The following is a 72,089-nucleotide window of genomic DNA, read 5'->3' as shown; positions in this document are numbered from 1 at the left end:
AGAAGATTTCCTTGAAATAACCTCCAGGTTCTATGATAATATCCTACAAAATTTCTCCCCTGGAGAGAAGCAAAGAAAGGAATGGAAATATGTATAATGAGCATTTAGAAAATGTCAAATTCTGCACTTTGTGCTGGGGACCCAGAATTGAAACAAACAGTCCATCTGCTCAAGCAGTTTAGAGAAGTCTAGTAGGAGAGAGAGATTTTTCTTTTTTTAAGTCAGAAACAGCAATTTGGGGCTGTGAGTGTTAGGCCAGAGGGATGTTCTAATTCATGGTGGGAGGCTAGAGGCATCAGGAAAGCCTCTCAAAAAAGGCATCATTTCAGGTGACTCTCTACACATGAGTAAGAGTTAACCAGGTAGACAAGAGCAGAAGAATCAAGTACCAAGGCAGGTGCTGTCAGAGAAGAACTTCAAACACACCATCATTCCAAACAACCTGCTTCTCCTCCTAGGTTTCTAATGCCAATGAGTGGCACCACGGTGTCCACAGAGACACCCACACATCATTTTTGACCCCTAATCCTCCCTTATTGCATCCATTCCTCCTGCCCCAGAAACGGCCAATTTAAGGTATGATACCCAATTTAAGGTACCATAATCATGCTCCCGTCTTATCTTTACCTTAAAACCTCTACTGGGACATTCCCTTGGAGGACAAGAACATAAATTATTTTTAAAAACTTTTAGAGGGGACTTCCCTGGTGGTCCAATGGTTGCAAATACGCCTTCCAATGCAAGGGATGTGGATTTGATTCCTGGTCAGGGAACTAAGATCTCACATGCTGCAGGGCAACTAAGCCCACACGCCACAACTAAAAAGCCCATGTGCCACAACTATAGAGCCCACATGCTCTGGAGCCTGTGAGCTACAACTACAGTTGCCCACGTGCACTGGAGCCCACACACCACAGCTGGAGAGAAGCCTGTGTGCCACAACTAGAGAGAAGCCCACGCATCACAATGAAAGATCCCAAGTGCCACAACTAAGACCAGCAATCCAGCCAAAAATAAATTAATTAATTTTAAAAAACTTTTAGAAAGCAATGTGGTAATATACACTAAAAGTTTTAAAAATACTGTATTCATATCCTTGGATCCAGTCATTTATTTTCCGGGAACATATCCTTAGCAAATAATTCAAAATATTAAAAGCACTTTAAGAATAAAATGTTAGTGTTGTTTATGATAGAAAAAATAGTAGAAAACAGCACTTTCTTACACCATAGGTGGGAATGTAAATTGGTACAACCACTATGGAGAACAGTATGGAGGTTTCTTAAAAAACTAAAAATAGAACTACCATATGACACAGTAATCCCACTTCTAGGCATATATCTGGAGAAAACTATACTGTGAAAAGACACATGCACCCCAGTGTTTGCTGCAGCACTATTTACACTAGACAAGACATGGAAGCAACCTAAATGTCCATCAACAGAGGAATGGATAAAGATGTGGTACATATATACAATGGAATATCACTCAGCCACAAAAAAAGAATGAAATAATGCCATTTGCAGCAACATGGATGGACCTAGAGATTATCATACTAAGTGAAGTAAGTCAGACAAAGACAAATGTTATATATCATTTACATATGAAATCTAAAAAGATGATACAAATGAATTTATTTACAAAATAGGAACAGACTCACAGACTTCCAAAACAAATTTATGGTTACCAAAGCAGAAAGGCAGCGGGAGGGATAAGTTAGGAATTTGGGATTAACAAATACACCCTACTATATATAAAATAATCAACCTACTATATAGCACAGGGAACTCTACTCTCTGTAATAACCTATAAGGGAAAAGAATCTGAAAAAGAATGGATATATGTATAACTGAATCACGTTGCTATATACCTGAAACTAACACAACATTATAAATCAACTACACTTCAACATAAAATAAAAATTAAATTAAAAAATAGTGGAAATGATCTAACAAAAGAGGGTAATTCATTATCATTATGATTATAAAGAGTTTATAATAATATGAGGAAATGTGTATGTTATAATATTAAGAGGAAAACCAGGATACAAAATTATAGATACATTATGATTATACTTTTTAAAAATACACACAAAAAGACTAAAAAGAAATACATCAAAAATGGCAATGCTGTCTTTGGGGAGAGGGAATAAGACTACACCTGATTTTATTTTTCTTCTTTTGACTCTTTCTTGGTTTCCAAGTTTTGTATAATAAATATGAATGGCTTAAATTTTTATTTGTAATTTCACAAGTGACACATGAACATATTGTTATTGTTTAAAATTCAAACATCAAATATAAAGTTCCCTAGATCAGTACCTGCAATCTTAACCTCCTTAATGAGATGGCATAGTTAATAGCCAACTGGTCATATTTCTAGACCTCTTCCTAGAAATTTACATGCACACAGATGTACCTATATATACTATTGTTTTGTGAGTGAGTACTAGGAAGGCAGGACCAACTCAGCAGAGGCAGAGAAAGTGACATTGAGAATGAAGAGGAGGGTAACAGGCAGAAATAACGGAGAACAGAACTGCAGGCAAAGGGAATCATCTGTGAAAAGATGCTGAGACCAGGGAGAGGGTGGCCTATTTTGAAAAACAATGAGAAGTTCCAGGTGGTTGGAGCATAAATGGCCTTGGAGGAGTGGCAGGAAATGGGACACAATGGTGGCTTAGGGCTGGTTTGCCTCCCAGGCCAAGATACTTGGCCTTTATCCTATAAGCAGTGAGGAGCCAAAAAGGTTTTTGTTTTGTTACATTTTAAAAAGTATTTATTCAGCTGCTGCTTTGTAAAAAAAAAAAAAAACAAGAAGAACGAGAGCCACTGTCATCACTGTCAGGCACTGTGCTTTGCATGCCTTCTCTCACAATAAGCCTCTGAGGTAGGTTTGATTATCATAACCCATTTTATAGATGAGAAAACCGAGACTTACACAGTTTAAGCAACCTGGCCAAGATGTGATAGCTAATAAGTGATAAGCTGGGATTCAGATTCAACACCTTGCTGCCCCACTCTTAACCCTTCTCCTGTGTTGTTTTTGGTGAAAATTACACATTTATTAAAAATAAAAAACTGAGTGTCCTGTATTGAAAAGTGCCCCCCAAACTTTTGTGTCCACCCGAATCCTGTGAATGTGTCATTATTTGGAAACGAGGTCATACTGGAGTAGGGTAGGCCCTAAATCCAATGACTAGCATCCTTAGAAGAAGGAAATTTGGACACAGGGACACGCAGGGAAGAAGACCATGTAAGGACAGATGAAGAGATTGGAGTAATGCAGCTACAAGCCAAGAAATGCCAAAGATTGCCGGCAACCACCAGAAGCGAGGAGAGAAGCATGGGACAGATTCTCCCTCCAAGCTCCCAAAAGGAGCCAACCTTGCCAACTCCTTGATTTCAAACTTCTAGCCTCCCAAACTGTGAGAGAATAAATTTCTATTGTTGGATTTCCTTGGTGGTCCAGTAGTTAAGACTCTACACTTCCACTGCAGGGCACGAGGGTTTGATCCTTGGTGGGGGAACAAAGATCCCACGTGCCATGTGGCACGGATATTAAAAATAAATAAATAAATAAATAAATTTCCATTGTTTCAAGCAATCCAGTTTGTGCTACTTTGTCATGGCAGCCTTAAGAAACTAATATGCCCAGTAATAGCAAAAAGCATAAAAATAAAAAGTATAAATTTGTCCCAAATTTTATCATGGAGAAAATACTGTCATTATTGTTTGGCAACGTGTCTGCATATACATACACAAATAGAAGAGCAGATAGGTGAGTTTTCTTTTAAAGCTTTCTTTCTTTCTACTTTGAAGGCAGTGCATGCAAAGTTTGATAATATCAAGTGCTGACAAGAGCACAGGGATCTAGGTATTCTTATACACACTACTGGTGGGAGTTAGTAAGTCACTTTGGCAATTTGGCAGTACTCATTTCAATTGGAAGTACGTAAACCCTTTGACTCAGAAATTTCATATCTTATCATTGAACTTGGCAAAGCATACATGTGTATAAGGATCTTCATCGTTGGAAATAAGTAAAATGGCCATTGGTCCAAGAAAGGCTAAATAAATAAGTTGTAACATGTCTTAGACCATTGGGGCTGCTATAACCTGAAATACCACAAACTGGGCAGCTTATAAACAACAGAAATTTATTTCTCACAGCTCAGGAGGTGGAAGTCCGAGATCAGGGTGTCAGCACGGGCAGGTGAGGGCTCTCTTTCAGATCACAGACTTCTTGTTGCATCTTCACATGGCAGATGGAACTAGGGAGCTTTGGGGGGCCTCTTTTATAAGGGTGCTAATCCCATTTACCATCCATGAGAGCAGAGCCCTCATGACCTAAGTACCTCCCAAAGGCCCCATTCTCTAATACCGTCCCTTGGGAGTTAAGATTTCAACATGTGAATGCAGGGGTGGAGGGGAGGACAAAAACATTCAGACCACAGCATAATACATTTACCCTATGCTTCAATTTAAAATGAGCTAGAACAAGATGTATTATTGAGTGAAAAAAGCAAGTTACAGAATAAATGCGACCCTGCTTTCCACACAGCTTGAACTACATCAGTGAAGGGGCAGCAGAGTGAGGAGGCCGGTGCGGCTGGAGCAGCGACAGCAGGGGTAGGGCCAGGGATGAGATGCAGATGGAGGCCAAGGAGGGAGCAGAGGGAGCGGACAGACCTCTAGGGCCTCGTAGGCCACACAGCACCACAGATCTTTTTGGAGTAAGGCAGGGAGTCATTGGAAGATTTTGAGCAGGAGAAAGATGGGATCTGGTCTATGTTTTTAAGAACTGATTCTTGCTGCTCTGCTGAGAACAGATGCAGAGGAATCTAGAGGGGAAGAGGGAGGCAGGATAGGAGAGTATTTCTCCGTCCACTCTAGGGACTCGGGTGGTGGCAGGGAAGGGTGAGAAGTGGTCAGATTCTGGATTTGGGGCCCATGCAACTAGGATGAGGTGGCCCCCCTTTATCCCAGTTTGAAAGGCAAAAGCAGAGGCTGGTGTAAGGCAACAATCTGAAATTCCTCTTGAGGCTGTTAGGTCCAAGCTGCCAGTTACATGTTCCAGTGCAAACAGCCGAGTGGACAGTTGTGTGAACAAGCTCACAGAGTCCAGGCTAGAGATGGGAGTGTGCAGCCATCAGCATAGAGGTGATATTTAAGCTTGGGGACTAGAAAAGGTAGTGAGCAGAGCCCTGGGATGCTCCAACACTTAAAGCACTGTCGGGGGCTAAGAACCCAGCAAAGGAAACTGAGCAGCAAAAACCACAAAGCGGGAGGGAAGGCCGGGAGCCAGGTGTCCTGGGAGACAGGAATCCACATGAGCAGAGTGCCCAGAAGGAAGGAAGAGGGAACCTTGGGTCAAACAAAACAAGCACAGGCTGATTCCCAGTCCCCAGGATGCCAGGAGCAGAGGCGAAGGGCCGCCTCTCTAGGACAGCATTTCTTAAACTTAAATGTGCACCCCGGTCACCCAGCCTTGTAGCCCAGATCCACCTTCAGGTGTGAGAAGGAGCCCGAGGTTCTGCGTGTCTGGCAGGCTCCCAAGTGAAACCCAGTGGCCGGGCTGGGGCCACTTTTTGAGTTGAAAGAGTTCAGCCCCAAGCTCTGAAAATCTACAGAAGTGCAGTCATGACTGAGGACATGTTCCAGGGAAAGCTCAGGATATTTTTTTCTAGCTTCTTCCCTCTAAACACGAGCTCAGCCCTATTTTCCACACAGCCCTGTCTTCATCAGCTTCTTGGATTGTTTTTCCTCCATTAGGATATCGAGACTTTGTTATAAGCTCTTCTAACATGATGTCTCCACGAACTGAAGTCTTACGTCATAGAGTAGTAAGTGAATTCTGCTGAAACCCAGATGTCTCCAGATGGGATGTCCCCACGTGAATCCCAGTCCTCCTGGACTGCCCATCCCATTCCTGTGACATCTAGAACCCAATTCCTCCAAATGTCTTAAGATCTGTGAGTCATGCTTCTCCACCACTGCAGCTTCCAGATCCGAGTGGTGACCTTCCTCTTTTGTCAGCCACCTTCACTCACACACCTGCCATCTGTCATTACCCCAAAGAACCACTAACACAAGGTTGCTGTGCAGAGTAGACATTTCCTATGGTTTGGGGGCCACAGAGGGTAACCACAGCACAGAGCAGAAAACAAGTTCAAACTCAATGCCAAGGTGTTGCCACAAAATAAAAGTGTCAGCTATTTCCTGCCATAGGGAATCTGTCAGGGGTGGGCCTTCTCTACCTCCCCACCCTCCCCCTTCTCTGACCCCTCTTCACTTCCCCCACCTCTGGGCCAGAAGCCAGCCCTCCCCACAACGCAGGGCATGACAGTGATCTTTTCAATAACATCATTCCGTCCTTCCCACCACACAGTCAGAAAAGAATGGTTGTTGCTGTGAATCGGCAGGATACAGGCTGTCAGAGCAGTCCAGCCTCTTGTATGTGTGGACACTGCTTGTCTGAACCTGTTTCCGAAACACCTATCATCCCACAGAAGCCAGAATCTGTCAATATTTAAGCCAAGTGTCAAGAATATAAACATTGCTTCACAGATGCTCCTAAGGAGAGACTACTACAAATCTTCATGTGAGCTTTCATTTTGAATTCTTAATACTGCCCCAAAGCACCATCTGTTTACTTTCCTCGGTGGCCTCTCCCCTCTCTGAAAGGGTTTTCTTTTGCACAGTCCCCCAGAGGGGAGAAGTGAAATGAAGCAGCCCACCCGGTCACCTCCCAGTAGTTCTGAGTTAGTGGTGAGCACATGAGTCTCAAGGCTCTGCTCCCGAGGGCACATGCATTCCCAGAGATCACTACCTCTGCTCATCCGTCCCGGCTCACCTGTCTGTCTCCAGGTATGGCAGGGAGGTGCAATAATGTGTCCAAAAATGTGACTTCCCATAATGGTAACTGAAGGCCAGCATCCAAGAGGCTGTGAACTGAGCCTCTAAGTGGCTCCAGAAAACCAGCTCTAATTCCCGTGCTTCAGACCCCTCGGTGGCTCCCACTGAGTATGGAACAAAAGTCCCCTCCGCTATGAGAGCCAGGGCCTCCCAACCTGGCCCCTAGAGGACCTTCTGCGGCCATCTCCGTCATCCCATATGTCCCAGACGCTCGAGTCAAGGCCAAAAGAGAGGAAACTGGAATCCAGACCTTCTGAAAAAATTATCCTGCAAGGCCTTTTCCAAAACACGCATGCACACACAGAACCATACACACACCCACGCACAAAGGCTCACAGACACACCCCCTCACACATGTGCAGCCACACACACACATCGCCCCCAACACCCTCATATACGTGTATCCTCATACACACACAGTCATACACAAACCTCACACACACTCACACACACTGTGCACACAGACATACAATATCTCCATCCTGAACACACAGGACAGTGTGTCCAGCCCTAGCAAGGGGACATATAAGCAGATGGTTTGCACAGAGAAATAAGGAGTAGCAGGTGGTCTTGGCAAGAAGTAAAGAGCAGGGAAGGGTGGTTCCCTCAACCAGAGGTCCCACCTCCTGGCCTCCTGGTGATCTGCTAACAAACGTGGGGTCACTGTGTCCAACACTCACATTCAGCAGTGATGCAGGTTGGGATGGCTGTGACATCCGTCAGCCACTCAGATAAAAGGGGTGAATCGAAGCAAGGTCCTGCTGTATAGCACAGGGACCCACATTCAATATCCTGTGATAAACCATAATGGAAAAAAAATATGAAAAAAGAATATATATAAAACTGAGTCACTTTGCTGTACAGTAGAAATTAACACAACATTGTGAATCAACTACACTTCAATAAAAATATTGTAATTTAAAAAAAAAAATATTGTAATTTTTTAAAAGGGGGTGAATTGCCTCTTTTTACATAACAGGTGATTGGTATTATTCACCTTGCTCTAAGTAAACCCCTTAAAAGGAAAGGTCAACAATGAGATACAAGGGAGTGGGGGAGACCGGGTCAGACAGCAAGTGCAGGAGGCCAGGTGTATGGCAACACGAGGAGGGGAGGCCCTGGAGTTTGAGAGAGACCCCTACATAAGCCCCTCCAGGGCCTCCAAATAAACCCCTCCGGCCCTCACCAAGTCCACATCCGGCTGCTGGGGTTCTTCCTCCCAGGTGCTGACCAAGAACCTGGTCATCCTGAAGCTCTATCCAGACCCTCATATTCTATATGAGACCTGGGATGAACCTTCTAGTCAGACCCTGGGCCAAACTCTGCATTTTACAGAGAAAACTGGGCTCCAGGAAAAGGAAAGGACTCACCCACAGCCTAAAGTCCAAAAGTCCACAACCGGTTTGCGCAGGATATGGCCCGGAATCACACTGCGGGGAACTCTCTTCCCCCCATGCCCACCCCTGCACTGCCTGCAAACTCTGCATCCTTCAAGCCTCAGCTCGGTGGCGCCTCCTCCAGGAAGCCTTCCAAGCCTCTCTCCTCCTTCCCATTGGAGCTCAAGGCCCTCTCCTCAGACCCTGTGTGCAGATAACCTTGTTAGAGAACTGGAATCAGGCTGGAGTGCTCTGGCTCATTCGTCTCCATGCAGTGGACTCGAGCGTCTCATAAGAAAGAAGAACGTCTAGTCTACGTCCTCAGTGCCTGGCACTTGGCAGGGCACAGTTGATGTAAAGTGTAATTAAGTGCCCATCTTGGTTAGCAAGGAGTGCTCTCTGCTCAACCACTTGACCCTCTCACTCTCTCTCTCTCTGTCCTGCATCTAAACAAATATCCCTCTACTCTCCAGACCACTCAGTTCAACACTCGACTAAATGCATTCTTAACCAGACCATGGGAGCTGATGCTACATGCAGCGGGTCTCCCGTAGAAGGCTTGGCCCGGTAGTCTCAGCTTCGGCTGCATATTGATGCCACCTGGGGGGCTCTCACCCCCTGCCCCAATGCCTAGGCCACACCCCAGGGCACCCCTCTGTGACGGAGACCCAGGCATCAGATTTTTAACCTCCCCATTTGGTTCCAACATGCAACCAAGGTTAAGAAACATGCTCCTAAGAAAAATGTGATTCCAGAAATTATGTGTTGGTTCAGCCAGTACTGCATGTGGGTAGATGTAATTGTGAATGACAGTTCGAAAGACACACAGAGTGACACACACAGTAAAAGAGAAAGAGGTTGTTCAGCATCATAGACAGGGTTCCTCACCCCGGCACCATTACATTTCAGGCCAGATCATCTTTGTTGTGGGAGCTGCCCTGTGCGTTGTAGGATGTTTAGCAGGAACCCTGGCCTTAACCCACTGGATGCCAATAGCAAACCCACCCCCCCATCAGTTGTGACAACCAAAAATGTCTCCAGACATTGCCAAATGTCCCTGGGGACGGGGAGCAAAATCACCCCTGGATGAGAACTACAGGTGTAGTCTAGCCACCAAATTATTTATTGCAAATTTATGTTCACATTTCAACTGCAGGTCACAAAGGCACTTTTCCAAACTTGACTGAGTGGCTGAGGATTCTGGACACAGGTCAGTGTCTTTGTGAGGGACACACAGGACTGGACCGCACACAGGATGGGGGCGGAAATGATGGGCGAGTCTACAGAGAATCACAGAATCACAGAAACTAGATGAGGTAGGTTCAAGGCAGTTAAGATGGGTCAGTGGTGGTCAAGCCTGTGAAAGACAACCAAAACCAACAAAACCCAAAAAGCCAGATTTTCAGTAAAATAGCAAAGCCAGAAGCAAGCAGAGGGTTGTCACAGATGAAGGCAGGTGATGACCAGGAGCTAGAAAGAGGGAAATCACCAGAGAAGGAGCTCTTGGAAGTTCTGAGCAGGGAAGGACCACACCAAGCGGCGTTTGGGGACAAAGTCTAACACAGTGTGTCACTGGCACGGGAGGAGGAAGGAAGCTGGAGGCAGAAAGTGGAGCTGCAACACCCACATCCACCTGCTGCCTGCTGCCTAAACTTCCCCCAGTCCCTGCCAAGGCCGCTGTTCCACAATCAGAGCTCAGGGCAGCCAAGGCCAGATGCTGGCAGAGAAAACACCCAGCCAGGGACTTCCCTGGTGGCACAGTGGTTAACAATCCACCTGCCAGTGCAGGGGACATGGGTTCAGTCCCTGGTCTTGGAAGATCCCACATGCCTCGGAGCAACTAAGCCCGTGTGCCACAACTACTGAAGACCGTGCACCTAGATCCCATGCTCCGAAACAAGACAAGCCCCCGCTAGCCACAACTAGAGAAAGCCCACAAGCAGCAATGAAGACCCAATGCAGCCAATAAATAAATAAATAAAATTCATAAAAGAAAAAAGAAAAACAACAAAAAGAGAAAACACACAGCCAACTTTGGAGCTGAGTAGAGCCTGTCTCCTGAGCACCTGGGGGGTGCCATGAACCAGCCTCCCCCAGCCTCCAGGCCCCCGAGGAAGAGCCTCTGGGGCCCCTCCAGACACCACCCCAAATGCACAAAGAGCCAGTTGGAGTCCCCCAGGGACCCTCAAGTCAGGCATCCTGCTCCCCATCGGCTCCCCCACCCTCCACCTGGCCCCTTCCCACCCTCGTTCCTCTGGAGATGCCACATGCTTGGTTTACCCCAATAGCCCCTCACATTCCTTCTCAGCCTCTGGGGATCCTCTGTCTCTACCCACCTCTGAGCGCTGGTGTGCTTGGACTTCAATCCTGGGCCTCTGCTAAATGCTTCTCAAACGAACTGTCTAAAGCCCGAACCTGCACTCTCCCATTTGCAACATCCTTTGATTGTCCTCTGCTGAACACACGATAAAGTCCAACATACGCAAATCCTTCCTGCTCTTGCTCCAGCCCACCTCCCAGCCCTCTTCCACCTGTGCTTGGAGACTCCAGCCACCTCTGACTTCTCCTACCAAAGAGAACAAAGTCACATCCACCCTTAAGAGCCTGAATCCCTTGCTTTATTTCTAAGCCACTCTGAAATAGGGATTTGCTGACTCCTCTGTGTCTGCCACCAGCTCTGAGCAGAGTCAGGTGACTGTCTGCAGCCTCGTCCCCCACCCCATCCCTGAAAAGGGGGAGAAGATGGAGTTGGCACCAGCCTCAGGGCGCAGCTCCCGAGCATCTCGTTCAGGGGAGCCACCCATCAGCCCACGCGGGCTCCTGCGCTCCCACCTTCTGGCTCCACTGTTTCCATTTTTAATACTGTGTGAACAGCAGGGAAGCAGAGCTGGCACCTCCGGAGGAGGAAAGGCGTGAGTAGCAAGGTGAGATCACCTTACACCTGCGATTGTACAGAACCTCCAGCTACCAACCATGCTGGGCTGGAACCAGCATCTCATTTGGTCTCATAGTGAACAAGTATTCAGATGATCTCCCTCTCCTTTCAAACAGCCAAAGCCCGGAACTCACCCGCATGGGCTCATCTGGGAACCCAGGCTTGCTCGGCCTGTCCTGGCGCCGGGATCTCAGGAGCTGTTTGGCCTGCTTTTCGGTCATAATCGGGGAGGCCCCTGAAAAAGTCAGGAAGGGACCTTAGGGACTCTCAGGTACATGCGTCTGTGCTCCATCTCACCGTCCAAGGCAAAGCATTTGCAAGTACAATTTGGGTCAATACACAAAAGTTCTTTTACTGGGACCTGTCCCAAAGGATGTGGCATTCCTGAGGGCTCAGAGAGGAATTTTAAATTGTTTCTAATCCAGTTAACTCAGGGTAAAAGCTGTACAACTGAAACATATTTACCTATTGCAACAGCCCATTCCTCTAAAAGTGGCTGTGAACTTAATGAACATGTTGCTTCAAACATATTTTCTTCAGTTCTCTGGTCAGTTTGTTTCTTGTCCCCCAGGGTTGCTTGGTGGGATCCTTTTAAATCCCCAATACACTAAATCAAGTTTAAGTTGTTATTAGAAGATTCCCCCATGACAATAAGCACCATGATCCCTCAAAGAAGACGTAATTAAAGTAACTCAAGTTTTGATAATCACACACAAACTCTAAAAGATATTATTATAATAAAAATATATCAAGGGGGACTTCCCTGGTGGCACAGTGGTTAAGAATCCGCCTGCCAATGCAGGGCACACGGGTTCAAGTCCCGGTCAGGGAAGATACCACATGCAGTGGAGCAACTAAGCCCATGTGCCACAAACTACTGAGCCTGCGCACCTAGAGCCCCTGCTCCACAACAAGAGAGGCCACTGCAATGAGAAACCCACGCACCACAACAAAGAGTAGCTCCTGCTCGTTGCAACTAGAGAAAGCCCACACGCAGCAATGACTAAATTAAAACAACAAAAAAAAGTATATCAAGGGAATTTTGACAGCCCAGTGGTTAGGACTCGGCACTTTCACTGCCATGGCCCAGGTTCAATCCCTAGTCGGGGAACTAAGACCCTGCTGGCCTCACAGCTAGGCCAAAAAAAAAAAAAAATGGAAAAAAAAAAGTATATCAAATTTTGATAATCTCAGATAAACTCTAAAAGATGGTATATCCTTGAAGATTTATCAGCATTTTTGAGAATTAGTGTTCAAGTATGTTTAAAGATTAAAAAAATAATTTATCCCAAATGATAGCAATTCTGGGAGCCTGCTCTTAGGAAGAAAAAAAAAAGCATTGAATTATGATATATTTCATATATTTTGAAATTTTGAAAAAATCCTTTAAAAATATAAAATAGACTTATTCCGGTTTATCTTGTCAGCATAGCAATAGGTTTTGGGAGTTGATGCTCACCTGAGAAGAAAATCAGTAAGGAGAGGGACAGTGCAAGCACAGATAACCCCTTCATCCTGCCCTGGTCCCTCTCTCCGCCTGTTGCAGAATGAATCCCCGCCCCCATCAAAGAGCCAGCCTATTTGAAGGAAGCCACATCCGGCCCAAAGGCTATTTATGCTTTGACTAACAGCCCTCACAGCATGATGCTAAACTCATCTGACACTACGTTTTCAGTATGAGCACGAAAATATTTTCCTCTGAATTCCTATAAATTTTCATCCTGAGAAAGGAAATTATTCCTCTGTCATATGACTTTTGGAGCTTGAATTTCACAAAGCAACACATGACAACCATTTCATTTAAATAGATATATATATATACACACATCATGGAGTAGTTTATCTGTAGCTTCAGTTTATACTCCTACTGTTTCATTGAGAATTAATCATCTCTTATATTTGCATATTTTATGACATCTTGCCAAAGCCCATTCACCAATCTAATTCGACCTTCCCAATAACTGCAGAGATAGGCAGGGAAATTAGCAAGGAGCATAATGAGGGGAAAATATTTTTTTCAGTTGACCTTGCAGCCAGATAGACTAGGGTTCATGCCCAGGCTTCACATCTTTCTTAGCATCATAACCTTTGGTCAATCCCTTACCCTTTCTGAACTTGAGTTTCCTCTTTCGTACAAAGGAAATAACAGTACCTACCACGTGGAGTGTGATTAAGGATGAGGAGTAAGTGATAAGCTGCACGGTTCATCTTCATTTTACAAATAAGGAAGTGGGGTTCAGAGGGGTGAAATGATGTCCAAGTTCACATATTATGCTGAAGTCGCGCCAAATTCTTCTGTCTTTAAAGCCTAACACTCTTCCCATCATGCCCCAAAAGGGCCTCGTGCAATATGCTGTCAGTAATACTGTAAGCAGCCTTACTCCACACTGAAGTTTATTTTTATAAAGATAATAAAATCCCAATAAGCTGAAGCCTTTTAAAATTCAAATCATCAATATACATTACATTTACAAAAATGTGTGGGAGGTATGTGACATTTATTAAGATAAAATTCTCAATTCAGAGAAATGATCTGATGTTTGTGTAGTTACTTTGCCAGCTCAAAAGAAAATCCCCATCAGTAGTTGTTCAAGTTTATGCTAATGTTGTGTAACTGATATTAAACCTGTGTTCTGCCCATTCTGTTGGTATAAAAATAGTCTGAACAGACTGCAAACAAGGAAAAAAATCATGCATTGTTAGCAAAGTTGCTTCATATTAATTTGCTCAAAATCAGATATTTGGCTTTGTGTACTCTATTGCTATTAACATCCTTCTGTTTTCATATAGTTTTCAATAACTGAGAAATTTTAGGAGCACTATTTTAGGAAAACGTATTTGTCACACTAAACATCTTGGCTTTTTATGTGCACTGTCAAGTCTTTTATTCTTTTTATTCTTTGTGGTTGGAACAAACACTAACTGTATTGTTTTGTTATATTAAATAAACATCTTCTGTAAACCAGAAAAAAAATTTATACCTAGCTAGAAATTTCTAATGTATCCAATGTAAACTTACTATAAAAGTGGGGTCTTTTTGGTGATTGTTGTCTATATCAACACTGCCCAATTAAATCGGAATGCAAGTCATGGAAGGAAGGCACATAATTTAAATTTTTCTAGTAGTCACATTTTTTAAAGTAAAAAACAGGTGATTTTTTTAAATTATATTTTATTTAATATGAAATATCTAAAATATTATTTCAACATGTAATCAAGATAAAATATTAATGAGATATTTTATATTCTTTTTTTTTGTACCACGTCTTTAAAACTTAGCGTGTACTTTACACTTGCACATTTCAAGTCCCAGTAGCCACATGTGGCTAGTGGCTATCACATTAAACAGTGTGGGTCTAGAGTCTTCTGTCTTTCTTGCCACCACCAGGGTCTAGGCTACTGCTACTTCCCATCCAGCCTCCTGCACCAGGATCCCAACTGGTCTCCCAGCTTCCCTCCCTGTTTGTTTCAACCATGCCGCAGTAATGATGGTCTTCTTAAAACAGAAATACAAAATGTAAATGGACCTCATCACTTTCCTGCTTGAGAATCCTTCTTTATCTTCCCACTGGGTTCAGAACAGCATCAGAATCCCTACCATGCATTACAGGATCCTGTGTTATCTGGGACTGTGGTCCTTTCCAACCCCACACCAAGCACACCCCTCAAGCTCATGCCAATCTTGCTACACTCAGTTACTTTCAACTTAACAAGCTCTTTCCCACCCAGGACCTTTGCACATGCTCTTCCTCCCTCTTTTAATGACTGGATTCTTCTCAATCTTCAGGTTTCAATTTGCAATTTCTCGGGCTAAAGCAAGGCTGTCTTTACCAGCCTACTTAATGAAGGTTCCCTGCCACCGCCATGACTATCTCACAGCACTCCCCATAATGGGTAAATGTTGTCTTTGTTTACTTTTTAAAATGTCTCCTCCACTGGACTGTAATCTCTAAGTAAGCTTGTATTACTTTTCTAATTAAAAAAAAAAAGAAAAGAAAAGAAGGAAAAGGAAACCTCAGATGGACAAAAGGAGTTATACTGAAAAAAGCCTGTATCCCACCCTGGGATGCTGTCCAAGGTCTCAGGGGGAGAGGGCCCCTCAGGTGTGATACTGGCAAGGTCATTCAAATGCCTTTCCGGTGGGGCTCTGGAGATACCATTTAAAAATGGGGAACCATAGTAAAACTGAAAGAGCAAGTAACCTTGTTTTGAGTGTCACTCTGGTGGGGAGAATTCTCTCTACCTGCCTACGCTCCTTTCCAGGGAAAGTGGCAGCCAGATCAATTAGGTGAGTCAACAGGGCTCACAGTAGAAGGCGCAACTCCCCCAAAATCCACAAGGTGGCAGAGTAGAGAGAAGAACCTGGGACAACCAAGGTCAGGGGAAAGACACTCAAGGCTACCAACGGTCACTATTCCAGAAGTTGCCAAGAATACCAGGAAGAATCCACTGGAGGTGGAGAGAGAGGGCACCACCGTGCCTCAGGCTATTTTCCTAGGATTTTAATTGATCTGATGGTTTTCATCAGATACTGAAGCATGGGAAAGCTACATTACCATTTTGACAACATTTGAGACTATATAAAGGAAGAATGCTACCACCCATATTCACAGCACCCTGACATAACTGATATTTTCATTTGTGTTGGTCCCCATCTCTTTTAAAAAGAAATTCTTAGATGTTTAAAGATGGCTGATAAGGCCAACACCATCAAGCTCTCAACACCATCGCACTGCACACTATTTCAATAGGATAAGACAGTGATCCCAAATTCTGTGAGCTAAAGCAACTTCAGAAGTAAGGGAACACCTTTTTTTTTCCTACAGAAAGCTTCTGAATCTGCCTCAACAGAATTATAATGTGTCCACGTTCTTTAGAGCCAATTAAATAAATTCTAACATTTCTTTTTGTGGTTGTTTTCTTTTTTATTATTATTTTTGGCTCCCTTTCTCACTGGACTACAAACTCTATATTTTTACCATGTATATATAATTCTTGTATACTATTGGTAACAGTACCTCCATAAACTCCATGTGTACCCACGTTAATTTACAGGCACACTCTGTGGGCAGATGTTAGGTTTGGGTTAGGCAGACTGAACAATTAGCATCAGTTCTTCACCATCACCATTGCACATCTATGCTCTTTACCATATGACTTTGCAGTCCTGCCCCTTAACTTTAGGCCCAACCAAGTGACTTACTCTGGACAATGGGATGGTAGCAGACCTGACACAGAGGCAGGAAATGTCTTTGTGCAGTTAGTGTGCCCTCTTGCATTTTACAGCCACTGCTACAAAAAGAGCTTCCCCCAGACAGCTGCCATCCTTCAAGATGGGTCTCAGAATTAACTCACGTGGCAAGTGTCTACACAGATGTGCAGCCTGTGGTAGACTCATCCAGCCTAGCCCAGTCTCACTCAGCCAACCTCCAGCTACCACCGCCTGTAGCAAACCTTCCCATTAATCTGCCAACCCTTGAAACTAAATGATTGTTATTTCAAGCCACTGAGCTAGGAGCAGTTTGTTACACAGCATTACTGTGACAACAGATAATTGATACAGGAGGTATAATGGGATGGTCAGCATGTCCAAATCTGGGTGCTTTGGGGTCTAAGTTAATCATAGGGTCCTGCCAGAAGCTTCGTTCAAAAGTGAATGAGTATCTACTTTGTGGGCTGAGTGGTACAATGGTCCAGATTGTGGGCTGCAGAGTTATCAATAGACCTGGGCCTGAATCCTGGCTCTGAGACTTATTACGTGTGTCACACACTGAAGCTGTGTGACATTGGGCATATTTCTTTACTATCCAAATCACTGTATACTCATTATTAAAAAAGAATAATAATTACAATAAAACTTACCTCTTAAGAGACTTTAAAGAGAAAGTGTATGTAAAGTAGTTGACAGATATAGCAACCAATACCTGGAAACTATTGTTATTCCTGTTATTATTCCTCCTTCTCTGTGAAGTCACTCTTCTTTATATTTGCATACCCTCTGCATTCTCAGACACATGATAGAAAGCCTGTGAAAATTTTTTTAATGAGCAAATGATATTGAGAGTAACCAAACACATCTTAAGATAATTTTATATATTGTTGAAATAAAAATACATCTTTATTAGAAAAGAAAACATGGCCCCTTTTAAGTGTAAGCTGCTTTTCCCCTCCTCTGTCTCTGCACCCCACACCTTGGGCTTCCCTTCTCATGTCCTAACTACTGCTACACAAACACACACCTTCCTCTCTGGAGCAGCAATACAATGGCAAGATGGTTTAGCCTTGGACAGGGCCCTTTGCAGCCTGCTGCATGCTTCCCCAAGCTGGCTGTAATTTCTGCTCTGGGCCAGGACGCTGGCCTCAAATTACATCTGCCCATCAAGTAAGGATGGCTAAGGTCTCACCAGGCCCCTGACGACCAGTGCCAGGCTCCTCTCCAGCCTAAACAGGAACGACTGTGGCATTGGCAAAAGTGTGGGAATGTAAGATGGTACAAATAAACACGCGAGGAATGGAGCATAGACTGAATAACTCGTGAAACCACCTCTAAGGCTACTGTCATACTGTATTTTTCATTCAGGAAAAGGGGTAGGCCTGTAACTGGAAGAGAAAAGCGCCAATTCTTCTGGAGAAAAACATAGTGAAATACGTGTTATTTTTCTCTGTGGGATTTCAGTTGGGATGACAAGCTTGAGAGATTAAAAGACAAGCTAGCAGCCAGCAGTTCTCAAATCTTAAGGTGCCTAAGAGTCACTGGGAGGGTCATCAGACATCTGAAAAAGCCTCTGACAAGGAAGATAAAGACAAAAGATATGACAAGAAAAAGAATTTAGGGTGATCACAGACCATGCAAGGAGAGAATGGGAAAAAAAATAATTAACAGTATCCTTGGAGAGATTAGAGGAAATTTTTGCTCCCATGAAGCATGAATAGGATGCTATGAAAAAGGAATATTCAGAAAATGAATCAACAAAAAAAGTTCTTAGAAATTAAAAACTCAATAAAAAGATTCAAGGATAAAGCTATCTTTTAGAATATTAGAGGAAAAATGAGAGAGTTTTTTTAAATGAGGAAAAAATGTTTAAAGAGTGGACATTTATCCAAAGGAGATGTAAACTTATGTCCACACAAAAATCTGCACACAGATGTCTCCAGGTTTACTCATAATTGGCAAAACTTGGAAGCTGCCAAGATGTCCTTCAGTAGGTAAATGGATAAATAAACCGTGGTACATCCAGACAATGGAATATTAGTCAGCACTAAAAGGAAATGAGCTATCAAGCCATGAAAAGACATGGAGGAAACAAATGCACGTTACTAAGTGAAAGAAGCCAATATGAAAAGGCTACGTACAGTATGATTCCAATGATATGACATTTTGGAAAAGGCAAAACTATGGAGACAGTAAAAGGATCAGTGGTTACCAGAGGTGAGGGTCTGGGAAGAAAGGAATAGGAAGAACCCAAATGATTTGTAGAGCAGTGAAACTATCCTGTATGACACTAAAATAGTGGATACCTGTCATTATACATTTGTCCAAACCCAGAGAACGTACAACACCAAGAGTGAACTCCAGTGCAATCAACAGACTTTGGGTGATGATGCCGTGTCAATGTAGGCTTATCAATTGTAACAAGTGCACCACTCTGGTGAGGGAGGTTGATAACGGGGGAGGTTGTGCATGTGTGGGGACAGGAGACATAAGGAAATTTTCTGTACTTTCTGCTCCCAGCAGAACTGCTCTAAAAGGACTTCCCTGGTGGTGCAGTGGTTAAGAATCTGCCTGCCAATACAGGGGACACGGGTTTGACCCCTGGTCCAGGAAGATCCCACATACCATGGAGCAACTAAGCCTGTGCATCACAACTACTGAGCCTGCATGCTGCACCTACTGAAGCCCACACACCTAGAGCCCACACACCACAGCAAAGGGTAACCCCCGCTCACCACAACTAGAGAAAGCTCGCATGCAGCAACGAAGACCCAACGCAGCCAAAAATAATAAATAAATAAACTGCTTTAAAAAATAAAGTCTATTTTAAAAAGAGAGAAAGAGGACAGTCTAGGAGGTCCAACATCCAGTTAACAAAAGTTTTAAAAAGAACACAGAAAATAGAAAGGAAGAAACAAAGTAATTCCAGAACTGAAGGACACGAGCTTCTAGACTGAAAAGGCCCAGCAAACCTGGCAAAACAGATTCAAACCAAGGCACATCTTTGTGAAACTTCAACACACAGGCAAAGAAAGCAAAAACAAGTTGCATTACAGGGATCAGGAATAAGGATAAAGTCAGACATCTCTACAACAGTAAAAGCAAGCAGAAATGGAGCACTGTCTTCAATGATGTGAAGGAAAATTATCTCCAACTTGGAATTCCACACGCAGATAAATAATCAGGTATGCAGGGCAGAATAAAGGCATTTGCAGACACGCAAGGACTCCAAAATATGCTTTCCATGTGCCCTTGCTCTAAAAAGATAGACTAGTAGAAGGATGTGCTTCACAAAAACTAGAGAATCCACCAAGAAAGGGGAAGTCACAGAACCCAGGAAACAGAAGACACAAACAGGAGAGCGGTGAAGGAGATCCCAGGATGATCTCTGTGTTCTGACATCAGGGGCAGGTAACCCAGGTCAGCACCATGAGATGCAGACATGCTGAGGACAGACTGCTGGGTGCTCCTGGGACAGACTATGTGTATCTTGTTTATCTTAATGACCATGTACATTGCCTAGAAGAGCTGAAGATACTCATTTCTCCCTGAGAAGCATTCCATGTGGGCCTTTTACTAAGAACTTGAAGGAACTCTTACTGATGCTGAGAAGCAAACACAGAAAGCATCCCCTTCCCTGGCCATATTTTTGCCAGATATTCAAACTACAGCCCCGCCCAGCTGTCCCCTACTGTGATGAGCAATCTTCCCGAGCCCCCCCCCCACCCCCCCGGCACTGATTTCTCCAGGTGGAATCTTCTCAGGGAAGAAAGTGAACCTAGATTCTGTCCCAGACCCTGCTCAGCAAATTTCACCCTGGGAACCTTCATATAAATGTTACTGGCTTCACCGCTATTTCCTGATAGGGCCAGCTTGGGCTCGTTTTTCAAAACAAAACTATATTGTGTAGAGACACCTTCAGGGAGGTTAAAACTATAAAGGAAAACAAGGAATGGAGAACACAAAAATTAGGATGGCAGTTCCCTGATGGGGGAGGCGGGGTAGCCATCAGGCAGACACAGGAGAGGCTCTTAATGTTCAGTATGGTAACCTGCATGGCGCGTACACAGGTGTTTATTACTTTTTTAACTATGCATACATGTTTTATAAAAATCTTTTGTATGTGTGATACATTTCACAATTTAAACCAAAACAAAAACAAAAAAACAGTTTGGATAAATAAAAGAATTACCTGGGGAACTTGTTAAGAAGGCAGATTCCTAACGCCAGTACAATTCTGATCCAGGAACCTGGTCACGACCTGGGAACCCCATTTTTAGATGATGCTGATGGAGCTGGTCAAAGATGACCACACCTTGAAATACCTGCCTGGCTTAAGAACATCACAGGCTGACTTAGAGGGCTGGGATAGGGAGGGTGGGAGGGAGTCTGCAGGAGGGAGGGCACATGTGGATAACTGTATAAATACAGCTGATTCACTGGTGTACAGAAAAAAACTGGCACAACAGTGTAAAGCAATTATATTCCAATAAAGAGCTTAAAAAAATAAAAGAAGAAGCCAAAGACAATCAAAAAAAAAAAAAAAAAAGAACATCACAGGCTTTAGCATCAGACTATGTTCAGAGCCCACCTCAGTCTACTCCTTGCTGTGTGGCATGTTTTCTTCATCTGTAAAACGAGGATGATAGACTTAGCGTGGTATGTACGATCTACAAAGTTGGCTATAATAATAATAATTATATATTATATATATATTATTATTCGTGCATTCATGACTCACAGCTCAGCCTAAAACATTTTTTAATGAGGGAATACGGAAGCTTGTTGACAGATGGACAAAGTGTATTGAAAAGCAAGGAGATTGTTGAAAAATGATGTATTTGTCTTTTCTAAAAGTTAATTAAAATAAACTCTACAGCCAGAGTGAGGATAATTTTTGACTCACCCTAGTAGATAGAGACTATATCTACCATATGATCAAAATTATGTGCACAAAAAAGTAAACCATTGTTCCCATACAAAATAATGGAAGAAAATAGGTCAAAATGTTCGAACACAGGGTGTCTTTGGGGTGAGAAATGGATGATTCGCCTTCTTCCTTTTTACTTTTCTGTATTTCCCAAATGTTTCATAAATGGGAATGGAAGAAAGAAATCCTCACTTTAATAAAGTATATTCTTTTGATACTTTTCCAAATCTAAACTAATTTAAAGGCTCTGCCTCAACTAGGATTCATAAAAGACGATATTTCCATACATGTAAAGGCTATCAGAGGGGAAGGGAAGTTTTAGAGATCTCACCCAACCGTCCCAGGTGGCAGATGAGGAACCGGAGGCCCAGAGACATGAACTGACAAGCACAGGAAGACACAGATGTGTGGGGGCAGGAATCTGACCCCAGGTCTCCCAATGCCATCTAACTGCTCTTCCCATTTCACCACACACCACTCCCCCCATCCCCCATCTTCACAGTTCAGATTGTAAATGTCAGCACTGCCACTCCAGGTGTGGCCTGGGAACCACCATTAGATCAGTTACTAGAAATGCAGATTCTCAGGCCTCATCCCTGAAAAAGGAAATCAGAATCTGCATCTTAACAAGATCTCCAAGACAAGTTCCTCAGAGAAGTAACGAAATAAGAGAAATTCTCTCTTTGATGGTTTGGATTGACACTAACTTCGACGAGGCAGTTCAAACAAAGTGACCTCAGTCCCAACATTGGGTTTGTGACATCAAGCATGTACTTTGGTTTTCCTCACCTGTAAAACGGGGACAATAAATTCAGCACAGCACCTGGTAAACGCAGAGATGGAAGCTGGGGTGCAGTAAGCCATTACAAACAGGGTTCATAAATTCTTCTTGTTGGGCATGTTTCAACAGTCCTGGCACTCTGGGAGAGCTGGGGCTCCTCCCACCGCGCCTCGCACCTAGTAAGCCCTCAGCTGTGTGTTTAATGAAAAACCAGCGAGAGGGCAGGTGACAGCTATCAATTTTTGACTCGGGTTTCCCTGCTCTATCAGTGCATAACGCTCTCAAAACTGCCCGTTTCTCCCTCCCAACGTGTAAAACCGTGCCAGCTCCCACCGCCACCAGGCAGTGAAGAGGGGTGAGGCTGGAGGTCATAGAAAAGCTTAATTTATGCTGTGTGAATGCTTCATGCTAGAACTTTCTATGATTAACAGCCTCGCAGGGCTCAACCATCTCTCGAACGCCCCCAACCTTATGGTTACTCCGACCACCGGTCCCCTAAACCACGCCCACAGGACCCGCCCTTCCTATCAAGCCCCTCCCCCTCCCCCAGGCGCGGCCGCCTCAGGCCCCCTCAGCCTTCAAGTCGCACCTCACACCTCGGCCCCGCCCCCGGAGCGCTCGCCGCAGCCCTCCCCCCGCCCGCGGCTCCAGCGGGCCCGGCCCGCCGAAGGCCTCGCGGTGGCGCGGGGGCGCGAGGAAGGCCTCGCGGTGGCGCGGGGGCGCGAGGAAGGCCCGAGGCCTCGCCCCCGGAGCCGCGCCACCACCCGACGCGAGGTAGGGCTAGAGGGGCGGGCGCCCGGGTCCCCGAGGCCTCGCGAGAGGGGCGGGGCCGCGCGGGGGGCGGGGGCGGGCCTGCGGGAGGCCGCGCGTGCCTGCGGGGCCTGGCGTAACGGTTACCCGCGCCGGCCGGCGCCGCGCGGCCTACGCGTGCCGTCGCGCGCAAAGCCTGGGCGCCGCGTCCGCCTGTCCGTGGGGATTGCGCCGGTGCCGGGCGAGGTGAGGAGGAGGCGGCGGCCGGCCCGAGGAGGAGGGAGGGGACGGAGCGTGACAGCCCTGGGCGCCGCCCCCTCGGCGCGGCAGGTCCGCGGCCCGGCCACCCGGAGGCTCTGGGGTCGGGCCTCGCGGACGGCGGCGCGCGTGCTCCTCCGTGGAGAGAGCGGAGCCATCTGGACAGACGGCGCCCTCGGGATCCCCTGAAGGGCAGGAAGGGGGGCAGGACGGGGACAGCGAGCCCCCGAGGTGGACCCGCGCGTGTCTCTTTTAGTCAGAAATCGTCCTCGGAGAAGATGGAAGGGGAGAAGCGGCCGGCGCCCTACGAGGGCCTGTTTGCGGACGGGCACCTGGTCCTGTGGACGCTGTGCTCGGTGCTGCTGCCGGTGTTCATCACCTTCTGGTGCAGCCTCCAGCGGTCGCGCCGGCAGCTGCACCGCAGGGACATCTTCCGCAAGAGCAAGCACGGGTGGCGCGACACGGACCTGTTCAGCCATCCCACGTACTGCTGCGTGTGCGCGCAGCACATCCTTCAGGGCGCCTTCTGCGACTGCTGCGGGCTGCGCGTGGACGAGGCCTGCCTCAAGAAGGCCGACAAGCGCTTCCACTGCAAAGAGATCATGCTCAAGAATGACAGCAAGGACCTGGACGCCATGCACCACCACTGGATCCGGGGCAACGTCCCCCTGTGCAGTTACTGTGTGGTTTGCAAGCAGCAGTGCGGCAGTCAACCCAAGCTCTGCGATTACAGGTAAGGCCTTTGTGAGTACTGATTGTCCCACAGTGTTTGGAGGGAGTCAGGATTTCAAAGAGTGGGCGTAGCAGCCTGCTTTGAGCTCCACAAATGGCCTAAACTGCCCGCTTAGAGGAAACAAGCTAATAAATAGCTCGGGTATTGTACAACGAGGCGGCTTTGCAACAGTCATTTTTCTAGTTGATGCATCTAACCTACACTCCTTAGCCACCTTGTCCTTTTGGGTAATAAAACTTGGTTCTTAACTTTCATCCAGAGGTCTCTAAGTGCTGCATGCCTTATGGCCACTGTATGTCATATTTCAGCCTTTGTTTCTATTGATTAGCTCCATTTTTGCATATGAAGTATGGACAAATTAACTTTTACCTAGAGTCGCAACACTGGTTCATCCTGGGTATTGTATTATGAATGTACAGTGAAAACAAGCGTCATTACAGGGCAGCACTTTAAGTATCTTTTTTTAATCTATATTTGGTGCTATGGTGAAATACACTCCAAAAGCACACTTAAAAAGTTGCTGTACTCCTTTTGCCAGATGGTCTTTCAGGACCTGTAGCATCTTAGACAAGTGACTTTGATTAAACCAAGAATATTTTAATAGCTTTTAAATGCACACTGGACAGCACATTTGTGTAGTTAAATATTGTCTGAAAATAAGTGATGTTCTTTGCTTGTGTTAGAGATTGGTAATCAGTGGTAAAGTGGAATGGGTGTCCTGGATTTCTAACCCCCCAGTACAGAGTTAGAAATACTAACTCCTATCCTCATCTTTGCCTTAAGTCTGGACATCTTCATTGTGATAGGTTTTGTTTCTGACAAGTTGAAAAGTCCCTAAACACATTTAAGAACAGAAATAGAAAGAGTGAGTGAGATACCAGGTTACTTTTTTTTGTTATACTTTATTTTCTTTAAAAATCCTTTTTTTTAAATTAGCATGAGCACTGTTATATCAACACTTTTAAATCTTATCTTAAATAATTTTATACATCATTTAGACTTTAAAAGTTTCCCAAAAATATACTTTAAACAACTACAGAGATTTATAACCATTTTTACTTGATATCTTTCAAATTTAGATGTCTTTTTGGCATCAGTGAAAGCTAGGTTACCAGTGTCTTTTTAAAAATTTCATAATTCTCTCCCTAGGTAAGCTTCAGTCGTGGAGAATTAGGATTAGTTGGAAAGAAGACATGAATTGAGTATTGTTTTGTTTCCTTCCCTTCTTTGTGTCTGTGCAGAATTAGGTTAAAATGGCTTCTATAAATAACTGCAATTCATATACTCCTTGTCAAATAATCACAGTGTTCTCATTCTCCAACTAAATGATCTTTCTAGAAATGCATATCTGATGGGGTTTCTGCTCTGTTTAAAACCCTTCAATTACCCCCATCACTTACAATGATGGTCTTTCAGTATAAACTCCAAGTGCTTAACATGGTATGCAAGGTCCTCATGCTCTCTGGACCCTGCCTGCACTTTTCTACTCGTACCTGCCACCATCAGCATTAAACTTTATGCACCAGCAACATCAGGCTGGTTGTGGTTTCCTTTAAATATCAGGCGCCTTCATACTACCCTTCTTTTCCTCAAGACTTAAGTATCCTCTTCCTGGCTAGTTTCTTCTAGGCATCCTTTGTTCTTTCTTTTTTTTTTTTTTTCTTTTTTTTAATATTTATTTATTTGGCTGCACTGGGTCTTAGTTGTGGCACGTGGGATCTTTAAGTTGCAGCATGTGGGATCTAGTTCCCTGACCAGGAATGGAACCCAGACCCCCTGCCTTGGAAGCACAGAGTCTTAACCACTGGACCACCAGGGAAGTCCCTCTAGGCATCCTTAATGACTCATTTTATGCCCTTTCCTCTAGGAACCCTTCCCTAATCTACTCACCCCTGCCCCCAGTTTTTCCTTCTTGATGATGACATGGTATCCTATATCTCAGTGGTTCTCAAAGTAAGGTCCCCAGACCAGCAGCATCAGTATCGCTCAGAAATTTGTTACAAATGCAAATTCCAACACAGATCTAGGTTTAGCACACAAAATAAAAATAAAATATTTGCATTTAACACAAAATAAAATAAGAATATTTACAGTATTTGAGAAATATTTTGACCAAAACAATATTTGTTGTTTATCTGTAATTCAAATTAAACTGAGCATCTTCTATTTTTCCTGTCAATGTTAGCCCCACCCCAGACCCACTGAATCAGAAACTTGGGCTGGGAGCCAACAATCTTTGCTTAACAGGCCCTGCAGGTAATTCTAAAGTTTAAGAACCACTGCTATATTTATGTACATGAGCCTCTGTCCTTGATTTTTTGTTCCCTCCTTTGGGCACAGTGAATGTGGTGGTGATAGGTCTCCTTTTCCTCCTTAGCTTGTTCTTACCAGTTACTGAGCAGTCTGTTCCTATCATGCTAGAACCCCTCACCCATGGTGAAAATGGTTCATGTATAATTTAGGAAGTGTTTATTATTCCTAAGAGAAAAGAACACAGTGTCCTGAAGTAGTAATGTATTCTGCAGTGTTCTGATTTATTTTAGCCAATAATTTTATGCAGGATTACAGGCTGCTATGACCTTCTGTAGGAATGAGATGTTTTGGAAAAAGAAACAATATAAATATTTATAACCTTTAAACACAAACCAGGCTGTTCCTCTCTGGATTTTATCCAGCCCCGGAGAGGGCTCCTTCTGTGTCTGTGTCACATTCTTGGGAAGTCCAAGATTTCAAGTGAACTATGAAGACTGTTCAACAAGGTAGCATTTCAAAGGGCCGTATGACACATGATAACTGATTTTAAAGGCTGCAGCCCAGTTAAACTCTACAGAATAAGGGACAAAGGACTTTTATACTCATCATCATTATTTAGTTTTCACATGTTAAACATCTATTTTGTGCCAGGCACTGTGCTGGATCCTATTTTCCCTACAGAATTTTTTCTTTTTTGTGTTTTCCTGTTGCTACTCCAATCACAGCAGAGGATGTCTGCACCTAGTATCATCTTCTCTCTCCTCCCCATGCTTCTTTTGTTTCTTCTAACTTCTCTTCTGACTAAAATAGGAAATTAGGTTCTATTTTTAAGTATTCATTGCATTTATTGAATAAACCTTTGTTCCATATAGTGTTCTGTCTCTCATTAAGAAAACTTTTTGGTTTATATTGTTTTTATTTATAAAAAAAACTTTATAAAACACTTTTATTTATTAAAAAAAAACTTTTTATTTATAAGGTCTTTACCTCATTGCACATCCCCCCCCCCCCCACAAACACACATGCTGTGACTAATAAAACAAGCTTCTGGCTTAGAAGAAATTGCATTGGCAGCTTTACTCTAGGCTTTGATCTTAAATTTTATGATTCTGTGTTCTATTGGTATGTGTTTAATTCATTTCATTAATTATTTGAAACAATGAAAGATACCAGATTATCTTCTGGAGCAGTGATGGGCAGACTTCCCATAAAGAGCCAAAACTAAGTATTTCGGGCTTTGCAGACCATATGGTCTGTTATAATTACTTCACTCTACCATCCATCATAGTACAAAACTAGCAATAGATGTAGATAAATGAATGGAGTAGCTATATTCCAATAAAACTTATTCACAAAATTAGGAGGCAGGTGTATTTATAGTTTGCCAACCCCATTCTAGTGTGAATTTCATAGATGACCATCTCAGCTTCACATATAATTCTGTTACCTCTTCCAGCATACTAAAGAAGAGAGCTATTATGAACAGGTAACTTTAGAAAAAACAATAAACAGTGTTGCCAGCAGGGTTTTTTTTGCCCCTTGTGAACTTTCTTTTTTTTAAATAAAGCAGTCATACCCCTGCAGAAGAATGGCACATGGGGTAATGTTCTGTGTCTTCATAAGGATAAGTTACATGATTATGTTTACTTGTCAAAACTCAGTAAATGTACATATTTGTACATTTCATCATATATAAATTTTACATTGAAAGAAAAAAACCAATAAATAATGAACTCTAGGTGATGATATGCCTGCTTGCCAAGGTATGTAGGAGATATTCTGATGTCTACAGTTTACTTTTAATGCACCAAAAATAAGATAGATTAATGGATAGACAGAAATGAAACAAAGTAATTACAGTAAGATATTAATGCTGGAATATAGGTGGTGGGCTTACCTGTGTTCCTGTAAAAAAGAAATTTTTAATGCAAAACATTTAAAAAAGCAAGGAACTAATAAGGACCTACTGTATAGCACAGAGAACTCTACTCAGTACTAGTCTGTAATGGCCTATGTGGGAAAAGAATCTAAAAAGACTGGATATGTGTGTATGTATAACTGATTCACTTTGGTGTACATCTGAAACTAACACAACATTGTGAATCAACTCTGCTCCAATAAAAATTAAAATATATATATATTTTTAAAAAGCAAGAAGACTATCCTTGTTTTTCAGAAATATTTGCTGAAGTATTGAAAGGTGAAATCTCATAATGTCCATAATTTACTTTCAAATGATTCAGCAAAATATGAGTTTATTTTGAAAGAGAGAAAAAGAAATGTTGGAGAAAATGTTAATTAAGAATCAGAGTTAAGGGTTGGTTTAAGAGTATTCATTTTGCTATTCTTTTGACTTCTGTGTAGATTTAAAATTTTTCAAAATAAACAGTTGGGGAAAAAATAAAGATCATAAACAATCACTCAAAGACATGACTGCTAAAACTAAAATATCAGACGTTATTAGTAATGTCTTATATTCCCATCAGGTTTGAAATCTAGATCAAATAAAATACCAATTACAAAATATATAAAGAGAACAGGTCTTGATTTTGATATATTTTGTAATTGGTATTTTATTTATCCTGGTACTTCTTGGGAAAAATATAATGCTGAATAAGGAGTAAGTATTTTGGCTTTATCTTTACAGAGCAAAGGCTGATAATAGCCATCATCTTGATTAAAAGAGTCTTTTTTGAAATTTATGAGAATTTATTAAATGATAAAGGTATCACAAATCAGTGGGATAGAAGAGATTGCTTTATAAATCATTCTAGGACAAGTGCTCTGAGGGGAAAAAAGTTAACTCTTCATATCATAACTCTATACCAAAATAAACTCCAGATGGATTGAAGCAGGGGTTCTTAGTTCATAGATAGGTAAGATTCCAGGAAGCCTAATACTTTCATGATATTCTCAGTGGGATCTGTAGCCCCAGAAGGTTAAGAAGCACTGAATTAAAGGCATAAATATAAAAACTGAGTTGTGAGGGGGGAAGTAGCTATAGGCAAATATTCATCTAATTTGGAAAGGTAAAGACTTCAGAGCATGAAATCATTTAAATAAACCACAAAGGGTAAGATAGATCTGTCTAGCAAAAAAGAAACTAAAGTACATTAAAAAGTAAATTTAAGAGAAAACTGAAATGTTTGCAATAACTGACAGAAAAGAGGTTGATATCCTATGTAAATAAAAAGTGCATCATTATTAAAACCCAGTAAAAGATGAATATAGGCCAAGAATCCACAAAAGAAGGCAGAAAAATACTCAACTTCACCTAGTGGTCAAAGACCTCAAAGTTAAAACAACAAAATCCTTTTTCCATTCATCAAATTATCAAGGAAAAGTGTTGAAGTACTCATGAGCAGTGTTAGTAAGTATTAAATGTGGTGGACACTTCTGAGCACTAGTAGCAAGCATGTTGGACAGATATCTCAAGAACCTCGGGGAAAACGCACACCATTGGTTTCAGCAGCTTGACTTCTAAGATTATAGGAAGGTGTTTATGTTTAAGGTTGTGCATCATGTTGTTTATGCTTAGAAAAACTATCTAAATGTTTTTTTTAAAGGGGGGAGGGTTAAATAAATCATGGTATATTCATGTAATGTGATATTATACATTCTTTACAAACCATGTTTTTTAAAAAATACTTAATGGCATAGAACAGAATTCATGATACAATTTCCGAAGAAAAGTACTGTCCAGATATATGTATATAAATACATCATATCCCTAAGCTGAAAAATAAACATACAGGGACTGTAAAACTGAGAATAAATACATCAAAAAGTTAAGAGTAACTATCTTTGGATGACTTATATCTTTCTGTATTTTCTGAATTCTTAAGCATAAGCTAATATAATCTAAAATACAGTTTTAAAAATTTATACAAGTAGTTCATGCCTATATACTGGTGTTTAGAAACTCAAGCAATACAAAAGAACATAGGGTAAAAAGTGAATGTTCTCCTCATCCCTCAGCCCCATATGTCTTCCCAGAGGAAACCATTGTGAAATAATTCAGTGGGTTTTCTTTCAGGTTATTTTCAGTGATAATACACTCGTTTAAAGTTAACAGTAGAGCAGTAGGTGGAGGTGGTATGCTTTGGCTGCATTAGCAGTCTGTTGTACTTTCTCAAGCTTAGGTTGAAAGCAAGTGTTAACAAAGTTTATCACACAAGTTATTTTATAGTTTTCCCTTTAACAGGTCATGCAGACAGTTGTAATTTCAGCAGTAAATAGGATTCTTGAGTTAATAGCAGTAATTACTTAACAAAACCGAACGTCCAGCTGGAAAAAAACAACCTTAAAATAGAAGTCCAAGAGAGTTGACCTTGGGGTGAAGGAGTTTTTATCCTCTTTTTTTCTTAATTTATTTATTTATAACCATTGTTTTCTGTTGACCTGCTTTTGTCTGTACAGTCAGATCTGCCTTATCTGTGAGTGGATTAAATACTTAGCAGATTAATAATAGAAACCCAGGACCTTTGCCAGCACTATTCTCTGTTTCATGCATGCGTTCAAACATAGAGGCAAATTTGAACATAAATGTCTCTGTACTTCACATCCAAACGTATAGATTAGTTTCATAGTAACTACCAATAAGAAATTGACTGTTTTACTATATTTGCGAAAGTGTTCACAGATGGTTATAAATCCGGAGGTTTTCAAACTGGACCCTGAGGAACTCTTTAAGGACCCAGGCCAATGGGGCATTTAAGCTGCAAGGCCTATAAGCCTCACGTACCTATTCCAGCCAAAGCACAAATTGATACTACACGAAACCATTGTTCTAGACCAGCTTTGTTTATGTGGATTATATCTACTGATATTTATCATGTTATAAGTTAAAACTGAGAAGTTATTTATTCATTTTGAAAGTAACAATAATGACAATATAAAATATTTTTATGAAAATAAGTGAAAATTTAATAAGAAGATTGACATTGTTTTACATTTTTGGTAAATTTCTTTGGTGTGAAAGTCAGCTAGAGTCTCCTGCCTACTTCTGCATTCAGTCTATTGATTTAGCACATGTTATATAGCTTCCAGAAAACTCCACTGTGTACTTTTGATCAAATGAAAGTGAGATAACATCTTATTATTAAAATGATTTTAACCTCAGAGACACCCTGAAAGGATCTTCCCCAGACCACACTTTAAGAACCAGTGTTAGATTAAACTGTCAAGAATGCTCAAAGTTTATTGCTCTGTGGACTTCCCCTGGTGATCCAGTGGTTAAGAATCCACGCTTCCACTGCAGGGGGAACAGGTTCAATCCCTGGTCAGGGAACTAAAATTCTGCGTGCCATGTGGCAAAAAAAAAAAAAAAAAAAAGGCATTAAGAAGAAAAAAGTTTATTGCTCTATTTTCACTGTGCAGATACAACTATAAATTTTTATTTGCCAGATTTTTTCATTGGTGATGAAATTACTATTTCAGTTTTTTTGACAAAGATGATTGGTTTGCAGATGAGTAAGATGATGATTTAAAGTTAATTATTGTCTTTGTTTTTTTCCTTCCCTCAGGTGCATTTGGTGTCAGAAAACAGTACATGATGAATGTATGAAAAATAGCTTAAAGAATGAAAAGTGTGATTTTGGAGAATTCAGAAACCTCATCATTCCACCAAGTTATTTAACCTCCATTAATCAGATGCGTAAAGACAAAAAAACAGATTATGCGATGGTAATCAGAGCTTACTTTTCCTTATGTAATTGATTTCCAAAAAGTTAAGTCAGTGTGTAAAACACTTACAACTGTGTGTGTGAGGAGAATCATTGTGGTAAGCCATAATACCCTACCCACTTTCTAAAGATGTGCCACAAATTTTGGCACTTTGAGTTCTTTCAGGTCTAAAGGGAAATTGACATATGTTATATTAGTGGTTCCTAAATCACTACCTGCTTTCCTAAATCACTTGAGGAGCTTTTTAAAAATACAGACTCCTGAGCCCACCTCCATCACCATGTATTATTTAGTAGGTCTAGGGTAAGTCCCAGGAATCTGTATTTTCTTTACTATTTTCTTGAAGTCCTCAGGTGACTCTGATGAACAGCTGGATTCGGGATTCATGATTATTGTCAGTGAAAAGAACACAGGGGTTTTCCTCACACGTTGTTCTGAAGGAATCTTTTCATTTGGAACCTCATGTAGGGTGCCTGATGCTCCCACAGATAGTGGTGAACAGTACAGCTGTTGATAACACTTGGCAGTATGTATGTGTATGAAGATTGATACACACGTATCTTTCAGTCTTCATGTAGCTCTGAAGGAAAAACTGTAAAATCTGCTTTTATGTCCTACTTGAATATGCCAAAGTAGTGAACTGTTTCATTCTAAAATGAAATTGTGTGTTTTCCAAGTTAGGATTTTATATCTTAAATGTCATCTCTGTCAATATTCCTGCAAAAGAAAGAGGCATTTTGAAATTTAAAAACATGTTTAACATTGTTGTGATACTTTTTTAAAAATACACAACCCCTTATGTGTCTGAATTCAGTCAGATCATAGGGGGATGAGAATCACTAAGTAAAACCATAGAACATCTTCATTAATATTATATCCACAAGGAGAAGGGAAGAGGAAAGAAGTGATTAGATTGGAGAAACATTAACTTCATTTGACTTCAGGATTTGTACACATCTAGATTCTTGAATCTATTTCTGAATATCCCATTTTTTAAAAAGCTTGAAAATTAGAATTCATCCAGAAAAGGACAGTCAGGGTCAAGAGAGCAGAGAAAATCAGTGTCCGTTCTATGAAGGGCTGAAATGTATTGCCTGGAAGAGAAGACTAATAAACTATATAATGTTTCAGGTGTTTGAACACAACAGTTACATGGAAGAACAAATGAAATTATTCCTTGCTTCAGGAATCAAAAGTAGAACAATGAAAGTTATTGAAAAACAGATTTTAGAGGACTTCCCTGGTGGCACAGTGATTAAGCTCCCAGTGCAGGGGGCCCGGGTTCGATCCCTGGTAAGGGAACTAGATCCCACATGTGTGCGCGACTAAGAGTTCGCATGCCACAACTAAGGAGCCTGCAAGCTGCAACTAAGGAGCCAGCCTGTCACAACTAAGACCTGGTGCAAGCAAATTAACTAATCAGTCAATTAATTTTAAAAAAGAAAAACAGACTTTTTATTTTTTTTTTGGCACACGGGCTTAGTTGCTCCGCGGCATGTGGGATCTTCCTGGAGCTGGGATCAAACCCGTGACCTCTGCATTGTCAGGCGGATTCTTAACCACTGCACCACCTAGGAAGCCCAGAAAAACAGATTTTTAACTCAATGTAAGTCAGAACTTTCCAATAATTTGATTTAGCAGTAGAATGGGCCGCCTTGTTAGTGTGTTCCTTCTTACATGAGTATCCAAGTATATACTGGATGACTTAACTTATTGATCACCATCTTTGAGATATTAAGGTCTTTTCACACACATTAATTTTTTTAGCTAGCCTCTAAGCTTGGAAAGCAGTGGACTCCATTAATAATCCTGGCCAACTCTCGTAGTGGAACTAACATGGGAGAAGGACTGCTGGGAGAATTCAGGATCCTCCTAAATCCTGTCCAGGTAACCAAAGAGAAAACCTTCCTTTCTGTATTAATCTTTTCATTTTTAGTTTTACATTTTCCCTAAATTGTACTTGTTAATGCTTGAAACCAGTAACCACCTGATTATAGGGAAGCATAATAATCATGAAAGTATCAAGCCATTCAGATATGTGGAGAAAGAGGGGTTCTCATGGCAGGGATATAAAATGGTGCAGCAACTTTAGAAAACACTTGGACAATTTATTTAAAAGTCAGACATACCACCTAGCACTTCTAGGAATCTAAATGCCCCACTGTCCATCATTCAGTGGCTGGATAAATGTGATGTACCCATACGAATGGAATATTCAGTGAAAAAAACGAACTACTGATACATACATGCATATTACAGTAAATGAACCTCAAAAACATGCTGAGTGAAAGAAGCCCAGTGCAGGCTTTTGTATGATTCCATTTATGTGACCTTTTCAGAAGGGGTAAATTTATAGAAACAGTAAATCAGTGATCACTGAGTATTGGGAGTGACTGCACACAGACATCGGGGGATCTTATTGGAGCCGCGAAAATGTTCTAAACTGAATGATGGTGGGGGTTGCACAACTCAGTAAGCTTACTAAAAGTCATTTAATTGTTCACTTCAAATGGGTGAATTTCATTACGTAAATTATACCTCAATTTTAAAAGTGAGAATAAAAGACTCACACCATTGCAATTGAGCTGACAGGGACTTCCCTGGTGGAGCAGTGGTTAAGAATCTGCCTGCCAACGCAGGGGACACAGGTTTGAGCCCTGGTCCAGAAAGATCCCACATGCCGTGGACCAGTTAAGCCCATGCACCACAACTACTGAAGCCCGCGTGCCTAGAGCCCATGCTCCACAGCAAGAGAAGCCACTGCAATGAGAAGCCCACACACTGCAACAAAGAGTAGCCCCTGCTCCCCACAACTAGAGAAAAGCCGCGTGCAGCCATGAAGACCCAACTCAGCAAATAAATAAATATTTAAAAAAAAAAAAGATTGAGCTGACATACTAGCAGCTTCTACTTTGAAAAAGTAAACAACCCATTGTGCAGCAATAATAAATGCATTTACTTTTCTAATTTGTAACTTTCCCTTTCAACATTACACAACTTAAGGAAATATAAAAATAATTTTAAAAGGAAAGAGAAAGGGGAGTTCCCTGGCAGTCCAGTGGTCAGGACTTGGCACTTTCACGGCCATGGCCTGGGGTTCAATCCCTGTTCAGGGAACTAAGATTCCTCAAGCCACATGGTGCAGCCAAAATAAATAAATAAATAAAATTTAAAAATAAAAGAAAAGAAAATCACCTGCAGTATCTCCACAAAAATACATCATTCTCATTTGTCTGTATTCTTTCCATGAATTGCCTGTCCATTTACATATTAACATTTCTGTAACACTAATCTAGATACAAGTTTGCATTCTGTTTTCTTTACCTAAAAGTACATTTTTCCATGTTGCAACATAGTCCTCAGAATTATGTATGAAATGGCTAAGAAATCATCAAATGGTTAAATCCATATTTATCGAGTCTCCTGCTGTGGGAGGTTGTATGATGATAAATAATGCAACACTGAATATCTTTATACAAAGGGCATTTTCGTCTTTTGAAGTATTTTCCTAGATCATTTACAGAATTATAGGTATCAAGGATTCTTTCAACTTTATGTCATTTTATGCATATTGCAAAATTGTTTTCCAGAAATTGCTAACTTGCACTAGTAATGGAGTTTTTAAATCTAGTATAAAATATGAAGCACTAGTTAAAGGTGAACTTAGCCCAGCCTGGTTTTACGTGAACAGGAGGGAGGCAGTATTTTATAGTGGATAGACTATAGGATTGAATTTGTATGTCAGTACCTAATTATCAGAGGAAGCATAGACAAGTTATTTAACCTTCCTGTGCCTCCATTTCCCGGTCAGTAGAATGAGGTTTACTCGTGTTCTGTAGGGTCAGCATTGGGATGACTCACAGTGAATACAGTCTGGCATAGTGCCTGGCATATTGTTAAAGATAAATGCATCGTAGCCGGTATTGTTGTTTAAGCATATCTGTGTACTCATCTAGAAGGAAATTCTCACAGGTTCTCACAGGTGGATGACAGTGTTGGATAAAATAATTTTTTCCTTTTCTTTCACGTCTAGGTTTTTGATGTTACCAAAACTCCCCCTGTCAAAGCCCTGCAACTTTGTACTCTTCTTCCCTATTACTCAGCTAGAGTGCTTGTTTGTGGAGGTGATGGGACTGTGGGCTGGGTCCTGGATGCAGTTGACGAAATGAAGATTAAGGTATCCATCCATCTTTAAGACCTACTTGCCTTTCACAGAAGCACTTTCAAGATAACTATACAGTATCTGTGGTTATATTTTTTATTATGCAGATGAGTATTAGAAGACATTGCCAATTTTAAATATCGTGATTCAGCAGTTATTTATATTTGTATCTTTATTACTTTGGGCTTTAAATTTTACCAAATATTATTACCCTGCAAATAGTCTGAAGAGAAAAAGTCTAAAATATATCTTCTATATTGTAGGGACAAGAGAAATACATTCCACAAGTTGCAGTCTTGCCTCTGGGAACAGGCAACGATCTATCCAATACCTTAGGTTGGGGTACAGGTTATGCAGGAGAGATCCCAGTCACACAAGTCTTAAGAAACGTGATGGAAGCAGATGGAGTTAAACTAGATAGGTAAGTTATACTCCCCCCCAAGAGTAGATTTCTTGAGCTTTGGGAATATTTTTTGGATTATAAATGCAGACTTGTGTAGTTATAAAATTAAATGTAATTTAAATGTAAAAGACTATGTTAGTTATATATGGATATTGGTGTTTTATTTTGTTGCTGTTTATTTTGTTGTTATGTAAGGACTGAAGTCATAAATTAGGCTGAGTGCTCATCTCAAAATGTACATAACTCACTTAAATGTGTTTATTTCTCCAAATGCTATTTTAATAGAAGTACCTCATCTACCAGGCATCCAGAGTTGATTGGTAATAATCATAGTTAATTGGCAGTTAATTTGGTAATAATTACTGATTCTTTTTTTAACTTCTCTTTTTTAGATGGAAAGTTCAAGTAACAAATAAAGGATACTATAACTTGAGAAAACTCAAGGTATGTTTTTAGGGCTTCAGTTGCAAGTGATTTCAGCAGCATGGAGTGCTTCCATTGTGGTGCAGTGGTGGGACACAGAGACAGGTCCTTATCTCCAGGGAGCTGGTTATGGAGCAGGCTGGGGCGTACCCGGTTCCGCCCTGCTAGATCAGGCTGGAAAGATATCAGGGGAAGTGATGTGGGAGTTGGTCCTCAAAATGCAAATACAATTTAGATCAACAGAGAAAGGAACAAAAGTCTTCCCAGGTAGAGGAAATAGAGACCAGATGGTGCACATCATGGTTAGTAAATAGCAAACAATACAGAGATAGCATATCTGTATTTTTAAAAAGATACTCTGGAGATATTGTGAAAATAGCTTAGAAACCTGCCCTATGACAAAAGAAAAAGGAATCTTAGGAAGAGGACATATCAAAGACATTTTAAAGGTAGAATTGATCGAGACTTGGCAGCTAATTGGTATTAGGGGAAGTGAGAAAAAAACACTACAACCAGATTTCTAGTTTTTATGAGGGATGTTTGGAAATGACATTAACCAAGATAAGAAAAAATGGAGTTTCAGATTTGAATAGGAAGAAAATACGTTAAGATTTTGGGCATGTCAACCTTGAGTCTGTGGCCCACTGAACAAGAAGTCAGAAATGTAAACTTACTGCTCAGGAAGAAGACCAGGTGCAGCTAGGTTGAGGATCCCAGGCTGGATTAGGAAGTAAGATAAGTTAAGTGGGGACCAATAGCCTGATTGAGACTGAAAAAGCAGAGCCTGAGAGTTGCAGTGGAAGTAAAAAGCAAATGTAATGGGAACACAGGAGTGGAAAGCCTGGGTGCAGAGTAGAGCCATTTAGATGTAGTATATTATCCAGAAATGCAAAGTGAAATTTATATCTTATAGGATCAGCCTTTGAACTGAAGCTTTATCTCTGGAAACTTCACTGGATAGCATAAAATAGCTCTATGCAAAAAGTGAATGCGGAAAGTATCAATTTGCATGAAAGAGACTAAGATTTACGTACTCATTATATAACACAGTTTTGGGTGGAAGCATGATCTGTTGCTTATTCTTACCCTTTTCCACAGGAATTCACAATGAACAACTATTTTTCTGTTGGACCTGATGCTCTTATGGCCCTCAATTTTCACGCTCATCGTGAGAAGGCACCATCTCTGTTTTCTAGCAGAATTCTTAATAAGGTGTGTTGGATAAAATAACCTTTCCTGCTTATCACCTAAGGTACAGTAAAAATCAATAGTTCAATTATATCTAGCACTCTTTCAACTCGATTGAGATAGGACTAACTTGTGGAAAAATTTACCTGCTCCATTTTGTGTAAGACTATCAAATTAGATCATTAAATGTATTTTATTTTTAAGTATTTTATAACCATGACAAAATTTTTTTAACTCAGAGCTGGAATGTTTTACAGCATATTTTGCTTAGATGGCAACTAAATGGCATATATGATAACTTACCATAAATGGCAACTAGAAATGGAAATAAATTAGGCAGGATAAATTTTTGGTGAAGGCATTACTGGAAAAATAGTTTCCATTGGCCTGAAAAAACTCTAAAAGACAGATGAGGTAAGAAAAGGAGCAGTTTGTTTACCACAGTTTTAACTAAGATCATCTCTCTGGTTTCTAGTACAGTTGATTCCTTTGGTGGAAGTTTTGTCTTGGAATTTTTTTAATGACTTTTGGTGATTGAGCAGTAGGATGTGAAAAATAGATGCAGAACAATTGTTCCTGGTTCTGTTTTACAAATATTTCAAATTTACAAATAGCTCCCTTTTATTAATATAGTTACTAAGGCAGTAAGTATTGCTGTCTATACAGTTGATAATTAACATCTCAGTGCTCGCATCAACCTTTCTGTCTTCAAAAGCGATTATAAAATGTTTGCTCAATTTACCTATATTACTTTCATTAAGTAATGTGAAGTACTAGAAAAGGTGGAATTTTCTAATTTTAATATAGTATTTCTTTATAAGGTGTAGCTTTTTGGATACCCTGGGAGGAAACACCATTTAAGCACAAACCACCCCATCCTACACTCCCCTGAAAAAATGGGCTAATTAACCTCAGACGTAATGGTGCCCCTTCTCCCATCAGTATCTTATCCACTCTGTGGATACATGCTCAACCATCACATCAGGGAGCTTTGGTTCAGTGTCTTTTTCTTGCTTACAGGGCTTGTCAGATTGCTTTAATATCATATTTTCTGTCCATTTCTCATAGGCTGTTTACTTATTTTATGGAACCAAAGATTGTTTAGTGCAAGAATGTAAAGATTTGAATAAAAAAGTTGAGGTAAGCTTTTAAACTTTTAGGCGGTCTCTGGATTATGAACTTTTTTTTTAACAAAATTGCTGAATGTTCTATTAACATATTTTGCTAACACATAGGGAGTATTGATTGTGTGCCAGACACTTTACTAAGTTCTTTATACACATTTTCCACTAAATTCTCACCACAACCTGGAAAGCAGGTACTGTTATATTCCCATCACACAGAAAACAGTTTGAAATTAACTTGCCCAGATTCACAAAGTGCCCAAGGATACAGGTAACCAGGATTTGAACTCAAGTTTTGTAACTCCAGGGTCCGTTACATAGACAGACTCTGAACAGCATCCATGGTGACCAATGTGAAGTTCTCTGACACAGTGCCTAATTCACCATGGACTCTCAGAGGAAATTTAAGCCCCCAGGTTCAACTCCTGTTACTGTTGTGATGTACCTCTCTTACACACTCTTACACGCTAAAGCGAAATAGAATTGTGTGAGCAGTAAAAGTAGGATATTCATGATTGCTTATTGGCTACAGCACCCAACATCATAAAATGGCTAAGTTTTATATGCATTCCTTGCTTGCTTCCAAAGAGAATCTGCAATGGCTAATAGCAATGGCAAAGACACTCATACAGAGAAACCTAGAACTAGTAAAATAAGAAGGGAGACTTCCCCAGCCGTCCAGTGGTTAAGACTCCACACTTCCACTGCAGGCGGCACAGGTTCCATCCCTGGTCAGGGAACCCAGATCTCACATGCCACAGCATGGCCGAAAAAAAAAGTAAGAAGGGAAGGGCCAAACAATAAATGAGCCAAGAGGGAGGAACCTGACTATACACTGACTGAGGAAAGCCGCCGCAGTCGGGCAAACGCTGAGCTCACAGCACGGGAGGAATGGCAAGCTTTGCCATAAAAAATGTTTCCTTCTGCTTCATCATATTTGCTTCTTCCTGGGCTTTGATAGCATGGGTGGAGTGAAACATACAAGGTAGCACTTTTTTTTTGTCTAATTATTTATACAAAAATTATTTGTGAAACCAGCTACAAAATGCCAGGCACTGTTCTAGGTAGTAGCGATACAGTGATAAATCTCTCTCTCACTAAATTTACAGTCTGGAGAGAAGAAAGACATTTAAACCACATTGCAATGTGCATGAGAAGAGATATGAATAGGAAAATATGTGGTCTTAGAGGAATAAATAAAAGCAGTGCATAACCCAGGGACTGGAAACTGTCTTGGGAGAATGACTGACAAGGAAGTCGTTCTGAAAGAAGTGACAGGCTGCAATCTACGAATTAAATAAAACTTAGCCAAGTGAAGAGAGGTGAAAATTATTCTAGGCCAAGAACAGCATGTGCAGAGGCCCAGAGCCAAGAAAGAACATGGCATATTTGAGTGTATTCAAGCTGGAGCATAGCTTGCAGGAGAGAAAGGGGCAAGAGCTGAGGCTGGAGAGATGGACAGAGGCCAAGATCACAGAGGGACTTGTGACTTCTTAAGGAACGTGGATTTCATCGTGAGCACTGAGTCAAGCCACTGAAGAGACATAATAAGGGGATAAATGTCAATCTAACGAGTCTGAGAGATGAATAAGAGGAGAGTAAAGCTAGAGAAGTGATGGGCTGCTGGACTAGGGTGCTGTCAGGAATAATGGAGAGGGATGGATACTGAGAAGAAGTAGCATCAGTTGTTTTTAATAATTAATTGGCATGGAGGGTAAAGGCACAGAAGTCAAAGATAATTCCCAGGTTTCTGGTTAGGCCATGGGGCTGGTGGGGATGAAGGGGGCGGGGGTACTACTGTTTCTTGGGAAAGTAGATTGCAGAGAAGATGCTTAACTCAGTTTCAGGCATGGAAGTTTTAGGTGCCACAGTCAGTTGTCCGTGTTTTGTGGGCAGTTGGATATGTAGATCTAGCCCAGTTCACTTGCCTGGACAAGCGAAATAGAGCTGTCAGCACAGAGATGGCAATTAGCAAGATAGAAGTGGCTCAGATTTCAGTCCAGAGTGTGTAGAGAAGAGAAAGGAGCCCAGTGCATAGCTATGCAGAATGCCTTCAACATGAGGCTGGCAGTGGAGCTCTCAGTAGTGACTGAGGAGGAACATCCAGAGACGTAGTCTGGTTCCCAGAGAGCAACAGAAGAGAATGTTTCAGGAAAAGAGGAAGGGGTCAGCAGTATGAGGTGCTATTAAAACAGCAAGTTAGATAAAACCTGAAAAAAATAAGAGGATTTAACAAAAAAGGATGTCTTTGATGACCTTGGTTTTAAAAAAAATTTCTTTGCTGTAATGCATTTATTACAATAAACATTGAACAGGTGAGAAAGGCCAGATTACCTGGAGTGATGGATAGGAAGCAGTCTTCTTGTCAGCGCTCATATCTTATGTATATGAAAATGGATGGGAATTCTAAGTAGCTATGTCTGGAAGTAGTGTGCCCTGAAGTAACTTACTCCTTGTGTTTCTTTAAAGCTAGAGTTGGATGGTGAGCGAGTAGAACTGCCAAATTTGGAAGGTATTATCGTTCTGAACATTGGCTACTGGGGTGGTGGCTGCAGACTGTGGGAAGGGATGGGAGATGAGACTTACCCTCTAGCCAGGTATGTACATTTGCGAGTGTTTTTTTATGCCACTGGTTTCTTTAAAGCAGTCTATTGTTCTTTGTAGACTTTTAGCACTTTTCTCACAGATTTTCTTTTCTTATACCTCATTAATATCAATACTTAATAAGTTGATGGTCCACCTGTGTTAAAAAGTAATTGTCCTGGGCTTCCTAGGTGGTGCAGTGGTTAAGAATCCGCCTGCCAATGCAGGGAACACGGGTTCGATCCCTGCTCCAGGAAGATCCCACATGCCGCGGAGCAACTAAGCCCGTGTGCCACAACTATTGAGCCTGCGCTTTAGAGCCCGTGAACCACAACTACTGAGCCCATGTAGTGCAGCTACTGAAGCCCACGCACCTAGAGCCTGTGCTCTGCAAGAAGAGAAGCCACAGCAATGAGGAGCCCACGCACTACAATGAAGAGTAGCCCCCACTCACCGCAACTAAAAGAAAGCCCATGCACAGCAAAAAAGACCCAACACAGCCAATAAAATAAATAAATTTATAAAAAAAAAAGTAATTGTCCTACTGTTGCTGATTTTATTTTATCGTATCACATAATCCATATTTCCTTTATCCAATTTTAGGCATGATGATGGTTTACTGGAAGTCGTTGGCGTATATGGGTCTTTCCACTGTGCTCAGATTCAAGTGAAACTGGCGAATCCTTTTCGGATAGGACAAGCACATACAGTGCGGGTAGGTGAAACATTGCTACAGTGGACAGATTTGTCCATTTCTAAGCCATTGATGTATAGAAGTAAATATACATGCAATAGCTTTCCTTAAACCAGCATGTGGTTTGCAGTCCATGCTGCTGGTCACCCTCCACCATGGGTGAGTAGGATGGGCAGAAACAGGAAATATGGCCCTCGATCCAGTTGAAGAAATGAAGTGTTCAGCGAAAAAGAATCTCTTAAACAATTAAGGAGTAAAGATATATTCAGGTTAATTTTCTAAGAGTGAAATGCTAGGAAATGTCCTTGAGAAGGGTTGAGAGAGTCGGGATGTTATTAAGATTTTTCTGAGCTTTTTGGGAGCTGACTGTTTGCTCGTTATTTGTCCCTAATTCTAGCTGATTTTGAAGTGCTCCATGATGCCGATGCAGATAGATGGGGAACCGTGGGCCCAAGGGCCCTGCACTGTCACCATAACCCACAAGACACACGCGCTGATGTTGTATTTCTCTGGAGAACAAACGGATGACGACGTCTCTAGTACTTCAGATCCGGAGGACACAAAGGAAACTGAGTAGGTGGAGGTGGAAAAGAGAACTTAGAGTAGAATCCTCACAAATGAGTAGATACACATTCATCCAAAATAGAACTCTGCCAGCTAGTTTAGTCTTCTTTTCATCAGTATTGTGATGGGTATACGTTTATGTAAATAGCATTCCAAAAACAGCCAGACCTCTAGTTGTTACAAATGCCTGGTCTTTTTTCAGCAAACGCTTTGATTGCATAGCACTAACTAAAAGTCACAGGACGGTCCGTGATGGTTTGAGAATGGGCTCACTGAAGTATGCGCTCTTGTTCCTTATTCTTGAACCACACAGTTGATGGACACAGACATCCAGCAAGATGTGGGTGGAAAAATCATTTCCATCTTAATTTTTACTGTGGTGACACCGCAACATTTTAAAAATTACTTGCTTTTTTGAAAGGAGATGGTTGGTGTCAAACAGGCATGGTTCCTGCTGGGCATCCTCCTGCAGCCCAGCACCTATTTCCAGGAAACCCCAAAAGGAGAAAGGTAAAAGGAAGACAACGCTCAGATTTTTTATTTTAAATTCTATTTTAGGAGCATTCTCAGACCCCTAATGTTGTTTGCTTAATTCTGTTAGTGACCAAGTTGAGCTGAAATTCAGCATCTTGTTTATATCCCAGTATAGCCAAAAGGGAACCACCTAGGTGACTTGTAAAAATTAACATTCAGAGTACTTTGGATTGAAAGTTACAGGTTTTGGAACTTCCCTGGTGGTCCAGCAGTTAAGACTCCACGCTTCGGTTGCAGGGGGATCAGCCAAAAAAAAAAGTTACAGGTTTTGAGCTGGATGGTTCACCAGCTTCTCTTTTGATTAAAAGACAGTGTCGACAATTCAAAAAAAATGTACTAAAGCAAATTTACCAGTCAGATTAATTGCCCCCAAAAAAGTTCAGTGTTGATTGATAAGTTTTAAAAATTTAGTGGTCTTGTAGTATTTTGAAATACAATAGTCTTTTATATCCAAAATACTTAACAGAATTTCCCCTTGGGGAAATGGATATAGAATCCTCTGCTAAAATGTTTATGTCATATTTATTTTTAAATGAGAGATATATTTTTTTTTACTTATTTATTTTCTTCATTGTGGTATATCTGTGTTTAGTGTTTACAATATATTGCTTTATTTAATAAGTTAAGTTGATCATATAAATTCTACTACTGACAATCAGATAGAAATGTAGCCTAAGTAATAATTAAGACCCATAATTTAATTCTCCTGACAGATATATTATCTAGGTATTCTCATTCTTCAGAAATATTCCGAGGGTGCCCATCTGCTCCCTCAGGTCGTGCAGTGGGGCTGCCCCAGGGGGCCTCCCACCTGGTGTTTTTAGGACAGATGGCCCATTTGTGGGTTTGGTGGGCTTTTATGACATTACTCTCTGAAGGATTGGAATGTATCCCCCCCAAACACCATTAGCTCCCCTTAAGGGTCTGTTATGAATCTGTCATTTAGTATGAATTGCCCAAAACTTAAATTTCAGTCACCTTCAGGCCCAGGCCATGTCTTGAAGGAAAAAGTAAGTAGTGTATACAGTAGTCACATTATATTAGGTTGCTTTTATTTTGCTTAAATTAACCTCTTCCAGATCTCAGTGGGAGCAGCTAAATTCTAGTTTTGTAAGGTTTTGTGAGCAGATCTGTTTTCACCTTATTCAAATACCATTCATGGTAGGCTACCTATTGTGGTGGTGGGAGAGTTTGTAGATTTTCTTTCAAGGGGCTGATCATGTTTTGAGTATGATGAGCTTCATTCTTTAATTCATGGTCAAAATTGTTACAGATTTCACATTTTACAAATATACTGTTAAATTCACTTTGCTTTAGGCTATATTTTATCTATAATTCATAGTGCTAATTATAGAATCAAAGTAAATAGTTAATATGGGATATCAGAATTAAAATAATCAAAATGACTGTATAGTTTTTTTAATTTTTAAAACTATCCTCTAACTATAACATTAGATTGGATTTAGAACAGGTTTATATACAATAGTCTCCTTTATTTAAAAAGATTGGTTTTTCAGTTTTCATAATCCAGTGAATTTTTTTCCCTACTTGACGCTTCACAAAGTTTATCTGTTACATTATTCACTCATTCAGACTTAATTTTTATTTAGGAAAGTTATTTTAGAATACCATATCATAAAACATACTATCTTATTTTAGAAAAATTTGCTAACTTTTTAGGCACATTTACTCAGCATTTCAAGTAAATATATAGGTATATGCCTTGTTTTAAATAAGTACAATTTATAAGACTCATGTTTGCAAGTTATACATTAGGGTAGCAATTATTGACACTACCAGGGATTCCATACTTTCCAAAACATAATTTGCCACAGGATTTTTCTGTTCCGTTTTAAACTGTCTTGATTTAGAAAAAAAAATAGTAACTTCTAAATTCTCAGGAATATATGAAGTAAAGCATGTCTTTATGCCTGTTTTCAGATTTCTCTCATCTTTTACCGTCCTAATACATTCCTAACTCATCTCAAATTTAGTAGCTTAAATACCGAATACCTGGCACCTCTTAGGGATCCCATAAGTAGATAATAACTTTCAGTGCTTTGTCATGTTTAACAGAAATCAAGACTGACTTATGTTTTAAAATACAAGTTGTCTAATGGTAAGATTACATAATCTTAAATGTGTTCTAGGTTTTCTGCAACAATTAGCTGTGAAACCTTAATGTAGCTAGTGTTTATAAAATTTTATAGTCAGAATTATTTATTTTTATTTTTTTAGGGTGTGTCAGAAACGTGTAATATTTGCTTTTCAAAATGTCTGCCTAGCTACAGTTGGAAAATATACTGTGACTCAGAAATTAACAGTTCTTTTTGTGCTGTAAAAATGAATACTACCAGCATGTCAAAAGAAAAATAGTGTGCATTTGTAATATAAAGTAAAATCATATATAATGTGTATTATGGAATTTTAAATTTGCACTAACTTAGAAAACTTGAAAGGTGATGTTAATTTACAGATTCCAGTGGATCTGAATACATAAATTGTACTTGTTCAGCCAAAAAGGTCAGTAGAATGGGTGATAGCTTTGTGGGGTTTTTCCTTCAAAATAATAATATTGAAACAAGAACCAGCGCTTTATATTCAGACTTTTTTAAAATTCTTCCTAATTTGGGACAATGGGACATAGGTAGATTTTTAAAAGGAAAAAATAGTGTTGTTACTCTGTCCCAGTCTGAATGAAGGTGTGTTCTCAGCAACAAGGCATAAGAGGTTGTTTTGATTTTGCTTTTTAAAAGTATGCCCCTGCCTTTCTCAAATTTTCCCTTGAAGGCTTATCTCTTATTTCTCAAAGTATGGTCTGCAGGCTGTCTGCAGCATCAGAATCACCTCAGGAGCTGGGTGACAGTGTGGCTGCCTACGCCCAGCAACTGGCCCTTGACTTCAGGAATCAGGGTCTCTGGAGATAGGACAGCGACATCTCTGGTTTCATTAAGAGGCACCTCAGGTGCTTCTGATAGGCACTGAAATTTTAAAGTTACTCATCTGTACCTCCTGTGTCCACCCACAGCTTTTGCCGGGTAGATACCGTGCAGAAACTTTGAATTAAATGGATGTTCTTAAATTTGGTTTTCCTTTACTCCACTAACTGCCTTCTCCTCAAATCTGTCTTCTAAAAGAACTCTATGAAAAACCTGTTCATATCCTATCCAAATTGATAAACCCTCTTACATAAAAATTGGTAGCCTCAGATTTTTCTGTGGAACTGTAGGTTTTGGGCTGTGATCCATGGAGTCTTGGAGGACAAGCAGTGCTTCAGGGGCCAGTGGAGTGGACCCCCTGGGGGCTCCTGCTCTCTCTCCGTGCTGGGGTGCTGCTTCAGATTAAATTTCAGTAGATAAAACACTTCCTTTTCTCAAAAAAAAAAAAGTTTCTACTATTTTCTTTCAAAGAGTTTGGAAGTCACTATAATGACTGTCACCTGGTTAATTTTCTACTGATTTTTACATACTCAGAAACCTCGTGTTTTTTCATAAAAAGAATATCTTGGATGTCTCAGTTGCTGCTTGGAATATGGCCACTTGGAATAGGGCTATTTCACAAATGTTGAAGGCATTTTGTTGAATAGTAAAGCACTGACTTAGCCTCTGTTCCTTGTACTTCTAATTTTAGTAAAGTATAGAAATGGTCTGTGTATTTAATTTTAGTTATGTACATACACACACACACACACGTTTACCCCTTTGGCCCTAACTGTGCAGTCAGTGCATGAGGCTCACAGATCTCAAAAAGGTGCACTCTGAGGTTCTGGAGAAAGAATCAAAAAATGTCACCCTCTAATACAGAAGTTCACAAAATTTAAATGATTGAGCTTAGTCATCTGCAGAAATGTCTGCAAAAAATAAGTCACCTAGAAGCTGTGAATTTAAGTGTACTTCTGATAGTAGACCTAGGACACGTCAGTCTCTGCAAAGATGCCCTGAGCTACCTCACCGTTAAAGGGAAGTGTCAAAGTAGAATGCACAAGATGAACTATAGGAAATCACCATCATGTGATTCTTTTTGATGACCTACACAGAATGTGGGAAAGAGAGCTGGAAAGTTAGGTTGCTTTCCTTGTAAATCTAACATTGTCCAGGCAAAGGGACATCCTGATGGGATGAGGAGACTGGGCTGTCTGAGCAAATTCCTAGGGTGAGGAGCGCTGCTGTGTGTACTTGGGTGACAGTGGCTCATAACATTTGTTCTCATTACTCTGGTACTGGGCTCTGCCAGCAGTCTTTTTCTTGAATTTGATCGGCTTGAATGAGCCCAACAGGTAAATTGCACTCTGATTTTAATTCTGTTTTATGCAAGTTTAGAGCAGCCAGATCCTCGGCCCTGATGGCTTGCAGGTGAACTGACTGAATCGGCTCTGTGAACCCACAGTGTCAAGGACACTTGTGATGGGTCCGCTCAAGCAACCAGCAGGCCTTATGTACTTTCTACCCCCTTGGCCTCAGTACTACCTCCCTACCACAAATTACCCTGTGTTCATTGCTTTTGTTGTGTTGGGTCTGTACTGTGGTCAATGCCTACGGACAGAGAAATGTGAATTAAAGCATTTGATATGTTGATGATGTTTGCTTGTTTTTAATAAAATTTAAAGTGCAGCACTTGAAAAGTATGATCCTGTGTTGCTTTCTTACACAACAGTGAGAAAACGGCTTTGAGTTAGTTTCACAGATTTTTGGTCTACAGCAGGACAGAAATTACGTGTGGCAAGTTCTGGGTCAGATATATTTGGACGGAAAGGAGAATATACAATACTTACAGACTGGCTCGTGGCCGAGTAGAGCAGTAAGGGAAGTCAAATAAATGAGATGAATTCACCTCACTTTCAGTTGGTACCGTGGAAAGAGCAGAGAATTTATTTGAAATATCTAGGTTGAAAACCCAGCCTCTGCCACTGTTTAACATTAGGCAGATTACTTGTTCTGCCTGAGCCCCACTGTTCTTTATATAAGTGGGAGATATGCCAGTGTAGAGGTTGCAAACTCAGGTGCTTAGAGGAAAGAGGCAGGTGACAAACGTGGGGGTGGCGGGACAGCGCAGACGAGAGCACCTGACCACAGGGGAGTGGGTCCAGTGAGCACAGAATTCATCTTTCTAGAAAAGGTAGAAGTGTGGACTTTTTATGTTAAACCTAATTTTAAAATATGGGTTGGCAACTAATTACCTGTAGCCTCCCACAGGCTTATATGATGGTTATAATGGGAGGGGAGAGTGAAGGCATCTTTTACTTCACAGAAATTTGCACTTCCTTCCATTTGAATTTATAAAGCTTTATGGTTTTAACAACTGTGATCTGGGTTTCACATAATATTTTGTGGCAAATAACATTTTTATTCATTAGAGGAAGGAGAGTCTACAATCCAGCTTACTTCTGTCATCTTTACTCAGAATTCCATTTTTACGATTTTTTTGAAAACTTGAAATTCATTGTTCATTTGCCTGCCTTTTTTTTTTTAAACAGACAATGCCAAGCATGCACCCTTTCTTGATGAATAATTTTAAACATGAGTTACCATGTTTGGATGTTTGGTGGTGATATCTACAGAATTTCTGACTTTTTTTTTTCTTATTTTTTCCTTTTTGGCTGCGCTGTGCCGTTTGCTTAGTTCCCTGACCAGGGATTGAAACCGGGCCACAGCAGTGAAACTGATGAGTCCTAACCAGTGGACTGCCAGGGAACACCGCGTGTTTTGATGTCTTAAGTTACAGCTTGGGCAGTTGGGTATTGTGCTAGATGCTTTTATTTACTTTTATCTCATTATAATCTACAATTTTGTGAGGTAGACATTATGAACTCCATTTTACAGATTGGTTACTCAGGGCTGGACATTAATCTCAGGTCCTCCTCCCTGCTGTTTTTTCATCATCAACACAACCACCACCAACAGTATGAAGAAAAAGTTGAATATAGGCAGATATATCATTGTGCTGGGCACTCAGAAGGCTAGGGTTTATGATATAGCCCTCAAAGGGACTCCCCAGACAAGGAAACTGATCATATACATGGAAGGAATTCAGAGATTTTAATGACCTGAAAGTGTTAAACATTGCCTATAAATAGAAAGTTAATCTTTTTAGTACCGTTTGGGGACTAGAAAATAAAAACTTTTTATCACGTGTGAGTAGACAAAAGGTAAATTCATCTATGAGAAAGCTGTGTACATTGTGAGCTTCTTGAGGACAGATTGTTCACCTTGGTCATCTTTGCATTCAAACTAATGAGTGTTTGCATGCCTTAGACAATTCGGTGTGTGATGGAACACTTACCCTGTAGGACAGTATACTCAGCCCCCAATTTCCAGCATAGGCGGGCACCCAGCAGTCATTGAACAAAGGACGTTGCTGAGACGCTGTGGTCAGAGAGCAACCCTGGCAAACGGCAGGGCTGTGTGCTCCCGGAGCCTGGGTGTGTGCTGCTGCTGCAACATGTCTGCGTGCATCTCAGGCCCCCTTCTCTGGGAAGTGCTCCAGCCAAGGCTCTGTCAAGGGCTATGAAAACAAGCAGAGTTCGTTACCCCAAAACAGCCACTTTGGCATAAGTACTAGTTTGGGCTAAAGGTAGTCAAAAACCCAGTAGATTCAGGGAAAGTTCTTTACTGCACCCTCAATTGCCTGAATTTACATTGGAAAAGGGTCCTTACCAAGGAGAGAACTGTTATCAGATATACCCTACTACCTAAGAAACTCATCAGCATAACAGGACAACCTTTGCTTTCCAAACATCTCCTCTGCCTTCCTACAAATGGCCCTCCTCCCCTTCATACCCTCAGACCCCTACCCCTTTCTTTACCTCAGGATGTTACAGAAGCCTCAACTACCTGGCTGTCCTTTGGGGCCTTCATGCCTTTACAGGGCTCTCACATGTACATAATTTCATTTGTTTTTTGGTTAATCTGTCTTATATCAATTTAATTAGACCAGCTGAAGAACCAAGAAGGAAAAATGTTCCCACCCCTACAGCCGTGTTTAGACCACGTGACCATTCCTCCCTTGTAGTTGACTGGACCCAGGAAGCCCATTCACAGACCAGCAAGCAATCAGATTCTCCACTGGGCTTTGTTTTCACAAGATGCTTTTGAAACCTTTAAATCTGTCCTCAAAGTATGGCCCACAGACTGTTTTCTTCCAATCCACCAGGAAATACGTGCAGAAACTGAGAGTAAGAGTTTAGAAATTTGTAAAGCTATTTTAACAGTTGCTATTGGATCTAATCCTAATAAAAATGTGATTTGTATTGTGTATGTCTGTCATTTTTCTCCTTATTGTATTTTATAAAAATATTGATACGTGATGCTGTTGACCTAAAACAAATAGACTGCCAGATAGTTCTCCAGCAAAGATAGGTTTATTCACCATCAGCAGAGAATTGTAATTCAAGGTCTACAACTATGGCAAGCCACATGCAAGGGAAGGAGCACGCTTTTATAGAGGGGGAAAGGAAGTTGGGAGGGCGACAGTAAACAAAGAGTCCCTGGCTTCTCATGGGCTCAGTGCTCGCCAGAAAAGGAGTATTTCTTCTTCCTTTTGGGCTCTGCTGTTATCACAGGGTCTTAGAGCTCCTCATTCTTGTCTCCTGACTCTATTTAATTGAGGTTTCTGTTTATTAATTTTTTACAGTGTATTAGAATTTTTTTTAAAGGAAAGAAACAAAACCTTTGGGGCTTCCCTGCTGACACAGTGGTTAAGAATCCGCCTGCCAATGCAGGGGACATGGGTTCGATCCCTGGTCTGGGAAGATCGCACAAGCCGTGGAGCAACTAAGCCAGTGCACAGCTACTGTGCCTGCACTCTAGAGCCCGAGAGCCACAACTACTGAGCCCATGAGCCACAACTACTGAAGCCCATGTGCCCAGAGCCTGTGCTCCACAACAAGAGAACCCACTGCAGTGAGAAGCCCATTCACTGCAATGAAGAGTAGCCCCCACTCACTGCAACTAGAGAAAAAGCTGGTGCGCAGTAACAAAGACCCAAAGCAGTCAAAAATTCAAATAAATAGATAAATTCAATATATTTATTTTAAAAAGTTAAAAAAAAAAAAAAACCTTGATTTTTTTCACCACAGGTGGCTTAAGAAGCACTGCTTTATTTTTTTTTAATTTATTTATTGGCTGCATTTGATTTTCATTGCTGCACTCATGCTTTGTCTAGTTGCGGCAAGCGGGGGCTACTCTTCGTGGTATGCAAGCTCCTCATTGCGGGGGCTTCTCTTGTTGCAGAGCACAGGCTCTAGGTGCATGGGCTTCAGTAGTTGTGGCACATGGGCTCAATAGTTGTGGCTCACGGGCTCTAGAGCACAGGATCAATAGTTGTGGCCCACAGGCTTAGTTGCTCCATGGCACGTGGAATCTTTCCAGACAAGGGCTCAAACCCATGTCCCCTACATTGGCAGGCAAAATCTTAACCACTGTGCCACCTAGGAAGTCCCAGAAGCACTGGTTTAAATAACATGATTTCTTCACATTGGGAAAGGTGGGGCTGAGCTCCAGTGAATTTCTGTTCCTTAGAAAAAAATAAGCTCTGACTAACATGTTGCAAGAGGTTTGCTTTAATTTGGTAAGAGGAGCAGTGACCTTTAGTATCTGATACTAAAGCTTGTGACCACGATTCAGGTAATAGCAATGGACACTGGACCAATGAAACAGACAACAGGAGGAGGAGATAAGACTAGTAAGAATCTATTATTTCAAGTGAGGTAAGAAATCATGTAAACTGGAACATATAAACTAAGAACTACATGGTCCGGGATTAAGTAGCATAATAACTTTTATTTGTAGAGCATTTGGTCACTTATAAAGCAGTTTTATATGCAGTATTTTCTCTATTCCTCACAAAAACCCAATTGATTAGGCAGAGTGGATAATAGTTTCAATTTTCCAAATGAGTACACTGTGATTCAGAAAGGTTAGTGACATTCCAGTGTCACTCAGAGCTGGGATAGGATACCAATCCAGTCTTGTGACTCTAAAATCTAGTGGGGTATGTGTTGCTTATATTTTTTCCACTAAGTTGTGTCACCTTCTGTCTGGGTCAGGGGTTCTCAGCCTTTACTGGGTCACAAGTAGTCCACTCTAAGATGCTGGTTAGAGTTACAGACACACACATGCAAGTTGCTATACACATTCAGTAGGATTTTGCAATGTACTTCAGGGGCCTCCCAGACTCCAATTAAGAACCTCCGTGCCAAGAACCAGTCCTAGCTGGATTCCTCAGACATATTTAGTATTAACTGGCAATGAACTTGCTCTAATTACCTTCTGCCATCTTCAGTCATTTTGTATCCTGACTCATCCACAAGCCCATTGAGTACTACAGAGAACTCATCGGCACGCAGGTTCAGAAGAGCTGATGCAGGAGGAGAGCCTCAGGAAGAAAGGAAGTGTCCTTAGGCTAAGCCTCAAAGGAAATGCCATTCTGGCATATTCAAAGGACATCGTGTTGGCCAAGCTGGAGAGAAGCAAATGTTGATGTAGAAGATTAGTGGAAGATGAACTTGGAGAAATAGCAGAAGATCAAGTTGTAGAGCATTGAACAAGAAGCTGAAGATGGCACCTTTGAGTCTGTGAACATTATAGTGTCATCTACAAATGGCATTTTTAAGAAGACTACTCTAGAACAAGGGTCGCCAACCTCCAGGCTGCGGACCGCTACCGGGCCGCAGCCTGTTAGGAACCGTGCCGCACAGCAGGAAGTGAGTGGCGGGCAAGCAAGCAAAGCTTCATCTGCCACTCCCCACCACTCCCCATCACTCGCATTACCGCCTGAACCATCCACACCCCACACCCCTCATCCGAGGAAAAATTGTCTTCCACGAAATCGGTCCCTGGTGCCAAAATGGTTGGGGACCGCTGCTCTAGAAGTACCATGGAAGATGGATCAGAAAGGGAAAGGTTGGAAACAGGAAGCCTAGTTTAGGTATAATCTAGGAGCAAGCGGACTAGGGTTTGAATTTAGGTAGAGACAGCAGACATGGAAATAGAGGCAGAAATGAGAACATTGATGGAGGAAGAATTGACAGGTCTGGATGAAGGATGCCTTGAAGAAAGGGCTAAGTAGTCTCTCAAGATTTTGAACCTTGGAAGAATGAATTTGTCCAATAAATATGATGTGACTGATACAAATGGGGAACTGCTGAGAATCAGGCTCACATGTACAAGGCCAAGACCAACACCCGACCGATTCAACCAGTGAAGTTACAAGCAGCCGTTTTTATAAGCAGCAAAGTTACAATAAGCCAGAGGGGCCGACTCCCCATGATTTTTGTACGCCACCAAGAGAGGCGGAGTGACTGCAGTGTGAGTAATGGGACACCCCACTGCTAAGGAGCTAACTCTAGATTGCAGGAACGTGGTTTGAATTCCTGAAGCCCACATCTCACCAGAACCACAGAGAAATGGGAAACTGGCTCATGACAGCTTACCAGGGGGTATAAGGAGGCAAACAGAAGATGACCTTCTACAGGCTCCTTACAGGCTTCCCATCATATCATGCCCGGGAGTGGAGCTGTTCCTCTGCACCGGGGGCGGGAGCTAGTTTTGAGGACTAGAAGGATACACTTGGTACTAGATACACAGACTATAAAGTTACATCAGGACATTCACCTACTGGCCAGACTACAGGCATAGGTTTTTGTGTTATTCACAGAGAGGGCGGCCTATTGAGTGTTGGAGTTTCAGCTCCAGGTCCTGGGTTCAGGTCCTGGCTGTGCCACTCACTAGGTATGTGTTCCAGTCACCATGGCTGTGTGACACATTACCTGAAAATTTAGTGGTGTAAAATAGCAATATTTATTTTGTTCCTGAATCTGCAACATGGGCAGGCCTCTGTGCATGTTCCCGTGAGTTCAATTCTCCCAGCATCTGCTAGGACGGCTCGAAGGCTGGGGACTGAATCGGTGGAAAGTTCACCCATTCGCGTGTCTGGCGGTTGCCGCTGGCTGTCAGCTGGGGCTGCAGCTTCCTCACACATGGTGTCTGAGTTCCCAGAAAAGCATCCTGAAAGGGAGAGCCAGGCGGAAGCCCTACTCCTTTGTGCCCCAGCCTCAGAAGTCACACAGAATCACTTCTACCATATTCCATTCACCAAGGTAGTGAAAAAGCCCTGCCCGGTTTCAACAAGAAGAGAAACAGACAGCCTCTGTTGCGGCGGCGGAGGGGGAGGGAAGGCGGGGGGGTAGGTTCTGGAAGAGCAGGCTGTCCTGGAAAGAGTGCTGTGGTCATTTTTGGAGGATACAATCTGCCAGAATTTTAACCTGACCTCTCTCTTTTTCTTTTCTTTTTTTTTTACTTGTGGTAAAATACTCATAAAATTTACCATTTTAACCATTTTTAAGTATGCAATTCAGTGGCATTAAGTACACTCACAAAGTTGTGCAATTATCACCACTATTCACTCCCAGAAACTTTTCATCATCCCAAACAGAAACTCCAAGCCCATGAGATTCCCTATTCTCCACTTCTTCCAGACCCTGGTCACCTCTGTTCTGCTTTCTGTCTCGATGAATGTGCCTATTCAAAGTATTTCACTGAAGTGGAATTCATACACTATTTGTCCTTTTGTGTCTGGCTTATTTCACTTAGCATAATGTTTTCAAGGTTCTAACATGAGCCTGTTTTCTCATCTATAAAACAATGGAGACTAAAACAGGGATGTTTAGAGGATTTGATCAGATAGTACATATTATGGTGTATTCCTTGACACCCCTCCCATCAAAAAATGAAATCTAATTCCACTTCTATGAACTGGCCTTAGTGACCTGCTTCCAATGAAGAGGATGCAGCAGAAATGGGGGCCTTCTGAGGCTTGGTCACAAAAGGTGATATGACTTTTGCCAGGTTGTTGGGACACTTGCCCTTGAAATTCAGCCCTTTCTTCAGTATTACGCAGAGAAGGTCTATCTGCTGCCAGGAAAGGCCCCGTAGCATTCACTGTCAGATGTGTGAGTGAGTCAGCCTGAAGACAATTGCAGCCTAGCTTTCAAGCCACATCCACAGACACCAAGTAGAGCAGAAATGAGCTGTTCCAACCAAACCCTACACAAGTTGCAAAGTCAAGAGCAAAACCAAAGTTGTTTTTGTGTTTTTACACAGCAGTAGATAACCAGAACGTAAGTGCAGCAGAAGCTGTTGATTCACCAACCAACACCCATTTCCCTCTTCTTCCTTGTTCCCCCAAATGACAGCCAAGTACTTGGAGAAGGTGACCTCACCCTGACTCAAGGGTAATGAACATGGTGAACTCATTCTCCTGGCAGCTGGAGGTGGACGTGTGATCCAGTTCTAGCCAATGAGACATAATGGGGAGATCTGCTGGGGTTCCTCCAGAAAAGACTGCCTGGCTCTTAAAAAGAGACACAGAGAGAAAGACTTGGTGTCATGACAGCGTAGGATACCTGCAACCACTGTGGTCCTTTTTTAACCAGGAGGTAAGCAAAAGTGAGGACAAAGGCAACAGGGCGAGAATGGCAGTGTGGAAAGTCGGAAAGACCAATTGATGCGACAATGTTGAGGCACTGAGTCAGCCAGTCCTAGAACTGCCCTTCCTTGGGACTATATGACATGTGAGATGAAAATTTTCCTTATTTTTTAAAGTTGGGTTTTTTCTTCATGGCCACCAAAAGCAACATCCTAACTGATGTGTTTATGTCAAGTGTGGTATATTACAAGGAACACAGGAACACAGTAAGTGGAAATAAATGTCAGTTATGATGATGACCATGACAGTGGGTGGATTCTTGGAGAACCAGATATTCAGGTGAGAATAGCAGAGATCCTGCACTTTGAAGAAAACACTCGCCTTTAGCGGAGAGTGGACAAGTAGATTCAACAGAGGACAAGGTGACAAATAACCCCAGGAAAGGAAAAAAGTGAAGTATGAAGCAAGCCAAGGAGATGAGATTACAGGTATCTCCCACTTTCTGAAAGTTCACATTATACTGTTTTGCTTTTACAAAACACCTACCTTAGTCCTTGTTTTCAACAACCGAGAGACATCCAAAGAGGATTTTCGCTTTTATGAAAAAAAGCCATTGCCATATTAATGTACTAACGTAGTGTAACAGAGAAGAGCTAAATTGGACTCTGTGTTCAATCTGTTTCTTTGACTTTAACCTTTGTTTTTCACTGCTTTATTATAATCATACATGATGGCCTGCATCAGGGAACCCTGCCCATCTGCCTGAATGTTAAATTAAAGTGCCTCTGTTCAGATCACAGACAACCTGCCCTGCCCACCTGTGAATGGCTGCAAGAAAGAAGAAATTAACACATTCCCTCACTGAGGCTGGTCATTCCTGGAGATGTTTTGCAAAATTGATGGCCCTTTTACTTTACTTCCTGTCACCTCTCCCTCTCTATTCTACCTTTTTACTTTACTTCCTCACCACCTCTCCCTCTCTGATTCTATGAAAGAAACTGACATCCAGACCCCAACAAGATGGTTTTTTTGGAGACAATAGTCTGCCATCTTCTCTGTCTGCTGGCTTTCTGAATAAAGCTATATTCCTTGCCTCAACACCTCATCTCCAATTCATTGGCCTGTCGTGCGACAAGCAGAGTGAGCTTGGACTCAGTAACAGTGGGTCTTTTGTAAAAACAAAGTGGTCTAACTCAAATTATTTGAAAGCAGGGGATACTCTTTGCTTTACTTCATGTAGGAGTGCTCTACTTTCAGATAGGGGGAAACCTGTATCAATGCCAAGGGGAGGTTCCACCATATAGAATCCTGTGGAGTGGATTCTATTACCGTCACATCAGTGGGGACCTCAAAGGAGACAAACTTGACATGCAAAACCCAGGTGGTTGTATTTGCTGATGCTCCCTGGGGTGTTCTGCTAGATCAGTGATTCTCCAGGGCAGTCCCCAGAACAGCAGCAGCAGCAACACCTGTGAACTTGCTAGAAATGTAAATTCTCAAATCTCACCCTAGACCTATTAAATCAGAAACTCAGCGGTGGATCCCAGGAATCTGTTTCCACAAGTCCTTGAGGTGATTCAAATGCCTCTAAAGGCTGAGAATCACCCAGACTAAACACCTAGATGCTAGGAAATTTGCTCCTAAGGACGTTGTGTCTATGAATTGCCCTGAGGAGAGAAATGGAGAGAACTAAATCTGGGGACAAAAGCAATTCTTTGTGGAGAGGGGGTTGGTAAGAACTTCCTGTGGGGCTATTACCGAATCCAAGCTCCCTCTGCTCACTGCACAACAGGCCAATAAATCAGGAGAGGAGGTGTTGAGGCAAGGAATCGTGACTTTATTCAGAAAGCCAGCAGACCGAGAAGATGGCAGACTAGGGTCCCCAAAAACCATCTTATCGGGGGTCTGGATGCCAGTTTCTTTTATAGAACAGAGAGGGGGAGGAGGTAAGGAAGTAAAGTAAAAAGGCCATTAGTTTTGCCTGGCTTGGCCAGCATCGGGGAATGGATATGTTAATTTCTTCTTTTCTGCAGCCACTCACTAGTGGGCAGGGTCCGAGTGTCTCCCTGTGAGCCGAACAGAGGCACTTTAGTTTAATATTCAGGCTGAGGGGCAGGGTTCCCTGAGTCAGGCCATTATGTATGACTATAATAACAAAAGCGATGAAAAGCAAAGATTAAAGTCAAAGAAACAGATCCAACATGGAGTCAGAATTGGCTTTTCCCTGTTACAGAGGGATGGAGATTTTCCTATGTGCAAGATTGAAGAAAGGGATCTCTCTTCACTGTAAAATCAGAGGATGGACAAGGACAGAAAAGATAGGCTAGGACCTAGAGTGCCTCAAGGGGACCCTATGAAGAATTTAACGTGTGCTTTTTCTTTTTTCCTAGGACTCTGGGAATATCATGTTTAGGGTTGGGTTTTTAATTTTACTTTCCTCCTCTGTTATAAATTCCTCTGGCTGCCCCCAAAAGTACAGCAGAGTCTTTCATGCACTAGAGTTTGTATCCTTGAAGTTCAGCCAAACACTCGGTGTGTGTGATACACACACAATATTTCATCTCCTGTGTCCCAGGCATGTTTCTGTGTATTTAGGAAACAGCAGTGAACAAAAGAGATAAAACTCCTGCCCTCCTGGAGCTTGCTTTCTAGAGGGCAGTGAGAGAGGAGAATTAAAGGGAAGTGTGGCTCCCTCACATTACCTCACACAGAAATAAAATCTAGAACTATGCCCCTGGGACCTCCCTGGTGGCGCAGTGGTTAAGAATCTGCCTGCCAGTGCAGGGGACACAGGTTCAATCCCTGATCCAGGAAGATGCCACATGTCATGGAAGAACTAAGCCCGTGCACCACAACTACTGAGCCCATGTGCTGCAACTACTGAAGCCCACATGCCTAGAGCCCATGCTCCACAACAAGAGAAGCCACTGCAATGAGAAGTCCATGCACAGCAACAAAGAGTAGCCCCCACTTGCCGCAACTAGAGAAAAACCCTCGTACAGCAACGAAGACCCAATGCAGCCAAAAATAATAATAAATTAAAAACAAATAAAACTATGCCACTGTGTCCTCCAAATGCCAGACATATTCCTGCCATGGGGCCTTTGTTCATCTCCCAGATCTTTGCATGGTCTGACCCTCTCCCCACTTCATTCTGGATGCCAATCAAATGTCAGCCCATCAGAAGGGTCTTCCCTAAACACCTTTTCTGGATCCAGACCAGCACACACACATATCTATCACACTATGCCCTTACCTTGCTTTATTTTCTTTATAGCCCTTTTCCCTCAGCTAACACTTATCTGTGTGTTGTCTGTACCCTCTGTTAGAATGTAGGCTCCATGAAAGCAGGGTTTGTTTGGGTTTTCTTCCACTGTATCCCCAGCATGAGAACAATGCATGGTACATAATAGTGAAACCACACACCTCAGATTGGGACTTGAACCCATGCGGACGAGACTTGAACTCAGCCAAACCCCAAAGTCTTCCAACTGAGATCACACACCTGGTCTCAGGACTTAATGAAGCTCAGGTTCTTAATGTCTCATCACAGAAGGAATTCAGTGAGAGACAGAGTAATAGGTAAGAAGTAGATTTATTTAGAGAGAAACACACTCCACAGACAGTGTGGGGCATCTCAGGTGAGAAAGGCACCAAGGTACAGGGCTTGTCAGTTTTTATAAGGGTGGGTAATTTCATAGGATAATGAGTGGGAGGAGTATTCCAGCTATTTTGGAAAGGGGCAGAGATTTCCAGGAATTGGGCCACCGCCCACTTTTGATCTTTAGGGTCAGCCTTAGAACTGTCATGGAACATGTGGGTGTATCATTTAGCTTGCAGATGTTTTACAGTGAGTGTATACTGAGGTTCAAGGTCTAGTGGAAGTCAACTTGTCCACCATCTTGCACCCATTTGGTTCTAATCAGTTTATGTCCTGTCCTCGGGCTAAATGTTGTGCCTTGCCCGCCTTCCCTCCTGTTCCATAGGAGGAAATTCAGAAAATAGGAATTCAGAATGTACTTACTGAGTATGTCACCCTCACATGAGGCCACTGTGGCAAGAGTAGTGTTGTATGGAGGGGGTGGCAGCCAGAGTTCTAGGCGAGGAAGTGCTAATGAACCAGAGCCATACCTGGAGAGAGTGGGGACAGGACAAGTCTCGTGGAGATGAAACAGAGCAGGACCCCGCAGGCCCCTCCCAGGTGCAAGTCCTTTCTGTGTCTCCCGCCCATTTCTTATTTGTAGGAAATAAGTTTCATTCAGCCTCCTTGACCATCCCTAAGTTCCAAAGGGCAGATTCAAAAGGTTGCTAATCAAGGAAGGGAGGGAATGCAGAAACAGGAAAAGCAGTTAAAAAAAAATTTAAAAAATAGTGCAGCCTTAGGGCAGGGTCCTGGTTCCTCCTCAAGAAATATACATAACAATATCTTTGAACTCTACTGGAGAAAATCAGGCCCCCACCTGAGGTGGAGGATGGTAACTTCAGAATGATCACAAGATCCCTGGAGCACTGCCCTGTTACCTCACCACCAACCAATCAGAAGAAAATCACACACCCTCAACCCTCAACCCAAATTTTGTCTATAAAAGCTTCTCCCCAAAAGACATCGGGGAGTTCAGGGTTTTTTGTTTTGTTTTTAATATTTATTTATTTATTTAGTTAGTTAGTTAGTTAGTTGGTTGTACTGGGTCTTAGTTGCAGTGAGCAGGTTCCTTAGTTGTGGCATGTGAACTCTAGTTGCAGCATGTATATGGGATCTAGTTCCCTGACCAGGAATCAAACCTGGGCCCCCTGCGTTGGAGCAAGGAGCTTTAACCACTGCAACACCAGGGAAGTCCCAGTTCCGGGTTTTTAAGCACCAGCCACCCGTTCTCCTTGCTTGGCCCTGCAATAAACACTTCTCTGCCCCAAACTCTGATATTTCAGTTTGTTTTGCCCCACTGTGCTTCAGGTACATGAACTAGAGGAGCAGCCATTCTACATGGAGCAGGAGAATATGACCCACGACCTGGGGAGGCAAACCCTTGGGCTACAACAAATTTAGCAACTTGGTGGGGCTTTTCATTAAATATTGTTGCTTTGTTAAGAAATGTAGTGGCACAGGGGAAAGGTACTACCTACTGGAAAGAGAAAGATTAAAAATACACAGGAGAAAAGATAACTGTGGAATAGAATTCTAGCCTCTACTTTCAGCTTCTTTTAGTTTTCATCTTGCCATAAAATTGGGAATTATCACTTTTATTACTCTTTCCTTTTCCCCATGGTAAAGACTGCTGTTTCCTAAAAGAGTAAAAGAGTGCCCAGTATTGCTGTACTTTGTTTCTGATAATTGGTTACCTTCCAGAGAGGTGACAAAGGACATGTCACTGTGTGCCATTGTTAGAATGTGCTAAACAAATCTGACTTGAGGTATATTAAACAGCTAGACTGTTCATGACTGTAAGGAGTCATGACTCATTATGAGTCATTAAGGGATAGAAATGCAAAAAGAAATCCACTCCACCTAACAGGTGGGGCTCCTGTTAATAGAGCAAATAGCTGCTCACAAATAGTACAAAATTGTGCAGCAACCCCACAACAGGAAAATAAATGCAGAGCTTTTTTGTTTACATTTCATAGAATTTCTTTTAAGATGGCATTGCTAGCATCTATTTCTGACTAAAGATTGTTGGCACTTCCTACATCATTAGAAAATTCAGATTTAGAAAAATAACTTTCCAAAAAGGGAACACAGCACAGATTGTGTTCAGCCTTTTCTTTAAGTGTTTTAGAGATGTCATTTCTTACAGATAAGCAATGAGTGCTTTATGAAGTGGAAATAAATTTTTGAGCTTTTTTAAAAAAGAAGTAATTTCTGTTAAAAGAAGCATTGATTTGATATGGCATTTTAAGAATTTAGTTTTTTTTTACTCTAAAAAGGTGACACTACTCTTTATGTCACTTCAAGGGTTATTGCATCTAGTAGTCCCAGTAGCATCAAAGGATGATTAATAATCCAATAGTATTCATGGATATTGGTATTGAAGGTCAAATGCTTTGTGTGTGTGTGTCTGTGAATCTTTTATATAGAGAAAGATGAGTGTAAAGTTGAAAACTGAGTAGTTTTTTTTTTTTAATATGAACATTCCCCTACCCGAGAACAACAGTAAATTAACATAGGTGCTGGCAAGCTGAAACCAGTATGTAAGTGTTCAAGGAGAAAGAAAAGACTCAGAGGCTTTTCTGAGTCTTTGTTTCCCAGAGATAACCACAGCATTATTTCCCATTCTACATGCTCAATTACATTAAATGTAAATGGTCTAACACACCAATTTAAAGCAGATTGTCATTTCTGCGAGACCCAAATACATGCTGTCTGTAAGAAATACACTTTAAATGACACAGATTAAAAGCAAAAGGATGGAAAAAAGATATGTCATGCTAACATCAATCAAAAGAAAGCTAGACTGTCTATATTAATATCATACCAAGTAGTTTTAAGAGCAAAAAATATTAGCAGGGATAAAAGGGTCACTCCATAATAATAAAAGGGTCAAGTCACAAAAAGGACATAAAAATTCTAAACATTTACTACACTTAGTAAAAAAGCTTCAAATTACATAAAATGAAGACTGATAGAACCTCAAGGAAAAATAGATACATCCAAAGTTTTAGAGATTTTAATACCCTTCTCCCAATAATTAATACAAGTAGACACAAATCAGTAAGAATATAAAAGACCTAAACACTGGGCTTCCCTGGTGACACAGTGGTTAAGAATCTGCCTGCCAATGCAGGTGACACAGTTTCCATCCCTGGTCCGGGAAGATTCCATATGTCACAGAGCAACTAAGCCCATGTGCCACAACTACTGAGCCTGTGCTCTAGAGCCCTCAGCCACAACTATTGAGCCCACGAGCTGCAAGTACTGAAGCCAGTGTGCCTAGAGCCTATACTCCACAACAAAAGAAGCCACTGCAATAAGAAGCCCACACACTGCAATGAAGTGTAGCCCCCACTCTCCACAACTACAGAAAGCCCACGTGCAGCAATGAAGACCCAATGCAGCCAATAAGTAAAAATAAATTTTAAAAATGTTAAAGAAAAAAAAAGACTAAACATTATCAACCAATTTGAGCAATTCACACTTATACAATACTCCACCCAACAATAGCAGCATACACATGAATTTCTTTTTTTTATTGACGTATAGTTGATTTACAATGTTGTGCCAGTCTCCACTATACAACAAAGTGACTCAGTTATACACATATATACATTCTTTTTCTGTTCTTTTCCATTATGGTTTATCCCAGGATATTGAATATAGTTCCCTGTGCTATACAATAGGACCCTGTTGTCCATCCATTCTATATATAATAGTTTGCATCTACTAACCCCAAACTCCCAGTCCATCCCTCCCCCATCCTGCTCCAGCTTGGCAACCACAAGTCTGTTCTCTATGTCTGTGAGTCTGTTTCTGTTTCATAGGTAGATCCATTTGTGCCATATTTTAGATTCCACATGTAAGTGATATCAAATGGTATTTCTTTCTCTTTCTGTCTTACTTCACTCAGTATGATAATCTCTAGTTCCATCCATGTTGCTGCAAATGGCATTATTTCATTCTTTTTTGTGGCCGAGTAGTATTCCATTATATGTATGTACTACAACTTCTTTATCCATTCACCTGTCGATGGACATTTAGGTTGTTTCCATGTTTTGGCTATTGTGAATAGTGCTGCTATGAACATAGGGGTGCATGTATCTTTTTGAATTATAGTTTTGTCCAGATAGATGCCCAGGAGTGGGATTGCTGGATCCTATGGTAATTCTATTTTTAGTTTTCTAGAGGAACCTGCACACTGTTTTCCATAGTGGGTGCACCAACTTACATTCCCACCAACAATGTAAGAAAGTTCCCCTTTCTCCACACCCTCTCCAGCATTTGTTATTTGTAGACATGAGGTGGTACCTCATTGTAGTTTTGATTTGCATTTCTCTAATAATTAGTGATGTTGAGCATCTTTTCATGTGCCACTTGTATTTCTTCTCTAGAGAAATATTTATTTAGGTCTTCTGCCCATTTTTAGATGGGTTGTTTGTTTTTTTGTTGCTGAGTTGTATGAACTGTTTGTATATTTTGGAAATTAAGCCCTTGTTGGTCACATCATTTGCAAATATTTTCTCCCATTCCATAGGCTGTCTTTTCATTTTGTTTATGCTTTCCTTTGCTGTGTACACATTATTTTCAAGTGCACATGTAACATTTTCCAAGCTAGATCATATCCTGAGTCATAAAGCTTGATAAATTTAAAACAATTCAAACTATTGTAGGAAAATGAGATGCAAGAGGATGGTCACGTCCCATGTCTCAGGTAAGTCCCTGGAATGGGTGGCTAAACGAGGGACCTTAGCTTCACACTGGAAAGAATTCAAGAGCAAGCCATAGTAAAATGAAAGCAGGTTTACTGAGAGAGACACATTCCATAGGCAGAATGCAGTCTGTCCCAGAAAGCAAGAGTGGCCATGAGAGAAACACACTCCATAGACAGAGTGTGGGCCATCTCAGAAGGCAAGAGCAGGGACTTCCTAGGTGGTACAGTGGTTGGGAATCTGCCTGTCATTGCAGGGAACATGGGTTCAATCTCTGCTCCAGGAAGATCCCACATGCTGTGGAGCAACTAAGCCCATGCACCACAACTATTGAGCCCATGTGCCACAACTACTGAAGCCCACATGTCTAGAGCCCATGCTCCACAACAAAAGAAGCCTCCGCAATGAGGAGCCAGTGCACCACAAGTAGCCCCTGCTCTCTGCAACTAGAGAAAGCCTGTGTGCAGCATCAAAGACTGAATGCAGCCAATAAATAAATAAATAATTTTTTTAAAAATAATAATAAAATAAAAAATGAAAATAGTGAAAGAACAATGAATTGGAAACCACATGAAGTGAAATAAATGTAGATGCAAACTTTATAACTTACACCAAATTCACTCAAAATTATTCATAGACAAATTTTAAATGTAAAAAAAGAAAGGCAAGAGCAGCCCCAAAATATGGGGTGGTTAGTTTTTATGGCCTGGGTGGTTTCATAGGCTAATGAGTGGGAGGATTATTCCAACTATTTGGGGGAAGGGGGTGGGGATTTCCAGGAATTGGGCCACCGCCCAATTTTTGACCTCTTATGGTCATCCTTGGAACTGTCATGGTGCCTATGGATGTGTCATTTAGCATGCTCATACATTTCAGTGATCAAGTAATGAGACTAAATGTTTACAGGAAGTCAAAGCTTACGCAATCTTGGGCCTAGTTGGTTTTAACCAGTTTATGTCATATCCTCAACAGCTATGGCATTCTTTTAAAGATTGGGCCCTACCCCCTTCCCTCCTGTCTCAAAACTATGGAAAGATATTCTCAAACACAGTGGAATTAAATTAAAAACCAATAACAGAGAGATATCTGGAAAACCCCCAAACATACGAAAACTGAACACCATACTTCTAAATAACCGATGGGTCAAAGAAGAAAGGGACACAAAAGTATTTTGAACTGAATGATAATGAAGTCATGAATATCCAGTTTCCAGTTCCACATGTAAGAATCTTGGAGTTGCCATTCCTTCCTGACAACAAGTAAAAAGCTGAACAGACAGAAAAATCAATAAGGCTGTTTGAATCCATAAGAGAGGGAAGTACATAGGTCAAACCATTTCCCTCAAGATTGGAGAGACAGGCAATAACAGAATCATGAATTACCAGAGCAGACTCAGGAGCTGAAACCACCACTGCAACTAGAACCAGAGAAAGAACACCTGAAGTGTAATTGACAAATTGCTGGAGACTCAGTGTGACCACCTATGAGGGTTAAAAAAGCCAAGGGAACGCAGTCATAGGGCCGCCACCCTATTGTGAAATTTACCTCCAAAAGCTCAACCAGTTTCCCACAGTAAATATCATAGAAAACCCCTCAAGCTTCTGGCAAGTGGTGGTGAAAAGGAATCATTTTGAAACACACCAGAGCACTCTGTTCTTCTTAACAAGGCCTGACCTCAGGGTAAACTAATTAACCAGACCCTAAACTGCTGTGGTTTTATCAGAGCCTAACTGACCGAGGGAAGGGAAAATACCCAATTCCAGACCATTGTAGCATCCTATCCCACTTAGGAGGAGGAGGAAAAAGCTGAGAAACACTTTGAAGTTCACAGTTTAGAAGCATAGGCTCACTAAAAGAGCAAGACCAAATCATAGTACTATACAACACTTCCCCTTCCGCCACACCAAAGGCCTATTTACAGCAGCACCTTTTACCTAGTACATTATGTCTGGCTAGCAAAAAAAAAAATTACAAGATATACCAAAAGACAAAAACACGATTTGAAGAGACAGAGCCAGCATCAGAACAAGACATGGCAGAGATGTTGGAATTATCAGACTGGGAATTCAAAAACAGCTATGATTAATATGCTAGGACAGTTAATGGATAAAGTAGACAGCATGCAAGTACAGATGGACAAGGTAACCTAAGACAAAACTCTTAATAAAGAACAACAACAAAAATGCTAGCAGTAAAAACACTGTGTCAGAGGGAATTCCCTGGAGATCCAGTGCTTAGGACTCTGTGCATTCACTGCCAAGGGCCTGGGTTCAATCCTTGGTTGGGGAACTAAGATGCCACAAGTTGTGCGGTGATGCCAAAAAAAAAAAAGCAACACTGTAACAGAAATGAAGAACGCCTTAAATTGCAGCAATATCTTTTCCAATCCATCTCCTAGAGTAATGGAAATAAAAACAAAAATAAACAAGTGGGACCTAATTAAACTAAAAAGATTTTTCACAGCAAAGGAAACCATAAACAAAACAAAAAGACAACCCATAGATTGGGAGAAAACATTTGCAAATGATGTGACCTACAAGGAAGGGATTAGTCTCCAAACTTTACAAACAGCTCGTTGCAATTTATCATCAAAACAAACAAGCCAATAAAAAAATGGGCAGAAGTCCTAAATAGATATTTTTCCAAGGAAGATGGCCAAGAGGCACATGAAAAAATATTCAATATCACTAATGATCACACCAGTCAAAATGGTTATCATTAAAAAATCCACAAACAGTAAATGCTGGAGAGGGTGTGGAGAGAAGCGAACCCCCTTACACTGTTGGTAGGAATGTAAATTCGTACAGTCACTATGGAAAACAGTATGGAGATTCCTTAAGAAACTAAAAGTAGAGCTACCACATGACCCAGCAATCCCATGCTTAGGCATATATCTGGAAAAAAACATGGTCCGAACGGATACATGCTCCCCAATGTTCATCGCAGCACTGTTTACAATAGCCAAGACATGGAAGAAACCTAAATGTCCATCAACAGAGGAATAGATAAAGAAGATGTGGCACATATATACAATGGAATATTACTCAGGCATAAAGAGGAATGAAATAATGCCATTTGCAACAACATGGATGGACCTAGAGATGGTCATACTGAGTGAAGTAAACCAGACAGAGAAAGAGAAAGATCATATGATATTGCTCATATGTGGAATCTAAAAAGAAATTATACAAATGAAGGTATCTACAAAACAGAAGCATGCTCACAGACTTAGAGAATGACCTTATGGTTACCAGGGAGGGAGTGGGGGTAGAGGGAAGGCATAGTTAGGGAGTTTGGGATTGACATGTACTCACTGCTATAATTAGAAAGGATAACCAACAAGGACCTACTGTATAGCACAGGTAACTCTGCTCAATGTTATGTGACAGCCTGGATGGGAAGGGAATCTGGGGGAGAATGGATACATGTACATGTATGGCTGAGTCACTTTGCTGTACACCTGAAACAATCACAACATTTTTAATCAGCTATAATCCAATATATATTAAGAAAAACACAAAGAAATGAAGAATACCTTTGATGGGCTTATTAGTAGATTGGATATAACTGAGAAAAGAATCTCTGAGCTGAAATATATATCAATAGAATTCTTAAAAGTGGAAAAGCACAGAGACCAAAGACTGAGAAAAAAACCCAACAATTATGGGACAGCTACAAAAAGTGTAACATATGCATAATAAAAATACCAGAAGGAGAAAGAAGAGAGAAAGGAACAGAACTATTTGAAAGAATAATGACTGAGAATTTCCCCAAATTAACGTCAGACACCAAATCACAGGTGCAGGAAACTCAGAGAACACTAAGTAGGAAAAGTACTTTAAAAGGCATATCATTTTCATCTTACAGAAAATAAAAGATAAAGTAAAAATCCAGAAAGAAGCCAGAAGGAAAAAAATACCTTGCCAATAGAGGAACAAAGAAAAGAATTACATCCAATTTCTCCTTGGAAATCATACAAGGAAGAAGTGAAATATTTAAAGTGTTGAGAGGGAAAAAAAATCCTAGAATTCTGTACCCTGCGAAATTATCCTTCAAAAGTAAAGGAGAAATAGAATTTTTCAGATAAACAAAAAGTGAAGGAATTTGTTGCCCGTAGACCTACCTTGCAAGAAACTTTAAAAGAAGTTCTTAGGGAAAAGGAAAATAAGTCAGAAACTCAGATCTACACAAAGTAAGGAGGAACACTGAAGAAGGAATAAATGAAAGTTAAAATTTTTTTATTTTTCTTATTCTTAATTGATCTAACAAACAACAGTTTGTTCAAAGTAATACCAACAATGTATTTGATTATGTATGTTTTGTATATATCCTATGTTTATATACACTTGTGTATGCTTATACATAAATAAAATAAATGACAGAGAGGCTACAAGGGACAGGAGGGATAAGTTAGGATAATTTTGTTATTATAAGGTAATCACGTTACCTGTGAAGTAGTATAATGGTATTTGAAAGTGGACTTGGATTAGCTGTAAATGTATATTACAAATTCTAAAACAATCATTAAAATTTTTTTAAAGTATGACCAATATGCTAAGAAAGAAGAGAAAATGGAATCATATAAAATGCTCAATTAAAACTATGGAAGGCAGAAAAAGAGTGGAAGACAAAAATAGGAACAAAGAACAAGGGTAGCAAATAGAAAAAAGCAATGACTATGGTAGATATTAATCCAACTGTATAAATATTTTTAAGAACTTTTATTGAGATACAGTTAACATATAACAAACTACATATATTTAGAGTGTACAATTTGCTATTTTTTTCTTATTAGTAATGTATATATGGCAATCCCAATCTCCCAATTCATTCCCCCCAACCCTCCCCCCTTTCCTCGCTCAGTGTCCATATGTTTGTTCTCTACATCTGCATCTCTATTTCTGCCCCAATTGTGTCAATATTCACTTTGAACATCAATGGTCTAAATGTACCAATTAAAACACAGAGATTGTCAGAGTGGATCAAAAAACTAGACCCAACTATATGTTCTCTACAAGAAACCCACTTTAAAGACATGCATAGATTAAAAGTGAATGGATGGGGACTTCCCAGGTGGTGCAGTGGTTAAGAATCCGCCTGCCAATGCAGGGGACACAGGTTCAATCCCTGCCCCAGGAAGATCCCACATGGCGCAGAGCAACTAAGCCTGTGCACCCCAACTACTGAGCCTATACTCTAGAGCCCACGAGCCACAAATACTGAGCCCATGCGCCACAACTACTGAAGCCCATGTACCTAGAGCCCATGCTCCACAACAAGAGAAGCTACTATAATGAGAAGCCCATGCACCATAATGAAGAGTAGCACTTGCTTGCCACAACTACAGAAAGCCCCCATGCGGCAACTAAGATGCAACACAGCCAAATAAATAAATAAGTAAATAAATAAATAAATGTTTTAAAATAATAAAAAAAAATTTAAAAATCACATTCATTAAAAAAAAAGTAAATGGATGGAGAAAAATACACCATGCTAACGTTAATCAAAAGAAAGCAGGAGTAGCCAAATAAATTTCAGACAGAATAGTCTTCAAAGCGAGGAAAGTTATCAGGGATTAAGAAAAAAAGAAGGCATTACATAATAGTTAAGGGGTCAGTTCTCCAAGAAGACGTAACAATTCTTAATATGTATGCACCTAACAACAGAGCATCAAACATGTAAGGCAAAAATACATAGATAAATCACAGCAAGATCCTTTTTGACCCACCTCCTAGAATAATGGAAATAAAAACAAAAATAAGCAAATGGGACCTAATGAAACAAAAGCTTTTGCACAGCAAAAGAAACCATAAATAAGGCAAGAAGACAACCCTCAGAATGGGAGAAAATATTTGCCAGCAAATCAACTGACAAAGGATTAATCTCCAAAATATATAAGCAGCTCATGCAGCTCAATATCAAAAAAGAAAATAACCCAATCCAAAAATGGGCAGAAGACCTAAATAGACATTTCTCCAAAGAAGACATGCAGGTGGCTAACAAACACATGAAAAGATGCGCAACATCACTAATCATTAGAGAAATGCAAGTCAAAGCCACAGTGAGGTATCACCTCACAGTGGTCTGAATGGCCATCACGAAAAATCTAAAAATAATAAATACTTGAGAGGGTGTGGGGAAAATAAAAAGGAACCCTCCTGCACTGTTGGTGGGAATGTGAATTGGTATAGCCTCTATGGAAAGCAGTATGGAGGTTCCTTAAAAAACTAAAAATAGAACTACCATATGACCCAGCAATCCACTACTGGGCACATACCCTGAGAAAACCATAATCCGAAAAGAAACATGGAACACAATGTTCATTGCAGCACTATTTACAAATAGCCAGGACATGGAAGCAACCTAAATGCCCAACAACAGATGAATGGATAGAGAAGATGTGACACATATATACAATGGAATATTACTCAGCCATAAAAAGGAATAAAATTGAGTTATCTGTAGTGAGGTGGATGGACCTAGAGTCTGTCATACAGAGCGAAGTAAGCCAGAAAGAGAAAAACAAATACAGTATGCTAACTTATATATATGGAATCTAAAAAAATGATACTAATGAACCCAGTGACAGGACAAGAATAAAGATGCAGATGTAGAGAATGGACATGAGGACACAGGGAGGGGGAGGGGAAGCTGGGACGAAGTGAGAGAGTAGCACTGACATATATACACTATCAAATGTAAAATAAATAGCTAGTGGGAAGCTGCTGCATAACACAGGGAGATCAACTCGAGATAGGTGATAACTTAGAGGGCTGGGATAAGGAGTGTGGGAAGTAGCCACGGGAGGGAAGGGATATGGGGATATATGTATAAATATAGCTGATTCACTTTGTTGTACAGCAGAAACTGGCACAACAGTGTAAAGCAATTATACTCCAATAAAGAGTTAAAAAATGAGTAGAACTGCAAAAAGAAATAGATGTATCCACTATCATTGTTGGATAATTCAACAATCCTATATCAGCAATGGACAGAGTAGTAAGGACATCATCAAAGTCAACAACACTATCAATTAACTGAATATAATTGACATCTATAGACTACTTTATCCAACAATGGCAGGATATGCATTCTCCTCAAACTCACATGAAACATTCACCAAGACAGCTTACATTCTGAGCCATAAAACACACCTTAGCAAATTTAAAAGAATAGAAATTATACAATATCTGCTTTGACACCACAATGGAATTAAACTAGGAATCAGTAACAGAAAGATACCTGGAAAATCCCAAAATATGTGGAGATTAAAAACACTTCTAAATAACACATGGGTCAAAGAAGAAATCTCAAGAGAAATTTAAAAATATTTTGAACTAAATTAAAATTAAAACACAACTTCTCAAAATTTGTGGGATGAAGCGAAAGTAATGCTTAGAAGGAAATTTACAGCATTGAACCATTGAACCAGGGCTTCCCTGATGGCACAGTGGTTAAGAATCTGCCTGCCAATGCAGGAGACACGGGTTTGATCCCTGCCCCAGGAAGATACCACATGCTATGGAGCAACTAAGCCCGTGCACCACGGCTATTGAGCCTGCGCTCTAGAGCCCGTGAGCCACAACTACTGAGCCCATGTGCCGCAGCTACTGAAGTCCATGCCCCTAGAGCCTGTGCTCTGCAACAAGAGAAGCCACCGCAATGAGGAGCCCGCACACTGTAACGAAGAGTAGCCCCAGCTCTCTGCAACTAGAGAAAACCCACACAGCAATGAAGACCCAACACAGCCAATAAATAAATAAATTCATTAAAAACAAAAAAGAAGAATCTTCCTGCCAATGCAAG

The 72,089-nt window shown here is 41.2% G+C and overlaps 2 protein-coding genes across 10 annotated transcripts in view; one reads left to right on the top strand and one right to left on the bottom strand.

Moving 5' to 3' along the window:
- C17H17orf67 (chromosome 17 C17orf67 homolog) overlaps positions 1-12,742 on the bottom strand; it is a 23,662-nt gene extending 10,920 nt beyond the window's left edge. The window contains exons 1-2 of the mRNA XM_057717265.1: positions 12,688-12,742; positions 11,363-11,463 (exon numbers count right to left, since the gene is read on the bottom strand). Coding sequence (XP_057573248.1) covers positions 11,363-11,463; positions 12,688-12,742 — 156 coding nt within the window. The remainder of the gene's footprint in view (positions 1-11,362; positions 11,464-12,687) is intronic.
- A 10,078-nt stretch (positions 12,743-22,820) lies between these two features.
- DGKE (diacylglycerol kinase epsilon) lies at positions 22,821-50,669 on the top strand. Of its 9 annotated transcripts, none has more exons than XM_057715816.1 (14): positions 22,821-22,925; positions 23,416-23,892; positions 31,671-31,830; positions 33,598-33,717; positions 35,864-36,007; positions 36,256-36,413; positions 36,788-36,839; positions 37,917-38,030; positions 39,075-39,146; positions 41,600-41,727; positions 42,317-42,428; positions 42,805-42,980; positions 43,393-43,481; positions 46,318-48,535. In XM_057715816.1, exons 2-14 carry the CDS (start codon positions 23,438-23,440, stop codon positions 46,488-46,490), a joined length of 1,953 nt encoding a protein of 650 aa, XP_057571799.1. In that variant the 5' UTR covers positions 22,821-22,925; positions 23,416-23,437; the 3' UTR covers positions 46,491-48,535. The 9 variants fall into 9 exon arrangements, with proteins under 9 accessions (XP_057571799.1, XP_057571804.1, XP_057571801.1 ...); XM_057715817.1 differs by lacking the exon at positions 22,821-22,925 and adding an exon at positions 23,100-23,147; XM_057715821.1 differs by lacking the exon at positions 22,821-22,925 and having other exon boundaries at positions 23,048-23,892; positions 47,820-48,537.
- Positions 50,670-72,089: the final 21,420 nt, after the last annotated feature.

This window comes from Hippopotamus amphibius, chromosome 17, assembly GCF_030028045.1.
Source record: "Hippopotamus amphibius kiboko isolate mHipAmp2 chromosome 17, mHipAmp2.hap2, whole genome shotgun sequence".
Taxonomy (NCBI): Eukaryota; Metazoa; Chordata; class Mammalia; order Artiodactyla; family Hippopotamidae; genus Hippopotamus; species Hippopotamus amphibius.
Note: the sequence above shows the minus strand (reverse complement) of the source record. Positions and strands in the feature narration are given on the sequence as shown.

Coding starts and splice junctions, on each gene's coding strand:
- DGKE (XM_057715816.1), top strand. CDS start 23,438: ATGGAAGGGGAGAAGCGGCCGGCGCCCTACGAGGGCCTGTTTGCGGAC. Junction 36,414..36,787: donor GATGGAGTTAAACTAGATAG/GTAAGTTATACT, acceptor TCTCTTTTTTAG/ATGGAAAGTTCAAGTAACAA. Junction 43,482..46,317: donor GAAACCCCAAAAGGAGAAAG/GTAAAAGGAAGA, acceptor TATTTCTCAAAG/TATGGTCTGCAGGCTGTCTG.